This window comes from Corvus moneduloides, unplaced genomic scaffold (genome assembly GCF_009650955.1).
Source record: "Corvus moneduloides isolate bCorMon1 unplaced genomic scaffold, bCorMon1.pri scaffold_136_arrow_ctg1, whole genome shotgun sequence".
Taxonomy (NCBI): domain Eukaryota; kingdom Metazoa; phylum Chordata; class Aves; order Passeriformes; family Corvidae; genus Corvus; species Corvus moneduloides.
This window is the reverse complement of record NW_022436889.1, coordinates 1-60,464: the sequence shown is the minus strand read 5'-3', so window position 1 is coordinate 60,464 and position 60,464 is coordinate 1. Positions and strand designations below refer to the sequence as shown.

General features: G+C 39.6%; 1 long non-coding RNA gene across 1 annotated transcript; it reads left to right on the top strand.

Annotated features, from left to right (window-relative positions):
• The first annotated feature begins 7,442 nt into the window (after positions 1 to 7,442).
• Positions 7,443 to 58,125, top strand: LOC116438867. The gene is made up of 5 exons (XR_004237958.1): positions 7,443 to 7,476; positions 7,605 to 7,662; positions 21,470 to 21,534; positions 55,359 to 55,682; positions 58,086 to 58,125. It is a non-coding gene; the product is annotated as an uncharacterized LOC116438867 (long non-coding RNA).
• Positions 58,126 to 60,464: the final 2,339 nt, after the last annotated feature.

Genomic DNA, 60,464 nt, shown 5'->3' with positions numbered 1-60,464 from the left:
TGCAACTGAAGGAAAACCTTTTCTTCCTTAAGCATAAGAGAAAGACTTTTCAAGAACTGCAACACTGACTAACATCCCATGTTCTGTTATCCCTTGTGTGAGCTGGATAAAAAGAGAGAAGTGCTGGAAAGGGGGGGGGGGGGGGAATCTACTTTAATTTTGTTTCGTTGTTTTCTCTTTACTTTTAATTCTGTTAGTAATAAAGCTCTTTCATTGTACTGCAACTGTTTAAGGTTTGTGCCTGCTTTGCTTTTCTCCTAATTCTTATCTCACAGAAGAAAAATAAGTAAATAATGGATATTTTGAATCAAAACCACTACATTTAATTGGTGTTTCCGCCCGGTTTCGAACTCAACCCGCTACATCAATGGTGGAGAATGCGGGCAATTAATGAGCGCTGTGAGATGAAGATTAATTAGGAGAAAATAATAAGCAGAGCAAGTAAAAAGTTATAACATTAAGTAGAATAATAGAAGAAATTTGCTTTGTAGTAGTGGTAAAAATTCTAGGGGTGGAGGTTTATGGAATTTGTTTTCTTTTAGCTCTGGTTTTGCTATTTTAAGTAACTTTTGGATATGTAAATTTTAAGAAGCGAGGGGTGGAATGTGTTGGGTTGACCCTGAGTTGATGGACAGTCTTTAAGACCAATTACGCTTCTCACAATTTACATATTTAAACCGCACAGAAAGGCGGGACTTCCCCTTTTTGGTCGGAGCTCGCCTGCTGGAAGGTGGGGGGGCTCCGAGCCTCCCGGCCCCGCTGGGCCGGGCCGGGGCCACTGCCCCTTTCCCCCTTTCTCAGCACCACGGCACGGACCCTGGGTCGCTGGGGGGGACTGTCCCAGAGCCGCAGGCAGCTAAAACCAGCCATGGACTGCTCACAGCTAAACCCATCCAGCGCAGCTTCTGGGGACAGGCGGGTCCCTCTCCTCTCCATGCGGAGCCGGCGGAGCCAGCGGGAGCCGGCAGAGCCTCCTGTCTGCAGCCAGCACACTTCGTGCTGAACTGAAGAGGACACCGTGCAGCCAGCAGCACAGAGGGAGCGAGGCTTTCCCCACCGTCAAGCCCGAACAAGAACACCCTTCAACATGGCGGTTTCAGAGTCAGAGAAAGAGAAGTGAGTCACATGGGACGGAGCTGGAAATGGCGACAGGAGAAAAGAGGGCGGTGCCGCGATTCTGGCGCGCAGCTTAAAAGAAACCTTCTTGTATGCCGTGGTAAGAAACCGTAATACCACAAACTGTTTGTCTCTTTAATCCATTTGAAGAACATGGGGGGATGGAGTATCCTCGTGTGCCTATGAAGTTTGTGAAGAGTGCCTATGCCAGGCTATATAGAAGTAGTGAGAGGCTGTTAGAGACTTGTGGCGAAGAAAAGCCTCTGTGTGCAGGCCAAAATAACTTATCCTTAAAAAGATGAATAACCCCATGTGATGGCCCATGTTTTGTAGTATGAAAGAACTGTGAAATTCTTCATGAGAGAGATGTTCTACACACAGCAGACTGTTTGTTTCCGGGCGGGTGTGCTGTTGGTGGCAGTTTGGGAACCACGTGCAACTGAAGGAAAACCTTTTCTTCCTTAAGCATAAGAGAAAGACTTTTCAAGAACTGCAACACTGACTAACATCCCATGTTCTGTTATCCCTTGTGTGAGCTGGATAAAAAGAGAGAAGTGCTGGAAAGGGGTGGGGGGGGAATCTACTTTAATTTTGTTTCGTTGTTTTCTCTTTACTTTTAATTCTGTTAGTAATAAAGCTCTTTCATTGTACTGCAACTGTTTAAGGTTTGTGCCTGCTTTGCTTTTCTCCTAATTCTTATCTCACAGAAGAAAAATAAGTAAATAATGGATATTTTGAATCAAAACCACTACATTTAATTGGTGTTTCCGCCCGGTTTCGAACTCAACCCGCTACACACCATGACTACACTTTTGAGGAACTAACCATAATAAAGTAGAAGAAAAACTGTTGGTCAGAGCACATTTGTCCAACACAGTTCAATCTTTGGAAGGCTTAATTGAGTTTATTTGCAGGCATGGCTGCCTCTATACACAGTTTGTTCTCACACACAACACGATTAGTACTTTGTTAGTAACAATGGCAGCTGAATACATTGCTGCCAGAAGAAGCCTGGCACATGATGGTCCTCTGACAAGAATTTGGCATATGCTTTCACAATGCAGATCAATCTTCTGACTCTGATGCTAGACCTGGTTTGAAGAGGTTGGCTTCTTACAGGTTTATGCTGTTGGCTACACAATGTCACTTTGGGCACCCTAGTGTCTGTTGAGACCCATGATGGTGGAGAGGCCTGAAACTCTGAAGTTGTACCAGAAGCATCTAACACAAATGACTGTGGATACACTTGACACATCTTTGTTCCTTGAGGGGAATTGCTGTGGGGAACAGTTGAAACTGGGTGTTATCACAGTGCATGATGAAAATGCCACAACTCTTTAGAATATAATGGTACTACTAATTTGGACAGTGCTTCAGGATATCATTACTGTGTTAGCAACTTTGGCCAAAGATTTTTATAATGTTTCTGCAATTCATCTGCTCCTGCATGAAATGTAACCAATAAAAACTGGAAGTTCTTACATTACATATCTTAAATGTACTATATTGAAACAACATTTTGCATGGTGTTCCCTTATTGGTTCATATGCTTACGAAACCAGAATATTTCTGCTGATGCGTAAATATACTTACTCCCAACATTTCCACGTTTTTTTCTGTGCAAGTTCAATACAATTTCTTTTAGAATGTCTTTTTCAACATTGCTTTGCTCCTTCTCACAATAGTTTTTCAGGAGTGGACTCCTGAGAAACAGAACTTGAGAAAGAAAACGAACTTGTGGTTTTAGACTAACTGGATCTGCACCCAAACTCTGAATTAAGTTTCTGGTTTTACCACATACTATATATGTATGATCTGAGGCAAGGTATACTGTCTCTTTATGCTTCAATTTCTCATCTTGAAAGGAGGGATAATAATAGTTTCTCTACATCACAGGATTCTTGTGAAGTAAAATCCATGAACCGTAATGAAAACCTTCAGCAGAATGGAAATAACAGTTGCAGGTGTTCTTTGCAGGTATGAAATAAGGCGAAGCGCTGGGTCCTGCATTTGGGTCTCAGCAAATGCATGCAGCTCTACAGGCTGGGGGAGAGAGCTGCTCAGCAAAAAGGGACTTGGAGGTGCTCATTGAGAACCAGCTCAATGGGATTGTGTTGGTTTAACACAACCTGGTTTTTGGTGGGCGGGAGAAAAGCTTTGAAACTTCTACTATGTCTGGCACAGAGCCAATCACTGAAGGCTCTGACAATGAGCAGGTTACTAGCCCAAGTAGAGAAGTTGGTAATGCCTCTGTGATGACATATTTAAGAAAGGAAAAACCACGGGAAGTTCTATTTCTTCTCCTGAGGGGTGGTGAGGCGGTTGCCAGGGCCCTCCCGAGACCGGGGCCCTCCCGAGACTGGGGCCGCCCGTGCAGTGCCAGCGGGGACCATGCAGCCAGGGCTGCCCATGGAGTGCTGGCAGCAACCACATGGCCTGCGACGAAAACATGGCGAGCAGTTCCTCGATGTGGAGCCCAGGCAGGATCAACCTCTCGGCGTTGCAGAAGCTTTGTAAGAACTTTTCCATTGATAGAACCTGAGAACAATAATGCCTATGGACAACAAATTCCTTTCAAGTCAGAGAAGAATAAAAAGTGAGGACATGTGAGGAGAACCAACATGGCGGCACTGAGGTCAGCGCAAAGGATGGAGGGGGAGGAAATGCTTCAGGCGTCGGAGCTGAGATTCTTCTGCCCATGGTGAGGACTATAATACAACAAATTGTTTCCCTGTAATTCATTAGGTGCGTGGGGGGAATGCATGTACCCATTAGCAGCCCATGAAGAAAAATGCTCATGCTGGAGCGTGTGGATGCTGAAAAGCTGTCACCTAGTGAGGAACTCGAACAGAGAGAGAAGACCCTTGCTTCCAGAGATAAAGAGAACCCTTGCTTCCAAACTAGAATAGCTTCTCCTTGAAAGATTAAATCCCATGAACTAAAATGGTCCATGCTAGGCAGTTTTGGAAAGACTGCACCGCTCATGGGAGGGACTCACATTACAGCAGGTTGGGTGGGCTGCTGTTCGTGAAAGTTAAAACCATGCTGGAAAAGTTCACAGAGAACTATCTCCTGTGGGAAGGATCCCATGGCAGAAGAAAGAAACTCTTTCCCTTAAGCGTACTGAAGAAAGAGTTTTAAGAAGTGAAAGACTGACCAAAACCCCATGTTTTGTCTCCTTGTGCGGTCGGTGGAAAGAGGGAGGGACTGCAAAGGAAAGGTGTTCTAAAGGTTTATTTTAGTTCTCATTACCCTTTTTACTTTTAATTCTGTTAATAATAAATTTTCTTTATAGTGTTTAAGTTTTGAGCCTGTTTCGTCTTTAAAATGTTTTTCCCCTAATCCTTACCTCAACTCATGAAGTTTTCATTTTAATTTCCCCTCCTCTGCTTAGCTATAGCAGAGGAAAATGAGTGAATAGTTTTTTCGTGGGTGCCTAGCACTTAGCCAGCGTCAAACCCCGACAGTGAGCCAGTGCGTGCCCAAGTGGCCAAGAAGGCCAGTGACATCTTGGCCTGAACCAAGAATAGTGTGGCCAGCAGGACTAGGGAAGTGATCATCCTCCTGTACATGGCATTGCTAAGGCTGCACCTCAAGGTTGGTTCTGGGCCACTCTCTTTAAAAAGGACGATGAGATGCTGGAGCAAAGGGCAAACAAAGGTTTGCCTTTGAGGTGCTGCAGCGAAGGGCAACAAGGCTCATGAAGGGTCTAGAAAACATATCTTATGAGGAGTTGCTGAGGTAGCTGGGTTTGTTTAGCCTTGAGAAGAGGAGGCTCAGAGGGAACCTCATCACTCTACAACTTCCTGAGAGGAAGCTGTAGTGAGGTGGGTGTTGGTCTCTTCTACTGTGCCTGCAGTGAGAGGACCAGAGGAAATGGCCTTCAGCTGAAACAGCAGAATCAGATTAGATACTAGAAAAAAATTATCACTGGCAGGGCATGTCAGGCATTGGAACTGGTTGCCCAGGGAGGTGGTGGAGTCACCATCCCTGGAGGTCCTTAGGAGGCATCTGGATTTGGTGCTGGGTGATGTGGGTTAGTGGATTAGGGGTTACAGTGTCGTGCTGGGTTGATGGTTGGACTTGATGATCTTAGAGGTCTCTTCCAACCTAGATGAGTCTACAGTTCTAAATAAGGTTGTTCATCATCTAAACACACACAGCAGAAACACCACTGGCAGGGCACTGAACTGAAACTGGTTTTCAGTGAGTGGCTCTTCAAGGGAAGATCAGTGTCAGGGCACGCCTGATGCAGGCGCTTCTCACACTATGTCCTTCTGAAGGCAAATTAGACATAAGTCTATTGGTGGACACAAACAAAGTCGTTTTAGAAAAATATCCAAAATTGTAAAAACACAGTCTAGAAAAATAATAAACCACAAATATGTTGACAGTCAAAAAATGTAATGTATGCCACATTTTTCATTTTAACTCATGCCATCGGACCATGAATGATGTGCAAAACCGGGAAAAGTCATTCACAGGTGAGACAGCAGTTTAAGTTTCTCTGTAAAGAACCACGGCTTGATGGCACCACAGTGTCAGAGTATAGCTGCCAGCCATAGTTCTGCACCCAGCAAGAAATACCTGATATTGCATGTTCATCGTGTTTCATATTTGAGTCATGCTTGCCACCTTCAGCATTTTTCCTTTCTCTCTTATTTTTGAAAGACAGTGTATGACCTGTTGGAATGGAGCGGAGATAGCTCTCTTCGAGAGTCGCAGTGGTACCCTATCCATTTTGAAGCAGTAAACCAGCTACAGGTGTGGAGGACCCATGATGAATCACCACGTCTCTGTCAGCAACTGAAGTTGCTGCCGGGGCTACGGGGGGTGTAGGACAAAGAAATTTTACCGACACGCAGAGTGGGCTTGCTGCTGTCAACAGCTGGGGGTGAGAAGACAAACCCCCTTCTCATTTCCTTGTCCGACCACCAGCACACCAGCTTTCGTGACCTACTTTCCGCTACTCCTTAAGCCCGCGGCGATGCCAGCACATTTTGGCTAGGCGACGGTCAGCGCTGGGGTCTCGCTGCGGTGGGCAGCGAGCCGCGGACGGTCGCAGCGCAGCGGGGCGGGCAGGGAGCGCTGCGGCGCTGGCGGAGCCTCGAACGCGCGGCGGCAACGGAGGAGGAGCGGGCGGCACAGCGATAGCGCTGACAGGCAGCGGCAGCCGCTCTTTGTCCCCTCCCCTCCCCGGCGCGCCCAGACCAGCCGGCAGCGCGGAGCGGAGCGGGCCGGCCTGGGGACTCCTTCCCCGCGCCGCCGAGGTCGCCATCTTCACCCCCGGGCTCGCCTCGGACGCTGCTGGCCGGGCTCCCGGGGAGCCACCGGGAGCCTGCGACGCGCCCCCCCCGCTGCATGTGACCGGCGGGCGGTAGCGGCCTCCTCCGCGGATCTCGGCTGCGTCCTCCTCCGCCCCCGGCGCGGCGGGGAGGGGGCGCGGGGCGCCCGGCAGCGGGAGACGGAGGTGCCGGAGCGCGGCGGGCACACAAAGGAGCGGGCGCCGCCGTGGGCAGCGGTGAGTGGCGGGGCAGGGGTGCGGAGGTCCCCGCTCTCGCCGCCCTTCCCTGTACCTGCCGGCGGGCTGGGCTGCGGCCACTCCCTTTCCCGGGGGCCCGCAGAGAGCGATGGGGGGGGTTGTGTCGCGCCGCAGCCTGGGACCGCCGGCGTTTCCCGCACCGACAGCCCCACGGCCGGGCAGCGGCGAGCAAGGGCCGAGCGAGGTGCCCGGGCGGCGGGGCCGGTGCTGGGCGGGGCGATGCGGGGGAGGCTCCGGCCGCGCCGCCTCGGGAGCAGGCAGTGCCGCGGGCGCGGTGGGTGATGCTCAGCCGTAATCTCGCTTGACGCTCGGACAAAGAGGAGCGAGCAACAAATTTTGTGGTGGGCGATAAAAAAAATTATGAAGAGTGGTTTGATTTTCCTGGGTTTGTGTTTTTTGGGTTTGGGTTTTTTTTTTGGTTGGTTGGTTTTTTTTTTTTTTTTTTTTTTTTTTTTTTTTTGTTTTTTGTTTTTTGTTTTTTGTTTTTTTTTTGTTGTGAGGCTTTTGTGGGGTGTGGGTTGGGGTTTCTTCCGGTTCGTTTTTTATGCCGTGCGCCCCCGCCCCCTAGCCCGAGCGTGCGGCGGAGGGCAGGTGCCGCGGTGGGCGGGAGCGGCGGGCAGCGGGGCCTGGGCTCGGGCTGTGCCCCGCGCAGGGCGTGGTGCCGTGGCGGGGATGCCGCGACGCCTCCGTCCCTCCCGCCCGTGTCCCTGAGCGCCGTGGGGAGCCCGGCGGGGCCGCGGGAGGGGTGTAAGGCCGCCCGGGAGGGGAAGGAGGGCGCTGGGGTACAGCAGCGATGACTTTCGTGCGCATCCAGAGAGGTAAATTAGCGTTTAACAGCGGATATTTAAAACGTGGCGCTTGTCTTTTGGGGCAAGCGTGTGGTTTTCAGGCAGTTACTCCATGTGTGTGACCCTGTGCGCTTACCAAAATTGTAACTCTCTCACAGGTCAGGAGAACTTGAGGCCCTGTGGCATTTTGCTCTGAAGCTGGATATGCATTAAACTGTAAGTTTTCCAGTTTTGTTTCTGAACTTGGATTGATGAATGGAGTGATTGCTTCATGTCTGCGAGGCAAAAACTTGAGAAATAATTTAAGTGAGATCCTAGGCATACTTTTGTGATGCCAGTTGCATATATACGCCCCTCCTGGACTGCAATAACTGGTTAAAAAATAGAAAAGTAAAGAAAATCCGGGAGAAAGGGATGCCTTAAACTCTTGCTTTTACGTATGGTTTTGCTGATGGGTCTTGCTTAATTCTCCAGGGCTGACAGTCACCTCTTAGGCTTAAATTAGTGTATAGGAAATACCTGTTAGTGTAATACTGGTGTGTTTCCCTATATTTTAGTGAAATGACTAAGACTAGATGCTGCTTTTTCATCACTCTTAAGGCATATTTAGTCAGTTATTTTACTTAGGTGATCTGATTAATAGCAGCTCGTTGAAGGTACAGATATATTTCTGAGTTGTTTCTTAAAGTGTTAAATATAGATGAATTTTTGAAAGATGTAATTAATATTAAATTTCTACTGTAATAATGGGTTTTTTTGAAGGGTGAAGGGACTGTTGTAGATAAAATTGCTGGAAGTCATCAAGCAAATGACTACAACCACTAATGAAATAAGTAGCAGATCAAATAAGCAATGAGATAATTAGCTGTACAAATTTAGTATACACATAAACTTCATTGTCTGTCAATGGCTGCGTTACTGCTCTTTTAAATTTGGGTTCTTCTATTAGCTTGAATGAGAAGCTGGAACCTGGATACAGCTGTGTGGGCATCTAAGTGGTGCTAATGGGTATCAGTTATTCAGTGTTCAAGATGCTTCCTGGTGAAGTTTCTCTAGATCTAGGCCAGAGTTGTATAGCTTAGAAATTACATCGTGCAGTCCATGTAATATTATATGGCATTTGTGCAGCAGAGCAACGAAGAACTCTGACACTGTTGTTATGTGTATCTTGCCCAGAAGTGTTACAGTTAAATTATCTTTTATTCAAAGGCTGTTTTGCCAAAAAATAATTGTCAATTTAGTTATGCTGCTGTATAACCACACCAAATAAATTTCTTTTGAAGCCTCCTAGTAATTCTGACCTTATGAGGATTTTGGAAGTTCTTTGGTGGCTTGGTGTGCAGTGTGCTGGTCTGTGGGAAGTCTTGAGGGCATGGTGGCTGGTCAGGATAGGGAAAAACTGTTAGAAACGTTTGAAATATCCCATCGTGTCAAAAAAATGAGTTGATTTAGAAACAGCTAAAGGAGATGAGAAATATAGTGTGTGTTCCAACTTTCTTTCTGAATATTTTACTGTGCCTTTTTTTACCTATATATCAGAGCTTTCATTGCAGTGATAAAATATTAACCCTAAAGTGGTTTCAAAAAATCAGATCATGTGTCATAGAGGTATTATAGTAAACAAGAAGGATTCAATGCCTCATTTCATCTCTTTCCCCAGCAAGAAGTGTAATTGACACTGTCCTGCTTTTCTAGGAGTAATGGCTCATGGTGGTGAAATAGCGCTAATCAACAGTTGTTGCTGTAATTGATTGTCCACTGGGGAGGAGTCCACGTAACACCCATTAACTTGAGCAAGCAAACCCTTAGGATACTTTTGCCAGACCTTTTGACCCTGCAGTGGGGCGTGAAGGGGCTTCTTTTTTTGCCTCTTGAGTTTCTCCTTGCTAGAATTACAGTGCACTATTAGAAAAATACTTTTTCCTTTACACCGCTGTCAAGGAAAACATATTTCATTCTGTGATATATCACTGAGGTGGCAGTTTCTTGAAGTTCAAGAATTTTTTTTTCAAACTGTTAGGAACAGCACTGAGATACTTGCTTTGCTTAATGTGATTTATAGATCTACCTTTAGGCATGAAGCATAATGTGAAATTAAATGACTCAGTAATGGAAAAAAAGAACCCCGGTGTTGAAGTACTCCCTGGAGATACTGCTCCTGTTGAATTTTTTTGTTGTTGTTACTTTCATTTTCAGTGAACTTAGCTTAACAAATTAAATGTAAACTTAGCATACCATACTGCTAAGGAAAATCTTATGCCAGTCTGTTTTGCATACTGTGTCATGATTTGTGTTAGCTCCGGACAGAAACCCGTTGGGTTCTGGTCAGTGTCAGTGAGTGCTTGGATAGAATTCAAATGTCACTAATTTTCACTTTTGAGTGATATAATTTGACTATTCAAATTAGTTCTCAGTAACTCAGTTATATCTCTTGATTACATCTGACAGCCTGAGTCCAGGTAGTGAGTAGCAGTTTATCACATAATTCATTAGTGCTACACATATTTTTACTAGACATAATTCTAGCAAGTATTATGGACTGTTGCCTTATGTAAACGTATGTAAACACTTATCTTTGGTCACCGCCTTACCCCTGGGTGTGTGTTTCTCGTTCTGCATCTCTGTGTGTGTAGATAGAGAAAGTGGATGAAGGCTAGTGTGGCCCATGTTGTTCCTCGTGCCGTATTCATTAAAATGTGTTTGTTAGTGACTACTGTATCTGTTTAATATTAGTCATCTTGTGTCTCCTAATTTTAATATTGGCCTGTATAGCGAATAAAGAGTTTTAAAGGAGCTTAGGGTCTTGTGGAAGTGTTAGTCATTGTTGTCATGCTTTAAAAGTGAGAGAATTGCTTTCTTATATATGCTGAAGGACTGTAGAGAATTGACTGCTGAAACATGAACGCCTGTCTTCCAATCCAATTTTAGCAATGATCAAAGTATATCTAGCAGGGTTAGCATGAAGGAGTTATTTTAATATTATAGCTGCTGTATTACTTTTGTGTTAAAAAGTACTGAAACAAAGTGTATATGATGACTGCACAAATAAATTACTTTATTTTTTTGAATAGACTAGATGTAGATGCACTAGAAAAGCAGCAACATGGTGTTCCTTCCTGTAACCAAGCCTGGGAGGAAAATAAAGGAGAAAGGGGGGGGAGGAATGCTGCTCAGAAAGATGCTGGTCCTGAGATGGTTGGATTGGATTCCTTTTTCTTTAAAAACATCAGTTGATCTGAAGAGAAGCTTTTGAGTATTCACAATCACTTAAAGGTTTCATGTTATTTTGATGAAGCAAGGCTGTCTTGCATGATGAGCGTCTCATTGTATGACTAGCAATGATAAGAAAATCAGAATTCAAGGAAGAAGCAAGCTGAAGCAATTGAAACTGGGTAAGAGAGCAATCAAACAGCTACACTGAACATATTTAAGTAGGGACTTCATATAAAGGGCAGATTGAAGAGGAATTTTAGCAGTGAGAAAGCTGCCTGTTAGTAACAAAGTGAATGTAGGAAAATTAGGCTGGTGAGTGTCCTACAAGAGGGTCTTGGCTCAATGCCCATTACACAGATGGGTAACTCTGCCTGAGGACTCCTTTGGTCTTTTTCAAATTCAATGTTTTGTGTCTGCATACAAGTGGATGTGTGAAACTACTAAACCAAGAGTAGTCGTAAGAGGATCAGTATTTTCTGTTGACTGCTTCACCTGACTCCAAGAGGAAGAGGAGCTCTCTTGTCCATGTAAACGGCAAAGTTATCGGAGTGCAGACCTACTTCAAAGCAGTCTTATATGTTCTTTATCAGTATCACATTAACAGAAGGACTTAGGAAGGAGGTGTAAGGAGGAAGATGTAAGATGTCAATACAATTGTCAGCAGGTTTTGCAGGCTTCTTCCTGGAAACATAACTGAACTGTATTAACTTCCTCTTTTAATTTATTTCGTTTTCTGTCCAGTCAGATTTGCAATATTTGTTGTGAGATGTCAGAGGGACAACTGCTGGTGTGACTCTTGGGGATGTCATAGGCAGGGCTGAGAGCTGGACTTGATTATCCTTGGGGGTCCCTTCCAACTCAGCATATTCTATGATTCTATGGTACCTTCTGTCTGCCTGTGCAGTAGTGCATGGGCTACTATGGGAGAAGGCAAGCTGCAGATAATTGCACTGCTTGAAGAGCTAGGAACTGCTATTCAGCTTGCTTCTGTGTTATGGCTAAACTATATTCAACAAAAACCAAAATGGGTCTCCGAGTTGTGTTCAATGGTTTACTTATTTGGCTGATGTTGAAAGTAGGGATCGTATTAGAGGCTGATATCTAGTAATGTCAAAGGCCTATTGAGTTGCAGTTACCTGAGCCCTTGATCTGATACCATAGTTATTAGAAAACAGTTACCTCAGTTTTTCACTGGATAGAGTTTGAATCCTTTCCCCACCATACATAAGTTGGCTTGTGATGAGGTTCGTTGCACTGCATGAACCAATGCCTCTGTGTTGGAGAAGAGGTGCTGGAGGAGAAACTGCAGTTCATCTTTATAGAGAAGGAGAAACTTTGATCTAAACAGTGCGGGGCTTGTAATGCTGTGAGAGTATTACACATGGAGACAACCACTCTGATCTAATAATTTTTCAGAGCTAAACAGCTAGAGTGCTTAGAGTTGCACTTTAGGCAAGCAGGGATAAAATATTTTAATTATTGCTAGCCATTTAGGCTAAAAGAGAGAGCTATTTGTTTTATCAATATATGAATAGTACAAGGGCGAAACTGTGCGTGAACCAAGTAACTTATTGCAGACTGCATCATGGTTCACTGGGTATTTTGGTATCTTGTACTTTTTTGCAAATTGCATTACAACTCAACCTGTTTTTTTCTGATTGTACGTGCCTTGGACTTTATCAGTTATTACAAAGAGTTCAAAAATGTTTCCTTAGGAAAACTTTCTTTTCATAGAACAGAAAGTGTGTTGTCACCAAAGTCTCCCCAGTTAAAAATCTCAATTTATCCTCATAGAAAAAGTAAGTGTCTGCCTTTTGACTGAGTTTTGTGAATTCTGTCTTAAATTTGGTACATTTTCTGTCTTAAGTACTGGCTTATCTTTTTATGGGCTTGATATACTTTTCCCATGGTTCATTTTTGGAATGGGACCCTTAATCATTTTTGTTGTACTTATCCACTGAATTTGGAGACCAACTGTTTAAATCTTGTGCAAAAATAGGACTTTTCTAAATTGCAGCTGGCTTCCTTGTCAAAACAGTCACACTACTTAACACTGAAATATTATATGCAGAAGGTGTCTTGTTACATTTATTGATTGCTTTTATCTTACAGCTCATATTCAATAATTCTTGTGCTGTCTGATAATATCTCTTTTAATTGGCCCCACGTGATGCAGCTATTAGCATCAAACACCAGTTGCTAAAGGAATTCCACCTACTCCTTTAAAGCTTCCTGAGAACAATTTTTCACTTGAGCTCAAGTACCTATTTCTTCTCTTAACCCTTCAAGTGAATGGTATCTTGCCCTGATCTTTTTGCACTGAAGTTCTTTTCTAGTAAGCTGAGTTTTATAAGGTTTGTTGTGCCTTGATAGAGTTTAAAAAAATTAAAATTGATGTAAGAATGTAGTTTCAAGTTGAGTAGTCCTGTTCACTTGAACTGTACAAGCAGATTCTGAGATACAGTAGAAGCTGCTTCCCCCAGCTGAAAGTACATGTAAGTATTTCAGAAACAGGAGTTTACCCATTTTCTTTGATGTTGACATATTCAAAAAGTCAGTGTACAGTGGACTAGAAGAAAGCCTTAAAAATGTGTGTTTTACGAAACACCTAATTTTTAAGGCGAGGAAGAAGGAAGCAGGGAGTAGTCTTCACCAATTGTGTTATTTTTGGTATTTCATGCACTCCTTGCTGATCAGTTTGGTTTTGGTTTTTTTGTCCTCAAGCATATGTGAGGAATAATTTGCAGAGCTAATACAAAACTAAGCTCTGATGCATTACGTTGTTTTATTTCTTTTTGGTTGGTTGATTTTGTCCTGTCAAAAATTCATCTTGCACAAATGTTTAGGTGATGTGCTCACAGTGGGAACATGTCACTGGTACAGCCAGGGCTTGCTACATAATCAAGTCTTTATTTCAGTGTTGAAATAGGGACTTTTTTTGAAGGATAAACCTAGATGTGTTCAGCTCTGTTATTTCTTATAATTGTACCTTGTTTCCTTCTAAGCTGTCTTGTAAATGGCAAAGCCTTGTGATACTCTTCAGAAATGTTAGTTGGACTTGAGACTGCATTGACGTGAATTTGAGGGGGCAGTATGTCAGTAGTCAGTTTCACTCTTGTGAAACATGTGGACCATCCTCCAGGGTCTACCACTTCCAAGCTTCCTGTAAGCTTTTTCTATAGAATAACCTGTCAATCCCTGCACTGGTGCCTTTACTCTCCATGCACGATTGTTAAGTGGTGCTTTCACTTAGCTCAGGCCTTTCCTGGGAAGTCAGCAGGAGTGGTGACTCCTTTCAGCTCTTAAGTGTTACAGGTCAAACCCTGGCTGTGATCAAGTTAGCGGTGAAGCTTTCATTTGAGATCCTGAATTCATTACAATTGTGTCTGCAAAGCAAGTTAGCTGCATCTCTGCAAGAATGCATTGCGAGGGTGATACTGGCCATCACCCAGCAGGTAGCAGTTACAGTGGAGTCTTGTTCTTTGTATTTATTCAGGAGAATTGCAGTTAATTGTATCCAGAGCTGCTTACAAACCAAAGTATGAGCATTATCGGTGTATATACAGGAAAATACAAATACTGGAGGTTGCGGTGGATTTGTTTTTTAACATATTTATTACTTGGTTGGGGCACAATTGTTACCTTTGCTCCCAGTCCTTTGTCCTCAGTGTTGTCAGGATATGTGTGTATTCACAGTAAGATGATTCTTATTTCTTAAGATTTTAAAAATTATTATTTATTGCAGTTGAAAATTGTAATAAATAAAAGGAAACTTAATGAAGAATGATGACATTTGGGAGAAACTCACAGCAGGCACAGACCTGTGATAGTCCAAACAAGTGTGCATTTTAGTGAAATAGTATGTCGGTTAAGAATTCCATTAAAGAAAATATGTTCTGAAAATGACACTTCCACAAATAGGTACTCAAATATTTACAGAGGTAATGGGTGATTCTAGATTATGCTTTTTATACTGTATATATGCCATCTTTTTTTCAAGTTCTTAAACTTTGTTATTTTTCTTTCAAGGACAGAAAGTGTGATCTGAAAGCTTTGTTGCTTTGTTTCTACTGGTTGAGATCATATTAAGATATTTTTGTCAGAGTTCTTCTGTACAGACAACTTTATCAAACTATATGTGAATTATTGTCTTTTTAAATGTATCTTAATTTGTGTTTGCATCTATTCAGAGATGCTGAGGGCATTTCAAATGTTGTACTGTTCTGAAGTCCCAGGCAGCAAATTTTGCAAATCACCATGGTAATGTGCGTTTGTGCACGTGGGAGGAAGGCTAAAGTTGGAATCTGCATTAACAGAATCTGTTAATATTACATATGCTCAGTGGCACTAGCACTGCTTGTTCTTTGACATGCGTGTTCTTTGACTGCATGTTCTTTGCTTAATTAAAAGCAAAGTAATATGATGGCATTAAAAGCCCCTATTGTCTGATTTTTAATTTTTTTTTTTTGTGATTCTGAAACAAATCTACTGAAATAATCAGACATGGGGGTAATTGTGGAATCTTCTTTCTGTTCAGAAAATGGCCTGTGATAATCTTGTAAACTAGCAAAGAAACTTCAAAATTTCTTTGTTCCCTCTCTAAGAACTTATGGATAGACTTAAAACTCAGTGTGTTACACTACCAAGGATACTTATTACTGATAGTGCATGTCCTATCATTGTGAATGTTTAAGGTTCTTGATTTTGGATAAGCTTATTTGGATTATTTTGTACTTGCAGTTGTTGTCTCAGACACAGAATTAGTTCTGAAGTATCATCAAGGCTAGTCTAATTTATTTTTTTTAATAAAGAAGAACTGTGTTCCTTTCTGAAACTGGTTCTTAATTGCTCTCAGTGCTGACAACATATAAACTTAAAAAATGCCTGTGAATTTGTAGGAAAAGTGGACAAAAGAGAAGTTCAAGCTGATTTTTCTTGTCTCTTTATTACTGTAGTCTAAAGAAGCTTGAAAAAATTGGAGGCTTGGATGAAGAATTATTTATTTTCCCCGTTACTATACTGATTGTCTCAAATCTCAAAGTAGGAGAGCAGTGAAAACTGTGAAGGATGTAGAGAGGAAGCCATACAAGGAGTGGCTGAGGTCACTTAGTTTGCTGAGCCCAGAGGAGAGGAGGAGACTGAGGAAAGACAGAGATCTCATTGCAGTCTACTATCTCCTTGTGAGGGGAAGAGGAGCAGCAGGCATTGATCTCTGTAATGACCCGTGACAGGACCCGAGGCAGTGGTATGAAGCCACTGTGCTAGGAGAGGTTTAAGTTGTATATTAGGAAAAGGTTTTTTACCCGGAGTGTGGTTGGTTCCTGGAAAAGGCTCCCTTAGGAAGTGGTCACAGCACCAAGCCTGACAGAGCCCAGAAGTGTTTGGACAGTGCTCTTGGGCACATGATGTGACTCTTGGGGCTGTCCTGTGCAGGGCCAGGTGTTGGACTTGATCATCCTTGTGGTTCTCTTTCAATTCAGCATATTTTATGATTCTATGAAATTTTAATGACTTGCAATAACTTACTAGTTTAAAAACACTGACCCACTGCTATTGAGAATTATAGGCATTAATATGGGTTCAAAATGCAGTCATTATGACTTGTGTTAGATGGCCTGAGAGAGCAGGCTTCTTAACTCTTTCATTGCATGGATAAACCTTATAGCAAAACCACCAAGAAGGATGGGGAATTGAGATGCTCTTGCTGCATCAGGGTTGAAATGAGTCAGGAGGTTCATTAGAGCTGCCTTTGCTGCCAGCAAAGCAGAGTTATTAGCCTGGTGTGACATGAACATTCAGACTGTTCTGGACTTGGGAGGTCATCTGAAGATCTGAGCCATCTGTGTGTGCATTCACATTACTTGGTGCGTTTTGTTTTTACAGTGCTATTCACTTGTACGCAATCTGTCATAGTAATAATGCTTATTACTGTGATATTTTTCCTTCAGAATGCCAGGCCTCCTTTTGAGGGTGCAAGTATGGGAAGTGATGACTTTGACAGTCTTTGCCTTAGGAAAACAAGCTGTTTTTTCAAGGCTGTTTTTGCAAGGGCTGAACATAGCTGTGTATGCAGTGTAGTCATTTGTACACCTAGTGACTTGGTAGGTCTTTTTTTGCTTTTTGAGGAGGGAGATATTTACTGTCCACTCCACTATCTCTCTTTCTAGTTCTTTAAAAGACAAAACTTGAGGATCAGTAGGACTTCAGACAGTGAACTGTTGTAGTTTTGGGTGGGATTTTTTTTGGTTGTGTCATTGCCTTAACTTGTCTATTTCTGTTATGTACAGGATCTGTGGTAGCACACGGGTTGATTGTCAGTCACTTGGGTGGTTTAAAGCAGACAGCTGTGGGATTATTGATACTAGATTTTGAAGAAAAAGCTAAGTAAACGACATCCTTTATCTGATGGATCAGTGGAGTTATTCGTGTCAGGTTTTCAAAGTCTCTATTTGCAGATATGAAAACACAGTACCTGCTTCTGAAAAGCATGGTACTAAGTGCACCTTTCTCCCAACTCCTTAGAAAAAAAGAAAAGCCTTTATGGTAGTAAAATAATCTGAGAAGGAAATATTAGTACACAGATACTTTTCCCTTCACTTTAGAAAGGCTTAGCCTTTCAGACTTTGTTATACATACTGAGTTTTCTCCATACTGAAAATTCAGTGTGTCTAATTAAAGTGAAATACAAGATTTCACCCTTCATGTAGCTGAATTTCTGCACTTCTTGCTTCTGATCCCAGGGTATCTTTCAGTCTTCTACCTAGTGTGTTCATGCAGTGTTATGTGTTCATCTTCTAAAGTAGACACGTGTGTCTTTGATGAGCCAAGGAATTTCATTAGAAGGGGAAGAAATAGGAAAGCCTGATGCCAATACAGATAAACATGACCTGGACACTAGTCTTCTGGGTGTCCAACTCCTACTAGTTTCTGAGAGAATTATTTGCCTTTTCTTTCTGACTTGAGGAGATTTCTGGAGGCCAAACAAGGTAAATGCAAACATTGTAAAGTATTGAAATGTCTTGATGTTGCTATCATCTAAGGATCTCATGAGAACAATGTTTGAGGTGAGGAAAAGGCACTCGGAGGTAAGTTTAAGTAGGCCACTGCCCCAAGTCCTCTTGTAGGCTAAGTCGGTGAATAGAAGTATCTTTCTCCTAAAGACGTATCTTAAGTGTAAACTTCATCTCTAGTTTGTCCTCTGAGGAACTCTAATTTTGAGATTTATATCCCTCTGATAGGAATGGGAGAAACTAAAATGAACCTTCATGGTTTTTTTCTACTTACCTTTAATGTTGTATACCTTATGGCTCTTTTGGTGCTAGATAAGCACAGCTCTGAACTCACTGACATTTACTGACTCCATTCATTATGGTTCTGTGAAATGAATTGCTGTACCAGTTACAAGCTTCATAGTGAAATAATAAGATATGCTCTACTGACTGTCTGTAATTTTCTGTATGTATGTGACTTTGCCTTTGACTAGAATAGAGAGAGGATTGTAAATCTGTGTGTGTATATATGGTATATGTCTACAGAGATGAAAATGACTTAGCAGGTGCAAGATTAATCATTGGCATTTTTTTCCATTTCTGTTTTTAATAGCTTTCAAAAGGATGAAGAAGTTAGATGTTCTAATGAAGACAGTGAAACCCAATACAAACTGTAGTTATATTTTCTAATGGATAAACCAGTGAAACTGCTGAAGTTCACTGTTTCTTTTTTTCTTCTAGTGGACAGGACTGAATGTTTGCAGGCATTTAACTGTTCGTATATTGTAAATTCATGGCCTCTTTGGCTTAGAAAATATTGTTCTTTATGGTAGAAATACATTTTTAAAGCTCACGCTGTACATGTGTTTTCAAGTTCTGTATCAAATTTCAACCTGTTTTTGTGTAATTAGAAGGCAGCTTGGAAAATGTTATGGAGCTACACTAACGATTTTACTCTCTGAATTTGAGACTTAGGAATAACAATATTAATTTTCTGAAGTCTCTTGATGCTTATGATGCTTTTGTAGCTGTTCTAAATATGCTTCTTTGGCATTTAGATTCTCTAAAATAATGTGTCTCTCTTCAGTAGAAACACTGTACTAATACATATGCTTCACTTTTCTAAGGGAACCCATATCTCGTTTACCCTGTTGATTTGTATTTTGTCATCTTTATTTTCATGCACAGGTTTTATAGTGAACGCCTCATAAAAGGCTAATGTGACTTGTAAGGTGGGACTGAGTAAAATAAGAAATCATCTGAGCAGATAATATCAGGATGACAATGAAATCACCTGTTAATGTGGCAACACTAGTGATTTCTTGTAACTGGTTAAATCAGTAATGTAATTATTATTTAGAAATACAGGCTTGAAAACAAGGCTTCAGACAAGCATAAAGCTTCAAATTCTCACACAAATGATACCACTTAAACAAATGTTTGTTAAAACTGGCTTTTTTAATGAATGTGGTGTGGACAAGTCTGCAGTAACCTGTCCAGAGTTAACAGAAAGTTGGCACAGCTTGTTTAGTAGTGTGCCTTGGCAGTACCTGCAAACAGTTACTCTTTCCACTCTGCTGTCATTTAATAGCCTTTCAAGCCAAAAGTCTACCATTTATAGAAATGATTTTGTTAATTAAATTGTCCATTATGATGTAGGTTTAGTCTACAGGCTTCATTCATCTGGGATTCCAGATAGCTGTGACACGATGACTTAAGGCCACTGGTCCAGATCATCTCATTTGTGACTGGCTTTTTAAAATGTTACTGTGCAGGGGTGGCTTTCATTGTTCTGTCCTGCTGCTCTTACAGCATGGCCCTAGATTTCTAATGCCAAAGTTCAGGAAAGTCTTGAAGTCTATTTTTCTTTAAGGAGAGGGGTGGAGGAAGACATTTGGCTTAGAGATTGTAAATATAGATATTCTTATATCTACTGTTACCTCATATGTATAGATGTTATTACATATTTAAGTTGTTTATTCAGAATTGGTCGCTACATGCTTAGGATGTTATGTGTGCTATTAATGTGTAGCCTTTGGTAATTTCTCATAATGCAGTTTTGTGAAATTTGCTAATATGAATCTTTCTCCACTTTGCTTTCAGTGGCATTGCATTTGAGTGAGTAGGTCTGTTTAACTGCAGCTAAATTAGTTGTTTCTCTTGTCTATATATCAGCTGTTCTCCACAGAGTCTTTAACTAGAAGGTAACTAACTTGCATTGACAGTTGAAAGTTACAAAATTGACATCTACTCTAAAAATACATGCTTACCTTGCTCGCTTTAAGGATTTTATTTGCTTTCATACTGGGCCGTCATAGCTCTTGACATGTCTATGCAGACAAATTTCCCCCGTTCCCTTTTTCCTTCACAACATTTTTCTTTTCATTTACCATTTTTCTGCATTTATAGTCTGTTTTACCTGCTCTCATCTGCCTTAGCTCTTTGTTTGTCCATAATTTTTTTGACAATCTTTTCTGAAAACTACATGAGTAAAGATAAAAACCCCTTAATTTTACTTTGTAGGTCTGTCTTATGTCAGAGAAGACTTGGTTCCCTAGTTTGTGAGCAACGAAAGGCTAAGATACGATAAACAAGCCCCCAGTAAAAGTCAGCAAGCAAATGCCTCTCCCTATAGCATGAAGCCTAAGACATTGGGGGTCTCAAGTGTAGTAGGGAGGTGGGGCTTTTTGTTTGTGGGTTTATTTTGCTCTGTTTTTGATTTTTTGGTTATTAATAAAATCTGTAAAACATTGCCCTAACGTAGGAAGTGTACAAAATTTCATTTACTACTGCATTTACCTTATTTTCATATGTGCATTTGAAGTGTGAACTAGGTTGTTTGGTATTTTCAGCTTTCCTCATGTCTTCTGTCTGTTTTGAAGCCCATTTCTGATATATCAATGCTGTCATGACTGTCATTGCAGGTGGATGCTCTGTGAATACCAGGGTGTTCTGATTTGTTTGGGTTTGAATAGAGGTTTAACAGCATTAGATATTCTGCTGCTACTTCAAGTAGCAGTGATTCTTCTTGTCACTCAGAGCCAGCTCTTACCAATGTGTTTCCTTTCTGTTATTGCCTGCAGTATTTGTAATCCATCCTTCCTTTTACTGAGAACTGCTGTACTTGGTAACAGATGTCACGGACATAATTCAATAACAAACTTGTTTGCTAAACCTCACACACTTCATGACATTTAACTGCCAAGTTACACGTTTTTATTGGGAAGTAGTACAAAACAGTTATTCCCTGAATACCTGGTGTTACCAGTCATTTGAAATCTGATCACTAAGAAAGATTACCTAGCTAATTTTGCAAAAACAATGTTGGTGTATACATACAATTCTCACATGCCCCTGCTAATATAAAAGTCTGACCCGAGCAAAGGAATCAGCCAAAACTAAATAGGTGCTGCTTTTGTACCCATGCTTCTTATTTGCTTCGTTTAACTATGCCATACGTATGAGTATATATAAAAATCATTTATATATTTTAAACACTGTCTAAACATATTGGGATATAAGAATTAAGAGGACCTGAGAGTGCACAAGTCAGTGAAAGTTTCTTTCAACACTGCTGTGAACAAGGTAGTCCGTAATCCTTGAGATCATTCGCAAGTGGAAGTTGCGAATGTCATTCTGACATCTGTGGTTGGTGCTTTGCAAAGGAGAAGCCTTGGAGGAACTCCTGACTCTCCCTCTTGGTAGCTGCTTTCTTCGTGGAACTATGAAGTTACACTGCTCTTCACTGTGAATAATTTGCATTAGGTGCTGCAACAGGTAGTAACTTAAGCTGTTTTTTTCTCTTTTTCCTCACTCTCTAGAATTGGGGATATCTTCACTGAATAACTTGCTGCTTAAAGAAAGTAACAGAAGTTGGGAAATTCAGGTAGGCAATACTTTCAGTTTACTTTTCACTTTAAATGTTGATGCTAATATGGATGACCAATCTATAAATATTCGTTGTGGTACTAAAATCATCAAAGCATGATATACATTTTAACCTTACTAAGATTGAATCTGGTTTCATGGCCTCTCTTGTGAACTCTAAGCAGCCCCTGATAAGCCCAACAGACTGATGATATTCAAGTGTTCTTTCTGCTTATAAGAAAAATATATTAATGTTCATATCTAATATGATAGGAGGTCCGGGTACTTTGTAATGCTCAATAAATATAAGAAATTATTTTTGACAGCACTGTCTGGCTGCCCCAACAGACTCTGGTATTCATGGTACGTGCAGCCACATACACTTCAATTTCTTTTCCCAATTTCCTTAACAAGCAAAATTCTTGATGGATTTGCTAATTACATCCATTTCACATTTCACTTCCTTTGTTTCAACTAAGGCTTCTAAATAGATCTCCAATACCTAATTCTCATAAAAGATGACAAAATTCTTTTGGTGTTTTTTGTGTAATAACTTCCATGGCATTAATAATTTAATTTGCAATTCCATATAATACACCGTTGTTTGTCCTGATTCACTCTTATTTTGAGGACACATCCAGCTTTACTTCACTACTTTCTCATTTTCCCTTCAAGTACATGTGCTTTGGTGTGGTGTTAAATAATGTGTAGGAATGGCCAGTGGTTTTAATCACCGGAATTTGCCTCCACCAGAATTCTCAGATAGATCTATTCCTATTTGGCTTTAGTCATAGATAATGATTGTAGCACGTTTATGTAGGGTTAATTGCTGTGGATTACATGAATACTGATGGAACAGTTAAATCCTGAAACTATTGGTGATTTCTTATCAGCTCAGTTCTGCATAGCAATTTTAATTTTAGAAGCTTGTAGATTCTCCTTTAATATTTTTCTTTACTGTTTTCATAATTTACTGTCTAAAAATCTGAGTGAACTGTGGAAAAGGATTCTGTAGGATATCAGTACCTTAGGAAATGTACATAAAAATCTCCTACACATGCTTTTTCCTCAGAAAGAGGTGTAACTTGTGGAACGCATTGCAAAAAATCTCCATATAGGGTTGGCAGGCTTGGTTCTCAATTTCTTTCTCAGGAACTAAGTATCATTCTATTTTATCTTACTCTGTGCTTCTGATGACCATTCATGTTGTATGTAGTTCAAGTAGTAGTAAAAATTGAGGCTTTACCCTAAAAATACTCAAAGTATGTTGAATTTTGTTTAGATACTGGTAAAATTACATATTACGTTTTAAAATCCAGGTTAAAACTACATTTTCTATTTCATTCTTTCTGTCTCCCTTCTCCAATGTTTCTTTGACAACTCTGAAATGTTTTCAGTACAAATGACGATACCAGACATGTTTGGGCTTATCCTTCATGATGTGCACTTCCTTCTCCATTATCACCTGATCTTTTTAGCTCTGATTTCACTGCTACTCATAAAATGTTTCAGCCAAAGAGTCTGGGGAAGAAAGAGTCTGCACATGAATTTACCCTGGAGAAGCATGTGACGGAAGGTGGTTGTATTGCGCATAAGAAACTGAAGTGTGAATGGCATCCCACACTGGGAGCAGGAGCTGCAGTCTCTGTTGCTGACCCTGCAGTTCCTTCTCTGGCTTGCTCCTGGGACTCAGGAGCATCCCCAGATATTTTATATGCCCACCCCGTGAAAAAAATGTTTCATTGCAGAATGAGAATGGGCTGTGCAGATGGGGAATCTCCTTCCTTTGGACTCTGTCAGGAAAGGGGAGAGAGAAAGAAATAGTAGCCCAATTATGTAATTCTAAAATAATTTTTTAAACTGCCAACCCCATAAAAATTGACAACCAGAAAAATCCCATTCTCTGAGGGTGGATGGAAGGGGGAAGAAGGAAGGCAGGCAGTTGGGTAAGCATGTGTAGGGGTGATAAGGGCAGGTAAAAGATGACAATTATGTCTATTTGAAGAAGACGACTCAGATGAAAAGAAGAGCAGTACTTAATAGCAGAGTTAAGTAAGTGCTATATTGTAAGTAAGGGTTGTACTGTAAGCAGCAGCAGGAGGGCCACAGGCATGGATGAGAATTGGTGCGGCAAGACAAGTGGGAAAGAAACAGGACTTCTGGAGCAGTGGTTCAGTGAGTGGTGCAGGAGCACCTCCACTGGTGCAGGAGCAGGCAGGAAGCAAAGAGAACTCCACAGTGCAAAAATATGTGTACTTCATTCTTGCGCCAGAAGCAAGTGAAGTGCAATGGGTGTTCCCAACCTGTTGGCTGGCCTTTCTGTATGAGCTCCAGGAGTGTCTGCAGGAAGCTTCAATCATAGATCCGGAAGTACAGCCTTCCTGACTTGCCTTGCTGGCAGCTATGAAGTTGGTGAGAGTAAAATCTCCATAAACACCTTGTGATATGACCTATTCCAGATAAAAAAAAAAATAAAAAGAAGAAAAAAAGCCTTAGATCCTGGTATTTTTCTTCATTTATCTTAAGTTTTTGGGGTTCAAAAATTGAAAGATTGTAGGAGAGTGATGCACAGTTCTCTAGGGCCATTTCCTGCTGCCTCTTTGCCTGGAACCCTGCAACTTTTCCTTTCCCTGCCTCACTGCAATTGTGTGGGTGGACTTGCATCTTTGTTCATGTGCCAGGGTTTTTTGTCTCATGACTCTGACCATGTGCTTCGTGGATGTACTTCCAGTCATGTGAAGTACAGGCATTTAGGCTTGTGGCTCTTCTTCATAGTTAGTATGTTCCTCATCCGGCCTCACAATACTCTTAAACATACACTTTCCAACTGTTCAGAGCAAACTCATAAAAATCTGAAAAAAATACAAAAATGTTTTTCTCGACTTTTCCATTCTAGTATTGCTACTTCACTAAAGTTCTAGAATACTGGGGTGGGGGGAAAGATGGAAAAAAATGCTCGCTTGTGAAAGTAGTGTCAAGCCTGTGAATCACTTGAGTTTGGCAAGGAAGCCACTGTTCCATTCGTGTCTGGCACTAAAAGCTGGTGCAACACTCCTGCATTACTCTTTGCGTCCAGAAGTCGTACCCTAAAATGTTGGTGGACTGTTCATATGCTGTGTGCACATCTTGGTGCCACCATAGGAAAACCCATGTATCTTCAAAATCTCAATTATGTCTTTTATATTTCCTTGCTTTTGTAGTATATGATTTTAAACTTTGGTTCACGGGTTGGCTTTTCTGTGCAGGATTTTAATGGGTTTTAGTTTCCTGTGTAAGGAAATGTTTAGACTTCACCCACCACACTTTCATTAATTCTATACGATTCTAATTTTCAGTTTAATAATTGATTCATGAATTTGGAGCAATGCCATAAAGAGAAATTTTAGTTCATATATGTAATTGAAATTTAGTTCAGTGCTTTTTACTTTAAGGGCAGAAGAAAAAAAAAATGTAAGATGTTGGATTTCAACATTTTATTTCATGAAGAACTTTTGGTTTTTGGTGTAGCTTAACTGCCTTTAACTTCTGTGTTTGTATCATCATATTAATCCTGTAGAGTAACTAAAGTAACACATGTAGAAAACTGTCCTTCTGTTATTCCATTTCAGATGCCCATTTGTGCAACACATTTTGTTACTGCTGACTCTTTTGCCACCTGTATTTGTATCTGACTGTCCTCCAGTTCCTCCATTGTTAAATTTAGGTCAAATCACTGGGTTGCAGCTGGATTATGTGACTGATTCAGCTTCCCACATAAGTGTTCAGCAACAATTTGGTTTATTTCTCTGAAACATTTTGAGGTAGAACGCAGCTGATTCAGCTGAACTGTATTAATGTGAAAGTCCACGGTCCAGCTTTTGCTCTCACTTTTCACAGTACGTGGAACATGAAGCACAAATTCTCTGAAGCTTTGTGGCGCTGGAAACTATAAAACAGAGGAAAGCTAGGAATCAAAGTCTGTCAATAAGAGAATTGCAGTCATGGAAACCGAATTTCATTATACCTGTCTGTATGAAGAGAATAGTAAACAAAAAAAAGGATAGAACAGTGTGTTGGGAATATTGGTTGATGTCTAAATTAGATACTTAAACTGGTTTGTGCCCCTCTGTGGTGTAATGGGGAGGAGAAGGAAAGCACAAGGCCCACAAAAGAATTATGCTAGGAAATACACCTGCATGTGATGTCCCGTTTCTGTAATTAGAAATAGTGAATATACAGAGATCTTTAATTTTGGGGGTTTTATAATTAGACTTCTAATTAGCTAAAGAATCCACTTTATTTAACAGATTGGGTAGTTCTCTTCTATAAGACTTTTTTTTCCCCTTTTGGAAGTTGTATGCTTCAATTTTTCTTTTAATTGGCTAATCTTATGTACAGTGTGAAATAAGACTTCCTGAAAAACCTGTTTCCTTTCCTCTTACACAGTACTTTGCAATCATTTTTTTTTAAATATGTGATTTTATGCAGGAAAACCCATCTTTTTTTGTCATTTGTAGTTAAGGCACAAAGCCCAAGAAGCGTAAGAGTATAATTCTAGCTTTTTCCAACTTGAATAATAACATCTCCACAGAAAATGCCCAAAGTCCATGTAATACTTAATGTTTGGGACAAAGTACTATGTGCAGAGAGAATGCCAAGCACAGATATCCTGGGTGTACTTGAACATTGGCATCCTGTTTCCTGGGAGAGCCTGGGCTGAGTATTAATAGTCCTTGCTACGTTTAGTGCTCACTGTTTGTCTTCTGTATTTCAGATTTGTATGTGCAGTGCTGTCCATTCAGTAAAGCTGCCAGGCAATGCATGCGTGTTACAATTAACAATTAGATTGTTATAGGTGTGAAATAATTAAGGACTCCTGTTCTGCAACATTAAGTTACTTGAAATACTTAAAACCTAGTAAGTTAGGGAGCTCAGAGGCAGAAAAAAGCTCCTGTGGAGTCTAAGAACTGGCTGAAAGTGAACACAAGCGCAGGAGATCCTGTTTGTTCCATTAATGTATCTAAATGTTCCTAAATTCTGGGTGGTACTTCTAATCTTTCAGCTGTCCATTTTCTTCAAACGAAAGAAAAGGATCCTATTCTCTCCTATATGAATGATCTAGTATAAAGAAGAAAAGAGCAAGTAATGAACAGACTTGTGCTAATGGCAGAATTTAACTTTCAAGTTCATCTTTGCCACAATAAATAGTCTTGCAGTCTGTCTTTCAGACCAGCAGTCACTACAGCACCCTGAAGTCTTATATTCTAGCCTTGTTTTTAACATTATGTGCAGCTTACTGTGTATTCCCTTATTAGGAAAAGCACTTTAAGCTATGTCCGTTGAAGGAGTGATGTGTTCCAATATGCACTTGTTCAGAGTTTTGGCACATAGATTCAGAATACTGTCTTAAAAATTTTAGTAACATGTTGCTTTGGACGTCCGGATTTTACAGACTTCTTGCTTCCTTTCTATCATTTCACAGACACCTAGTTTGCATACCTGTTCATGTCCAGAACTGTTTGGGTGGGCTGTTTGGGCGCTACCTTGTCTCCAGGAGAGACTGATCCATTTTCTTGGACTATGCTTCATTCAGATCATATTAGGCTTACCACAAGACTTCAGTCAGTTATGTAATTTTCTTTTTAAAATACAATGAGTGGAAGCACTATCTTGCTGCTCCTGCCTCCTTAAGCATGAACTAGTGGCTGTAGATTTTTCAAGAATTTGATTTCTTTTGACCAAGGCAATTCAAAAGAAGCACGTCTTGTCTTTAAGTCTTTCTCTGCATTGAAATGTATATCAGTCTTTAATCCTTCTAGTTTTTCTTCAGTCCCAGTTATTAATCCTACCAGGAATGTTTTCTGTTACTGAGTAAATTGGGGAGGAAGGGTAAGTAGGCCAGTATTTCCATTATTCCTGTTGCGTAATAGGTCTGCCTCTCTCTGGCTGTATTATGCATGACTGACCTTCCGTTTGGGGCTGGTTTATTAGACTTCATTTCAAGTATTTGTCAGCAGTTACTTTGTCAGTCATGTTGGGCCTTAAGTGTGAATCACATTCGGAGGCTGCACTGCATTTGTACATCCTGGGCGCATTCACTCCTTGGTGCACAGTTGGAAGACCTATAAGAGTGGGTGGGCTCAAGCTGTAACATCACTGACAGGTGGAAGAGGAATGCTACTTCTGAATTATCTCAAGCAGGAAAATGGTGGGGAGCTTCAGTGGCTTCAGTGGGCTTTTGTTTGCTTTTTAGTTAATATGAGTGAATTAAAAAATGAGAATAGTAAGGCTACCCTAGCTCCCTTTTTAAGAGTAATCTATTCAAGTTAGTGCTACTATCATCAGAAAGATGCTTTTACTGTGGTAAGGAGGAAATGTGAAATACCTTCTCTTAAAGAAGACTACATGGGTGATAGTTACTTGCTACAGTATATATATACATACATATATATATATATAAAAATTACCTTAGGCAGAAGAGGGATGAGAGGCACAGAGAAGCATTGTAACTAATTACTGTGAGGCAGGAGTGCCAGAAGAATTGTTTGATTTGTGAAGTAGCAAGCTAAATCTGTAGTTGAGTAGCACCTGCATCTCAAAAAATCTGTCAGGCGTTGAGTGGAGACTGCTGCGTATTTACTTGGCACTTCTGAGAATCTAGCAACCTAACTTTCCATCTGAGTTTTGAGATGCTTCTAACATAAGGGCCCTAACTTGAGAAGCTACAAGAGACTGCTGCATTGAATGTTTCCTGCCTTTTAATGGACTGTGACTTAACAAGTAAGTGAAAAGCCACACAGTGACATGAATCTCTAGTCAACGCTGATTTTAAAGTGCAGATCCCCAGACTAGTTTGAATGTAGATGTTACTACTTGATTTATTTGTTGTAATGAAAACAAAGTCATTGAAGTTTGCTGAAATTTCTCATTGTTGACAGAATTGCTATGGAAGAAAAATGTGACTTGCTGTCAAAATTTTATTTACCTTCAGATAACCCAGTTTAGAGAATGGCTTTGCCAACAAGTGCTCTCTTATAAATATAACAGTTCCTTTGTTTCCATACCGTCTTTCTTTTGCTCTCCATCTAGCTCCTCAATATCTCCTGCAACTGTCTTTGCCTGTGAATATTTAGATATATTTCAGAAAACCTTTTTAATGTAGTAGGTTATCTGTTGTGCTTTTACTTTTCCTTATTTAGGTTTTTTTGTTTAAAGCCACAGAAATCTCCCACCTAGTTATTTTATATCATATGTAAACTTCAGACCTGTTTCAAAAGTGTAGTTTCTTTTACTCTGCTATGCTCTGCCTTACTTCTCCTCTTCATATCTTTCCACCATCAGAACACCAGCTTTTCCTGTTACCCCCAATATAGCACTAACCCTTCCTGTTACATTTCTGCCTCTTCCTTTCTGCTGCTTGTATCTCAAAATAGCTGTAGTGGTTGGTACCACTGTGGTGATTCTGTTAGTTGGACCCAGGATTTGAAGGCTGATGGATGATGTTGCATTATGAAGTCCTTTGTGGGGTGGTACAGGAGAAAGACTGGAACTATTTCTGTTTTAAAAGCCCAGGAAAAAGTTGATAGCTCTGCAAATACTGGCTGTAGTGCCATTTACAGGGAAGGGAGTTGGTATGTGTTATAAATCACAGAATGGTTTGGGTTGAAAGGGATCTTTAAGGTAGTATTGGAGACTCTTGAATGCTCCTTGTTAACTTATATATTGGTTTGCTGTGACTAGTAATCCCTTGTAGACATCCAATTCCGAAGCGTAAGGTTTTGTTGCAGAAAAATCTCTCTTATGTGTCCCAAAACAAACTGTTAAAAAGGCATGTGCTTGTTCCAGTCTCTAGAGGTTGATATACTTTCATTTCCATATGTGTTTAAAGAAGTCACGTAGCATTTACTTACCGGAAGCTTTACAATAGAGTAGCACTGCAGCTCTTGCTAATTTGGTAGGTCAAGTTGAGCTCAAGTGTGGAAGTGGTTTTTTGTTTGTTTCACTGCCTTTTTTTTTTTTTTTTTTTTAATATAGCTGAGAATCCTCTAGAAGTGAGATTCACATACATCCAGAAATAATAGCTTGTTTTGCAGAAACTGATGATACTCCGAGGCTGTGTTCCATAACACAGATACTAATAACATGCGTTTACAAAAGGAACAAAAGTCCATCACTTGACAAATTAGGAGTAGTAACTTCTCAGAAAAGCTTCTAAAAGAGTTTTCACTATCTCATTTTTGTTCTATTAGTATTTATACACTTAAAGAGGACTTGATTTTTGATAAGCTGCATTTTTGATATTACGGTAAAATAGGATATTCATCAAGAAGTGAAAGAATGTATTTTAGACTATTGTTTTCTGAATTTTTGCAAAAATCCTAAGCACCATGTCTTTTTCCATCAAAATAGCAGTGCAGTATTAGTCGAAGTTGATGAGCACTGTGCACTGACTGTTATTACTGGTGTTACCAGCACTGTCTAAATTTTGAGCTGTCTGGGATATCCATGTATTACAAAACAAGTTAAATCAGCATTTTTTTGAGAGTGATAACTTTGTGCACATCTCACTAGAGCAGTTGGAATGCCTTGAGGTATCTATCTAGTTATATAAAAATATACACACCTGCTAGTTATTTTCAAATGTTCAAAAATGGGTGTACTAGTGACATAAAAAGATTCACTCTCTTTTGACAGATGTCAGCATTATTCACTACTTTGCATGTTCAAGAACTGCAGTTATTTCTGCTCTACTGTGTATTATTCTGCTGTTCCTCTGACTCTTATCCCTCTTTATTTTTCTGGTTACTTCTGCCTTGTGGGCTGCCTAATGTAAAATACATGTGTGGTTTGTGATGGTGGTTTTTTTCCCCTTGGACACTGGTTGATATGTCTTTAACATGGAAATTGAAGTTCTTTCTACTAGTTGTTCTATCATCCCAATTACAGAGCTATGCAATTGGAGGGGGAGAGAGAGAGATAGGAGATAAGGCTAGATAAAAGAGCAGGTAGAATCAAATACTGAAATACATAGTTATTACAAGTAAACAATGGTACCTGTATCGTTTCTTGATCTTATTTTGTTCCTGCTTTAAATATTTATGATATATTCACATGATGGAAGAAAGCCCACAATTGTAGGTTAAGAAAAAAAAATAAACCTTTTGTTGTACTAGAAGTATTTCAGCTAGGGTCCTTGAATAATATCAGTTGTATTCTTCAGCATTAAATGCTTTACATGGAACTGAGACAGTTAACTGTAAATATGCTGCTTTTTTCAAAATGTGAACTTTTATTTCATTGAAGAAGTTAGGTTTGCTTAACTCTGCTTTTCTTTGTGGCCTTCAGAAATAATCATATGAGGCTCGAACACCTCAGTAGAAGTTCCAAGGGGAAACACATGAGGGAAGATGTAACCTGTTTCTCAAAAAGTTACCATGAATTAGACTGGGCTGTCCTTTGTTACCCAGAGTTAAGACAGCATGCTTCTGCCTGTGGCCCTTCCAGTCCTAGGTCACAATTTTCAGATCATGGGACAGGTACCAGCCTGTATCTGGAAGTCATCATTCCTTGACTATTCAGGAGTGCAGTAAGTACACAGCCTTGCCACCATGCTCTGGTAATCTTACGGGCAGGAAACAATGGAATTCATGTTGCCCACTATGGAGACTTGGTTTCCTCAGCGCTGGCACAGATCCTAGATGTTTCTTCCACTGTTCACTATTGTAAAGAGACAGACCTTCAGGTACAGGACTGCTAAATTGATCACATTAAGTGAAAAATTAGTCTAGCTTTAGTTAAGGCTTAGATAAACTGTGATTTCCTTTCCACCTTTAGCTGTGTGATAGTCTGACACCCTATGTGGGAATGCTTTTGTACTCTAGTTAGTCTCTGCTTGTGCTATTAATGTAGAACTGATAATCACTTCATTAAGGCATATGTGTAAGATGCACATGAAATATTCTGTTTCCATTGTAAACAACTTATTTGTACATAGCCCCAAAAACATATTTTATTGTGTGTTGATACTCAGAATTCTCATGAAGAGTTAATGTCTTTCTCTTCTCTAATAATTTTCTTCTCTTCAGCAGTGAATTTTCTGCCAAAGTAAAGTCCAAAATGAAAACAATTAATTTTACTTCTTTTCCTTCTTCTGACACGAGAAATGCTAAACAACTTATTTTTAGGAAATTGCTGACGATATTCTGGTGTTTACAAGCAAGAAGGTACCAAAACCAGTCCAAGAAATAATTGATTTTTAAATATTTCAAATTTTATTTATTTAGCTACATTTTCTGAATGGAAACACTGCCTCTATCCCTCTCCTTCACAAGTGCCACAACTACATAAATGTGTTCACAGAATGAATCCAGCTCTTAATGCCCATAAAGATTTAAAGTAGACCATGAGAAGGTGGTTCAGTGTTAATGAACAGTGCTTTGGACCACAGCACAGTATGCTGATTTGGTCATTGAGTCTTCTTCTATTTTCTGTTCTCAATCTGTATGTCCTGGAGAAGGCCACATGTCTTAAACAGAGCTCTAATTGGAGACTAGTTTTGAAAATACAGGGCTCATCTCCATAGTTCTTAAGTTCAACTGCAGTGTGAGCTCCCCATCAAGTCGTGAGTCAAGACTGGATCATAAATGAGCAGCTTCTGCAGAGTGTCCCTGGAAGGGAGCAAGCTGGTGGTGACAGGTAGCTGAGCTAGGCCACTGTGCCTTCTGCAGCTCTTCACATGTTAGTGGTCACGTCTGGTGAGGGCTTGCCTGCCTGCTTTCTGGTGGGGGGAGGGGAGGGAATGCTCTTATCTGGCTGCTCGGAGGAGCAGATAATGAAACCCTTTGTGTCCCCCTCTAGAGACATGTGCTTCAACAGCAATGAGCTGTGCAGCTGCAGCCCTAGCAACAAGGGCCTGGAGAAAAGAATGAGGGCAGCTTCCCAGTGCAGAAAGGCCGGAGGGTTAAGGATGAGCAAACTGAATGGGTAGCACAGTATTTAGGTGAACCTGTGTGCCTATTATTCTTCCTAGGGATATATTTTTTTTTTGTTTTAATTTTGACCCTTAGATTGAAATATATCCATGTGTCTTTCAGTACATAGATAAATAAATGACTAAAGACTTGCCAGTGTCTTTGTTGCTTTCAAGAGTCTTGATAGTGCATTTTCTGGAGAATCCACAGTGTTGTTTGATACAGTGTAGACAGTTCATTGTCACCAGTTAAAAAACATGAAAGAAATCAGTTTGAGCTGATTTTTGTAGTGTAGGTGCACAAAATCCTTCAAGATGCAATGGTTTAAGAAAGGAATTTATTTTTAGAAGTGCACTAATTCAAAAGGATATTTGCATTGGTGCTTCTAAAGTGCTTATGCATATTGTGACAGGTGTTTTCTAGAGAAATTGATGTTGAATATTTCATTTTTAAGGCGCAGCAATTTGATCTATTTCCATGGGAAGTTCCATGAATGAGTTGGGGATAAATCTACTGATGAGAATACGATAGGCTTCATTAATTACCTAGCTGTGGATAGTGATTCACAAGCACAGTTTGGGCTGCATGTCTGGGAGAGAGGGGGAGTTTGTTTGAGGAAGAGACTGAATAATGAATACCTTAAACCAAGTGATCTGTGTCTGAGTGGCAGACAAAGAGGGCTTTGGGGCAGTGACTGATTATTCTGTGTGAAAGGACCGCAACCACATCTGGCTTGCGTGCTGAATCTCGCATGTGAGCCATCACTCCTTGTGTCTCTGGAGAAAAAGGGGAGATCAAATCTGCTTAGGAAGCAAGTGCAGCTTGCCGGTGAAGGTGCTGTTACTGACTGCATGATGCTCATCTAGTTACTGTAATGAGGAATGGTGATGAGGAAATTTTGGTTATTTTAGTTCTGTTTTCCAGTCTTTTGATAAATGCAGTAGATATTTTTTAACAAATTAAGCGCAGATCTTTGTTTGTTCTCCCTTCCACTTTCATACCTCCTAGATGCAGTCTGTAATGTTCATCCTACAAGCTGACTGTAAGTCACAGCCCAGAACAAATGGAGCAGCAGATGTGGTGATTCCTGGATGTTCTCTGATCAGGCCAAAATGCTGACCTGAGGCAATTGCAAGTCCAGGACCACATTCACTTCCACTGGCTGTACTATACAGCACTATTGTCCTGCACATGAGCTGGGTGAAAAGCTAGAATATCATCACCTTAAACTGTTAAGCAAGATTTAATGAAGCTTGATGGTAGAATGAATGAGTTTCTAATTTCTTGGCTTCCTTTTTTTTTTTTTGCCTCTCAACCTGAGCACTGAAGAAGAAAGCTAAGGAGAGCATGATCATTTTACTAAGTTTATTTTTTGACTTGCTGTAAAGTGCAGAGGGAAAGGTTAAAATATTCGGAGACACCTTGATACTCAAAATGTAGAATTCTCTGTATTTTTTGTGAAGGGTAGGAAAAATGAGGGAAATGTTTTGGGTTGGGAGAGGATTTGAGGCTGTACTTAAATGCTTAATTTAGTAATTATATCTTGTGCTCTTTTCGGAAGTTGCTAGTGAAAACAAAGCTACAGATTTAAATTTTGACACCCTCTTTAACAGTCCTTTTCCTTTATTTGAGAAAGAAGAACATGTTCAATAGCAACTGCAACTTTTATCTAAGTGCATACTTCTTGCACCTTAATCTTAACTTTTAGATAAAAATTGTTATCCCAGGAAAAGGAATTGGTGTGCGGTTTTCAGGTTTTTGTTTCCAAATATACAGAGCAAATCTTTGTTAGCAGATACAAGGAAGATATCTCCCACTCCACCCACACACAGAGAAGGAAAAATGACCTTGTTCAAAACAGAGAAACTTTATATGGTAAATTGAATTGTCACCATGCAGCTGTTTGACAATTTAGTCTAAGTAGTTGCTTCTTTCATTTGAGTTTATTTACTTAAGTCGATTACACATGCAGATTCGATTGTACCCTCCAGCAAAACTCTAATGACTCACCAACAGATCTTTCACTGGAAAGAATTATACAAATGAAATACTATGATGTTAGTAAATAACTCAAAACGAACGAACAAAACCAGACAGAATTAAGAAAAGTGTGAAGGCAGAAAACGCCTTTTTTTCCTGTGGTGAGAGGCTTCCAGTGAATTTTACAGCTTAAATTGTCATGATAATGGAGTTTCACAGCAGTTCTGTAGTGTGCAGACAGGACGTTCACCACAAAGTTTGTAAGCATCAGTACGAAGATATTTACCAGTTGTAAATCAATTTTAAATTTCAAAGATACTACAATGTCTTTTTCAAAAATGTCTGCAAAGCTTCTTAGGAGTTCAGTGTAATGGGATAGGGGAAATGTCTCCATAGAACTAAAGAAAATAGTGCATCTCCTCTCAAAGTCAAAAAAATCTCTCATTGTACCTCTTTTGTAAAAGGCAGTGTGCTAGTCTGGGCTATTTTTGTCTTTTCAGAACTCGTCTAATGCCTGTTTTGTGGTCATTTGCCACAGTAGTTCTTGAGAGAAAATGAAGCTGTTGTACTAGTCAGTGGTTTGTATCTCCAAATTGCTGCAATGAGGGCATGGAACAAGTTCCACTGTGTTAAATGAGACTAGGTCTGTGTTTTAAAAGGGAAGCATGTACTGAAAATGGCAGTACCAGTAAAAGTAGTGGATTTATGTATTAGGAAATTCTAGTGGTTTGTCTTGTTTCTCCGTAGTAACAGTTGGAGCCAGGATGTTACTTCTGAATATGTATTTACCTTGTGGTCTAAGGAACTAAGTATTCACCAAGAGAAATAACTGATTAACTAAGTTTATCTGTCAGAAGAGTAGAGTAAGACACCAGATGGTGGGAGTAGCATAGGAGCTTCTGGAAAAGCATTTTTTTTCCAGGCTTAAACTTGAAAGCGTCTGATCTGAAATCTATCAGGAGCTAAACCTTGTAATTTACTGTGCTGTCTGTGGCTTGTTTAGGTCTTGGAGGAACCTGGTGGTCCTTCCTGATACAAAGAGCTACAATAGTTGCCACTGCTATTTTCCTTATGGCTTTGTCATGTGCGTTACAAAAAATTGCTTGTTGTGTTGGCTGTCTGAAAAATCTGTAGTTGATCTTGAGTAAAGGAGCTTGTGTTTTCCAGTCTCAACTGGGTAAATGGTTTTGATTGACGTGAGAAACACTTGAGTCTTCGTGCTTATATTTATTGAGATTCTTACTGTGTGTGGCAGCAGCATTCTTTTCATAGTGAGGCAGCACAAGTATCATACTTCACATTTGTTATTCAGGACTTTTCAAGTTATCAGGAGAAGTACTCCGTGCCTTGTGATTGTTTTGGCATGAGAAACACTATGGTCAAAACATTTTTTTTTTAGGCTTCCCTTAGGGTTTCTGTTTAAGTCAGAAGTTTGGGAACCAGAGGAAAGTATTTTGTGTGTGTATTTCATTTGCCTTCCTTACCTGTTGGCAAGCAGGTAACTAACTGATATAATGTAAGAGAGCTTGGTGACAGTATGCCTCTGATCTGTACCACAATTGCTGATACTGTTTTCAAATACGTTTTCTTACAAATAATCTCATTTCTTCCCTTTCCTCCCTCCCAGACAAATTCTCCAGAGCTAGGTCTTTGTACTTGAAAGTGTTCATTCACTGTGGATAAGCAAATATTGCCAGGTAACGTGATGGCCAAATTGAAGTGCTCACAATGGGGAAAAAAGTGTAACTTCACTGCTGTGCCATCTTACAGCAACAAGATTTTATTTCACATTGATAACATCTGCTGTAAGTGGATAGTATTTTTACCAGTACAGAATTTAATATTAAGTGGATCATTTTTCCTTGCCACATGTGTTCAATGGAGAGAGAAGTGCAGATATCTTGAGGAGGAAGAGGAAGCAAGAAGTAGGTAAGAGAAATGTCTCAAGACTGTGCTGGACTACTGTGAAGACCTGGACAGCACAGAGCAGGGACATGAAGTGCAGGCTCCTCTATTAACAAAACTTGTGGGAACATAAAGTATAAAAGGACTCCAAAGCAAGAAGAACCTAGTTCTCTTTGACTGGCTGTTTTTCACCATTGCTATGTAAAGAGGTGAACACAGCATGAAAGGGCTGCTTGGCTTGATCTTTCTATTTTGTTGTCCAACTTTTGGCTCCTATCCCTGTTGTCCCCAGGATTTTACATGCCTGCTTTACAGTGCAGAATTGCAGGAAGAACAGAGACAGCACGAAAGGAAAAGCACTTAAGACTGAGAACTGGGCAGCTTGACACACCTTGAGGGTGATTGTTTTGTTTGTTTGAAATACCAGCCAAAAGGTAAAAGTTGCACACAATTGTAACATCAGTTTCATCCTTAAAAGCAGCATACTAGTGCAAGTATCTTGAGGACTATGCATAGTAGTTTGGGGAACTTCTCCCAAGTTCTGCATCCTCTGTCACTCTAGTATCTTTGTGTCTCTGAGATTTGAGCTGTACCAATTAGATCATCCTACAGAAGCTAGATACGTAGACAAGAACAACAAAATATTTACTAACTTTTAAAAAACCCATAACATATGGAATGCATCCATAGCAAAAATGCCAAGGTGATTGATTGTAAAATAGTGAAAATTACTACAAAGCTTCAGTTAATTTATTTTAAGTCAGTGTGTTACATGTCTTTACTTGGAGTTATTCATAATGAAAATAATAGTAAGAGGCTAGTGATGTGTGATCTCCCCCCAGCATGCACACCTTCCAGATGCTTATTTGTACTTCTTCCTGTATCTTGCCTTTTGAAAAGCAAGGAGGTAGAGAAGATGTTGTTTGGGAAGGGGAGTGGGGGGGCAGTTAAGGGGAGAGGGAGGGATGAGAAAGTGCTTGTGAACTGTAAGGAAATGGAGGGGCATATTTTTCAGACTTAGCTGGCTTAATCATCAGAATAACTTTCTAAGGGCACTAATGGATACTGCATCACTTGTTTTCTTCAAATGGCATTTGAATGCCTATTTTAAAGAATAAATTATACAAACAGATTAGAAGTTCAAGATCTTCAGTTATTACTTTAATGTCTCTTTGTGTAGAGTATTGGTTAATGGTATTGTGGAGGCCTTTTCAGACTGGAAGCACACCTGTCCGTTTATCACTGTTCCTGTTTGTAAGTAGAAATTCAAAAGCAGGTTGTCTTTAATTAATCTGGCATGTATCTACACAATGAGCTTTCAAACTTCAGGGAGGTTTTTTCCTGTTTCTTAGTTTACAAAATAAAACAAAAAACCTCAAACATACCAACAAAAAATCCCCACCCAAACAAAAGAAGGCTGAACATATGGGTAAATACAAAGCAGTACTAGCATGTTAGTGGCCACAAATCAACCAATGAGTTAATTTATTTGTTGTTTTAAAAATCTACTTTCATCTTAATAATGCTTGGCAAAGAGCAATTATGCAAAGAAATGCAGTTCTAGCAAATACATCCATCAGAAAACAGGATGTTACTACTTTTCCTGGTAACTTCTGTAGGTCAGCATTAGTAACTAAGGTTTCTTTCCACACCATATTTTCTTTAACCTGTTTTTCTTGTGCAGCTTGTCTCACTTACAAGGCTTTCGACTCTTATTCATAATCTCAAGCTGTAAGTATGAAGTCTGTATCTTGAGAAAAAGATCAGGCATTTTAAAATCCTGTTATGTCATATGAGAATCCTTTCAAAATAGAAATACAAAATTCTAGTGACTTGCACAAACCCTTGTAATAATAAACAGTGAGAAATGAAATTTTACCTGGCACAGTTACAGTCCTGTATTGTTTACTATTTGTAGCAAAGACAACAAATCTTCTTTTACGTTTTGCTTGGTGTGTACCTGGCAAGTGAGCGTTGATAACTATAACGACTGTGTACGTGTTTTATTAATGTTACCCAAGGAACAGACTCACTGTATCCATTAGGGGTTTGTTAGACTGTTGTACAATGAGTTTTGTCAAAGAGCTGCTGAGGATACTGCAGAGCTTTTATAGATACTCAAGATGGACATAAGGGGAGTGAAACTACTGAAAGTACATAAAACTTGGTAAGTATATACTCAGGGAAAAAAAATGTGGTTTGCTTACCTGCTTGGTACTATTTCTCAAAGTTTTGGCCAAGTCTTTGAATCATTACTGAATCAATTTTACCTTTTTGGTAATGTAGCTTTTTAACATACATTAAGGACCTTTTCATTTCTTCCCCCCAATGGAATAATGTGCTGAAACTTCGGCTACTTGCCTATTGAGACTGTTGTACAATTTAGGAAAAAAAACAAAACAGGAAGTGTTTTTTTGGTAATAGCTTTCTTTTTTTTCCCCTATGCCATTTAACTTGGGTAAATTAAGTCTGTATTAGATTATTAAGGGGGGGCCTGAAGTCTGGGTGTCAGAGTACAAAAGTGCTGTTTTGCAAACCTGCCTTAGAAAGTAATAACCCAGTTATATCAAAAATGTCATTTGTGTTTTGGACGTAATAGTCATTTTTCTAATTAAAGTTGTGTTTTATGCTTCCATCTTTCATCTGAAAGCATGACCATGCAAGTAAAAACCTTCAATGTTTGATAAATAAGCTAGATAACTTGATCTTATGTTTATCCTTTGTAATTTAACTTAAGAGTTTTTATTTATTGGTGAAAACACTGTACTGGTCTCTTAATTGTTCTCAGTGACTAAAAATGTTCAGTTAACAGGGACTTTCTAGCTAATATCAACTAAATGAGAAATCCACGTCTATGCTCAGCTTAGGCACCTCTGTTTCCCTTCAGAGCAACAGTGTCTTTCTGTTAAATTGACAGACAGGTGTCATACAAGGTGTCTGACTTGGCAACATGCTCTGAGTTTGTCTGTGCTATGTCATAGCTATTGACAAGTAAGTCAATATTTCACAATAGAAGACATTTTTGAGCACAGTGCTATTACAAAGCATTTACTTAGGCCAAACACAAAATCTCTTTAAGTCCCTATTTTTCTGTTGTTATTACAATTGTATGGAAATAGTTACTTTAGTTTTGACATGATGCAGCTCTGATTTTTTTGTGCTGGATAGGAATACACTGCATTTTTTGGGAGGAAAAGCACTTGTCTGACTAATTTGTAGCTAGGTCCTATGGCATGACTCTGCTTTGCAATTGTCACGTCTTAAGAACAAAGTTAGATGTAGCTCTGGATGCCCAAGTGTCAACCCTACAGAGATGGCCATGAAGGGGTTGAGGTACAAGAATGTGTGAGGGGCAGGCAGACATTTGAGGGGGTCCATGCTCTGAGGCTTGAGCGAGTCTGGGTCGTGTCCGTATGTGGGAGTTGCAGCAGCTGGTCCAGAATTCTGTCCGGTGTAGGTACCACTGCTCTGCTTGTGAAAGGCAGCTTCCTCACATACAGTGACATTTGGCATCTCCAGAGGTGCCATCGTGGGATGTGGATGAAGTGTAGCACAGTGATTATGCATGAAATCACATCTCAGCTAAACAGCTACCTCTTCTGTAGGCACAATGTGTGTAACAAAGGGCTGATCTAGTCTCATATCCAGTGTGTTCTTCATTGCCTTCTTTTTTCCCCCTTTCCAGAATATGTTTTCTGATTTCTTGGTTAATAAATTGGTCTCTAATTTGTGAATTATGTTAAGAACAGACTTTCAAAGGCAGAAGTTGTTGTGTAGAAACATGACTAACTGAAAGCTAATAGGAATTAAGCAGCAAATGCTGTCTGGCCTTGAGCTAAATAATGGAATACCCTTATTTGGGAGCAGGGAGGATTGTGATGTGGGTTCTTTGGGGGCTTTTTTGGGTGATTAAGATTTTTTGGGAATGTCTTATGTTGTTGTGGTAGCTACTTACTAATTCAGGATAGAACTCTCTGCTCAGTCCAAGAGAATGAACCCGATAAGCTGAGCAGCTTTTTAATTTTTGTTTGATGAAACTGTGTAATTAAGACTCCAGATAGCAGAAGCACTGTGTTTGACTCTGCATTCACAACATCTGTTTCTGAACACCAGGTAGCAGGATATAGAGTTTTTCAAACTGCAGTTAATTGAGAAGCATATAACTCTGTTGTGAGTTGAGTTTTACCATACAGAAAGCATCTTCTACCAACAGTGAGGTTAACAGCTTATCTTCACAGTCCCTGGATTAATTGATAAAAAAATTTTGTGTTGTTTAAATCCTCTTCAAGAGAGGTTGTATTTAGTAGCTGGCATGACTCAGCTTTGCAAATGTCGTATTCTGCCTCCAGTGAATATAATTTTTATTGTGTGACATGAACTTAATCTAGATTGTATTGGAGAAAAAAAAGAATAGAAAGGGTGTTTATAGTGCAAAATATGCTTAAGAGAAAACAAAAAACATTTTTAAGAAAGAGAACTAGCAGCAGATGCATGAGTGCATCAAAGCCAGCTGGCTGAAGTGACTCTGCAGTCAGAGTGAATGAGTAAATGTAATGCAGGTGAATCAGATTTTGTTTGTGGGGAGAAAAATAAAACCTTAGTAATCTACATATCCATCTGTTTTCTCCTCCAGCTTTTAAAAACATCAGCTACCTGTACTGAGGGTGCTTGCAGAGGTACATAACGTCCAGGAGGCTGTACATGGGGGTTGGAAAGCTGTGTGAGGTCCCTGACCCAGGGCTTGCCTCCTGGGGTAAAGTCTGGAGCAAACTGGATGCCCGGTGGCTGCACACACCCACCCTCTTGCACCCTTGGCCAAGAACCTGCTCTAGATCTTGCCAGTCTACCTGTTGATCTGGTTATTGTCCCCTGCTGTCACACAGCCCAGATCTTAAACAAACCAAATGCTTCTTTTTCATAGAAAACTTTGAAGCTGATGGTGAAATGGACACAACCAAGAAAGCTGTTACCTTGAGAGCAGGCAAGAGACCACCTGCTGAATCCAGATGTATCCTGGAAATTTTCTCTGTCTGTGTTCTGAGGAACAAAACAGAAAGTGCCGAGGTGTAATGTCTCAGTTCTCTCATGCTTATTAATATAATTTATAGAAAATACTTCGCATTACAGGGAACACAGGGTTCTTCCGTTTTATAAATTATATTTTTCACAATTTGTTTCATAGGAATGTGTTTCTGACTGATTAAGAAATTGAGGTTTGGTTGATGTTTTGTTTTTTAAAAAAATAAACCAAAACTCAGAATGTAGAAGAGCAGATTTTTGTTATGAAGCATGTTTTAAGCATGTTTAAACATATTCTGTTACTAGGTTCTTGGTTAAGATTGGACAGTTTATGACATAGGATAATCTGCAATTTATTAGTGAATTGTTAGCAGAATGTGCATCTATCAAATTATATCCTGTCTGTGAATATGCCTGTTTTTTACGAGGATGTTTCTAGCTACATTCTGTTCTTGTATTTTCTGTCTACTGTATGACAGTACAATTTTGAAGTTGTTAATATAACTAGGAGTTCATTGCAGAGTTCAGAGTGTGTCATCCTGTGGTTTTTTGGTGTCACAGTACACTTTTCACATTACCTATTGACTTCCTTATGGTGAGAAGCTAAGAATTGAGATATGTAAGATTTCTTTCATATTTAGTGGACAAGTACTGCAAGTTGTTTGTGGTTTTGTCAGCAGTTTGCAGTTTTGCGAGCTGAAATTAACCTGTTTAAGATTTACTGGTATGAACAAGTTAATTCAAAGCTCATAGGAAAAAAGACTTGTAGTCTTGACACCTTTTGTCTCAGTTTTCCTCTCACTGGATACCTATCAATGTGGGTAAGCTGTACACCCCTGTATATGTGGGGGTTTCCTGTAAAAGCCAAACCATTTGGGATTTCCAGTGGTTTTACACTGGCTGTAGAACTCCAGGTGAGTTTTATTCTGCCACTGAGATACTACCCACAGGACATTTCCCAAATGGACATTTTTAACAGTAATGGCCTTTTTGTGGGTACGCAGGGAACACAAGTTCCTTGGCAAGATAGGCAGCTCATTTCTGAGGAGACAATCTAGTTTCCTTTGGGTTCAGATTGCAGAGCGACAGTAACTGTTCTGAGAATATGTACTTTGTTAAAAAGTTTCTGGAACATTTTGAAACTCCCTTTTTTGTATAGCACTTTGTTTCTTAACTACGTCAATAATTCTGGTATCTTCAATGAAATTGCATTTCAGTGTTGAAAATTTGTTCACCATGTATTTTTATTTTAAGCTGATTATATGTACATAGTTACTTTTCTGCATATGTAGGAAAGATGGCATAGTGTCCTTTGGGTTTAAATTGGACATCTCTACCTGGTTTCTTGTTTTATTTTTCTAAATTTTAATAACTTATAATTGAACTTTATTTGGTAAAGTTTTTATATTATCCAGTATATAAAATGCCATGTGGCAGGTAAACTTAGAGAAGTCATGCTTATAATGTTAACTAAAAGGCTTTTATTAGTGATTAAATGGTGATCAAATTACTATTAATCAGTGATTGAATGGAAATTAAATTGTAATCAATTAAGCAGTAATTGAATGCAAACTAAGCAGTGATTTAACCCAATTTTCAAGAAAGATGAGAAGGACTGGTGACTACAGGCCTGGCAGTCTCACTTCAGTACTTGGTATCAGAGTTATTGAAAAACATTTTAAGGACAACGCAGTCATTGGTCACAGCCAGCATGAGTTCATGAGGGGAAAGATCTGTTTGGCAAACTTAATTTTCTTTTACAAGGTAACCCACCCAATTGACCAAGGGAAGCCAGTTGATGTAATCTTTTTGGATTTCTGTAAAGCTTTTGACACTGGATCCTTGTGGAGAAAATGTCCAGCCCACAGCTGGAAAAACACATCATGTGGTGGGTGAGCAGCTGCCTTAGGGGTCAGGCACAGAGGGTTACAGTGACCTCAGACTGGGGACCTGTCACTGCTGGGGTTCCATGGGAGTCCGTCTTAGGGCCAGTCCTCTTTAATGTTTTTTTTAAATGGTCTGAATGCAGGTATTGAGTAATACATGAAGTAACCTTACCAATTATACTAAATTAGGAGGATCTGTGGACTCGCTTGAGGGTGGGGAGGCCTTGCAGAGAGATCTGGATAGACTAGAGAGCTGGGCAATCATCAGCCATATGAAACTTACTATGAAACAAGAGCAAATGCCAGATTTTGCATCTGGTCCAGAGTAATGCCGCTTGAATATACAAACTGGGGAGCAAGAGCCTGAAAAGCAGCCGCCCAGAAAGAGAGTTGGAAAGAGATCTGGGGCTTGGTTTTATGGCAAGTTAAACATTATTTGACAGCATGCCCTGGCATCCAGGAGGGCCAGCCGTGTCCTGGGGTGCATCAGGCACAGCATCACCAGCCGGGCAAGGGAGGGGATTGTCTCACTCTGCTCTGCGCTGGGGCAGCCTCACCTCGAGTGCTGGGGGCAGTTTTGGGTTACACAATTTAAGTTCATAAAGCTGTTAGAGAGGGAAGGGTGACCAAGACGGTGGAAGGTCTCGAGGGCAGGAATTCTGAAAAGTGAAATAGGTCACTTGGTTTGTTCAGCTTGGAGAAGAGAAGGCTGAGGGAGTGACCCCATCACAGTCAGCTCAGGCTGGTTCTGTTAGCTCCTGGTAAGACATGGCCTAGATTCCTTAGTTCTTGTGAAGATACGGCCTAGCAGAGTTTTGCACAGCAGGACTGACTTCAGTCAAATCGTCTGGTTGGTGATGTCTGAATCAAAGCACTCTTCACTCAGAATGGGTGCATCCATCATAGACTTGCCAAACAAGCTTGATCTCCAACCAAGAAATTAGTAAGCATTTATCTGTCTATCTATCTATCACAAAATGAAAGGCAGTGAGGATTTTCAAGATTTTTTGTAGTTACCTTTTTTTCATACTCTGTGGAGATAAACATTTTATCAGTATAAGCAGCAAGAGCTTTCTTTACTCTTTTAAAGAGTAAATTAAATACTCAAATTCAGCTCAATGTTAAGGATCATTTGCAGTGAATTTCAGCTTGGGAAGGGGAGAAGCAAAGAGTAGTAATTCCTTTTAATTAGTGCAGATTAATTAAATCTGAATCAAGGTGAAGTTTGAAGATAGTCGCAAAAGAAGGTCTTTTGGCAATTACAGTATTTCCTCTAAGATAAACAGCCCTGTATAGGTACTGGTGTTATTGCTACTAATGAGGTATAACTCTGGGCATGTGTAAATGGCTTGGTGTGAGCAACTGTAGGTACAAAAAAAATCCAAAGAGTTTCTGATTTTTCTCCCTTTTCTAAATTGCATTCTGTTTTGAAAAATGAGTGGTCCTTCCAGCAAAAAAAAACCGAAAAGGGCTGTTGACCTGAAAAATGTTATTCATACTGACTGCAACTCTAGTATATACATTTGGGTTTTTTTGAGGTAGCCCTAGAAACTTTTCTCAGTTTGTAGTTGTTCTCCTTAACACAGGCTGGCTGTCTGAAGTTTGTAGAGGTAAAAGCTTGGTAGCTTTCTGGTTGGTGTTTTCATACTGGCTGGATATAGCATGATAGCCTTAGCCATAGGAATGAAATACTTTATTGCTGCAGTTACTAATGATAGGTTGTGTGTGTGGCTTCATATGAACATGAGCATGCACATGCAATCATAGTATTTAGTGGGTTTCTTGTGTGTAGAAGTGGCTAGAAGGGGTTATCTGTGCTGTGGAAGTATAGAAAGAAGCTCTTTGTGGGTACTTCTTAGTAGCTGTATTTCAGTTCATCATTTTCTTTGTACTTGTTTAAGTGTTACAGAATTAGACCACTCTTTAAATGCATTATGGCATAAATTATGGTCCTTGGACCAGATTTTTTTGTTGCTATAGTTATGTCTAGATTTTCCTTTCCCTTAAGTGACTTAAGAAATGTCTGGAGGCAGGGGAGAATAACATTTGTTGCTGTACACTGCTAGAAGAAGATGAAACCTGACCCTCCTGTTTAGGCACCGCTTTGTCCTGCGTGTTACACAATTATGTGCTAGCTGCTCTCTGGCTATTGATGGAGAATAAGAAAAAACCAATAATTTTACCGATTTTCTTTCTCTCCACATGGTCTGGTCTGAAACCATACATAATGCTATGGTAAGGATTTTTACATGTACGCAGGTTTCTGACGAGAGCATTCTTTATGAGACTTGCTTTGTGAGTCTACTGGTGCTGCTCCCCACGCTTATCTTTAGAGTGAGATCTAAACAGGCCCAGTTAGCACTTACCACCTCTCACTAGTTGTAAAATTTCTTTGCTTTCTGGCTCTGCCATATGCCCCAGTAACATACTGTTTTTTCTGCCTGATTTGGGTGGTATTTCTGGAACCATTTTCAATCAGAAGATGGGCTTAATATAAAATGAACTGAGTGTTTAGTATACTGTTCTCAAGTGTCTGGTCAGGAAAAACTGATACCATTTCAGACCAGTTAAAGCCTAATTTAGACTTGTGTATGTGTGGTTCTTGTGTGAGTGCTCTTCAAGTGAGCAAACGAAAAAAGTAAAGGTGGTAGAACTTGAAGGCAAGAGATGTCACCTGTATTAAGCTGCCGAGTGGTCATTTAAGTGAGTTCTGAAAGTACAGTACATTGGGCAGTAACAATAGACTGTACTGCTTCCTGGGAATTGGTACACCTGAGCAAATGGACTGCATGAACTCACAGGCCTCTGCCTACAGCTTCTGTGAGTATATGCTCCAAAAGTCCTAAATTCCACTTCTACCGTAGAGTGACCCAAAGTACCTTCGAAAATGTGATTTGTCTTAACTTTTAAGTTTCTTTAAGTAATCTCCCATGTGCCTGCATGAGGGTGAATATACAGAGTTCAAGTCATCTAAACGAGCTAATAATAGAGAAATTATAAAAGGGCTAGAGAACAAAATTAATAACTGGTGAAGCCTTAAATGCTAGCAGATTAAAAATACGCAGTTCTGTTGTGCTTCAAACAAAAACCTACTTCTGTTTTGTTGCTTGCAAGCTGTGGAACTGAAAGTTAAGGCAGAGACATCCTGCTGATGCACTCTTCCTATTTGAAGCATCCATTGTCACATGCTAAGGAGGACTTAAACAGAGATGATTAATCTGGCTTTTCAAACGGGCACTTGTGAATCCTGGGTAGTGTCATGGGGTAACTGAGTAAAATTGACTTACCCAGTCCCACAAAACGTGACAATACTTGTGCTTACTGCACTTGGTCTCATAATTGTTTTGTACATGAGTGGGAGCTGAAGAAGTGATGTCCAGGTATTAGATAAATTACTTGTAGGTAGAATTTCCTTGTTAAGATTTAAAGTTTGACATCCTTCTGTGATCTCAGACCAGTGGGAAGGTTGACAAAGCTTGGGGAGAAGGATGTACTGCTGATAGTGGACAAAAACAAAGCAGAATTTATGTGCCACAAGGACTTTTGGCAGAACTCCTAAGATAAGGAAGAAACTAATAAAGCAAACACAGCAACTGTGCTGAGCCCAGCTCCAGCTGGGTAAAACTTAATTCTGGCAGAGGGAGACTGGGATCACTGACTCACAGCCCACCAACTAAAGAAACCCACCAACTCAGGAGAAAGTCCGAGCATGTGGACTAATTAGCATGAGAATCATTTAACCAGTAGAAGGTGTAATACTAATTAAAGAGAACTGTGTAACTTGTAGCCAATGAACTGTGATTTCTTTGTTTGCTAAAATGTATACATGGTGTAAAATTTTGATGACTGGGGAGCCAGCCTTTTGTGGGTTACCACCTAGCTCATACTTTGCACAAACTAGAATGAAAAAATAGAGATCCCTTTTCTCAGTGTGTAAATTGGCCCTGTGCACCAGGCAACAACAGAAGTGACAGCAATAATTTACTGAAGTGCATCAAAATGTCTTTAGATATGATGTTAGACTTGTGTTGCAGGACTGTTTTACAGTAGCTGGTTAAAATCTGCAATAGAGGTGTGCCATGGTGATACATTTTTTGGCATGATACACTTATTGTACTGGTAAGAGTTTGCCTATGTGAACTCCTTGCACTTCTAATAACCTTTTCTTCTCTTGTTCACGCTTACTCCTTTCCTCCATCCCAAACTTTCCTTGGGAATTGCTTTGATGTATTAGTTCCCTGTGGAAAAAAAGAACATTATAAATGCTGTGAGTAGTGCTTTTTATCTATTATTGTACTAAAAACAGGTGAGGGTCCCTTCAGTATCTTGTATGGTCTGTCATGCAGTACATCATGAGCACAGACTGTTCCATTCTCTCTAATGCTGCACTGTTTTTAAAATTGTGCTCTCCCTGGATGCCAGTGTTGAGGATTCCCCATCATTACTTTAGAAGTAATAACTGGGCATTCTTTGGGAAGGTTCCTTTGTTTGTTTTGGGGTTTCTTTCTTTCCATTCTTTGCAGAAATGGTATGTTGTTGACAGTTTGCCTTGAACCATTACTTTGCCCTGTTTATTTTTTTCCTCTCTGACTAGTATTACCTGTTAGAAGTAACAAGGAGGCCAGCTGAGAAATGTATTGTTTTTCCTTCAGTAGGACTTGCCAATTAAGAAGAAAATGTTACTGACCAATTAACACTGTGTCTAACAGAATATGTATTTTTTTAAATGCAAATAGGAAATCAGTATGAAATCAGAGGTGCTAAACCACAGAAGTGAATTTTCCAAGATTTCTCACTTGTTCTTAACTGACTGTTTTCGTAGGTAGGGCAAAATATGCCTAGACTATGTCTTAGGCAGGACAGAACATATTCATTTAGTCTTTGGTTTGCCTTTCCATTATTTAGTAAATAATTTTGGATGATTAGTTTTCTATTAATCTTCATATATTTTCGTAGTGCCTAACTATGAGATATTCAATGCTGTGGTTTCAAGAGAAGTAGGTTCTTGCTGGCATGTAAATGTGGGGAATAGTACGAGCTATGAATTGGCTGTTTCAGAAAGCTGCATTGAACCCATATATATCAAAAGTAATTATTAATTAAAGACAGGAGGAAGCTTTGAAATGGAACTGGACATGAAAAATTTTAATGTGACTAGTGTGATACTGTCTCATTTATTGGTTCTGTGCACAAAAATAATAGGGACTTTTCAAGGGCTGGATCATATTCTTAGGGGAAATAAATAAATGTAGCTGAAGGGCTACAGAGTAAAACTCAGGCAGCTGCAGATGGGAGTGTAAAAAACAAAATCGTAAAGATACTTAAAGGCTTTCTGCTTTAAGGTCACAGCTGGCACTTGCAAATATGTTTACTGTCACACTTGGTGAGCTGTTCTTGACGGAATTGTGTGCTTTCCTGCCATGCCCTTCTTTACAACTCTCTCTCATGCCATCAGTGACCTAATAAGGAAAACCTAGTGTTTCTCCTTACAAATTTGCTGTGGTTTCCTTCCTGTATCTTTTGCTGCCCTCCCATGTATTATTCCAAGTGGGTACATTTATTGCAGGGGAGCTTGTGATGGCTTTGTGTTGCTGACTTAGGCAAGGGAAGACATGCAAACAATCAATGTGATTGATAATGCAAGCTTCGTTTATTGGTAATCTAGAGGCACTTTATATAGTATTAGTATATATGCTTGTCAGTTCTTGATTGGCTTACAATTATGAGAACACTTTCTTGTTTCTGCTTGATTGGTGTTAGATACAAGACTACATTGGCAAGCTTCTGCCTATATTAGATACATTAATGTTACAGCTTGAGAAATCGGAGTTCTACCTCCTACCTCATGGTCAGTACATCTTGTAAGCACAGTACTACATCCTTAAAACGCCTTTTTTGTTCTCAGGCCTGTTTCTCACGCAGGCTTTTTCTCATGTAGGCATTTGCTTGTACAGCTCTTTTAAAGTTCTGTTTCCCACAGCTTTTCCAATGATCCATGCCCCTGATCCTTTAACCATTTCTCAACAGCTTTGTACAAACTGAGAACCCAAAAACTGGAGCTGTTCCAGTGAAAGATGTAATTGTTCCTAAAGCTAAACTGTGTTCCATTAGTAACAACAACAATTTAAAAAATCACCCCATCTCCTTTAAGTAAGCTGTAAATAGTACCTTTATCCTATTCCCGTTTTCATCTGTCTTTGAAACTTTTAACTCAGAAGCAAATTGCTCTTATAATAGTAATTGTTTATGGCTATTAGTTTGTGTTGAGCTTGGTTTGAAGTACAACCTATTTCTAAGTTGCTTAAGGAAATAAATATACTAATGAAAACCATTTTGGTATAAATGGGGGCAAATAATAAGAACTGACTCCAAATGATCAATAATCCCAAAATAAAACCCTATAGTCTTATCGCTTTAGTAATAATGTGCAAAACTGTATCAGGGAGACATGAATAAACCTTCTTAGAGAGTCAGGACATACATTTCAGGATTTGAAAATGTACAAGAAAGTCTAACTCAGACTTTGAAGAAGAGTTTTAAATGTCTTGAAACTAAACTGTAAAGCACTTGAGAGGGGTTTGAGGCAGAATCAATATGAGAAGATTATGAGGAAATGAAAAAAGGATTTCAGCCTTATTTGGGCTATGTTGATAGTGAATGTTGTCTTTTGTGTGGCAAGAGTTACTTGCAGCTCAAGTTTCTCAGGATTTGGAAGTGCAGAACATAATTGCTGCATTAAAATCCATGTCAAAGTCCCCAGAAGTGTCCATTCTGCTAGTGAGAAATGGAGGAAGAGTGCTTCGGTAAGTGCCATGCCCTGATGAGATAAAAGCTTTTGATACAAAATTTCTGAATGAAGGCAACTTTCTCTATAGGTTGTCTTTGTTTAAAACCTCTTGCTTCTTGTAGATTGTTTTGTTTTTTATCAAAAAATGAGGCTGGCAAATGAATAAACACCTCTCACTTTCTTTGAGAGCTGGAGAGTGTCCTCCAGTTGCTACAGCTGTAAGCGTATGGAAGTGTGCACCAGCATAACCTCTCCCTTGGTTTGAACACAACTTAGTCCTCTCCCCCCTGCATTTTCAGTTGCCACATGACTTTATTTAGTCATCATTAAGAGGAAATAGTGCGGCTACAAGAGGAATGTAAAGTGAGAAACATGGAAGAAGTCTTAAAAATACACTCAGAAATGATAATTTTCTACTTATACCTTGCAGTATTGAAAGAAATGATAGCTTTTCAAAGCCTTTAAGGCAAAAAAACCAAATCAAAATACCTATGTATTTCATGGAATGAATCTAATATAGTAAGAATAATTGCAGAGTGTTTTCTTATTAAGTTCTTGAGACTAAAATAGTAGTAGTAGGCTTGGTCATGACTTTGTGCCTACATGTGCTTATTGTGATACATCATGTTGTGTCATGACATACCGTGACATGGCATACTTTTGACTTTTTGTTCATGATTTGCCTTTTTTTTACCCTTTTTTCCCCATTCTCCTTAAATAGTAGTCTGAGCTTTGGAGCAAACCTAGCTAAATTCAAATACTAACACCTGTAATTTTTTTTTTCTCTCTTCCTATGGTTTTGTTTGCTTCAAGTGGTGGTCAAAGAGCATTGTTACAATGTTCAAACACTTTCTGTTTGAAGCCACAGTGAACAGTATGAAGTCAAAGGATATAGAAAGCTCACCCTTAAGAGGAACTAGAGATGCTTTTTTAAAAAGAGCACACTGTTCTCAAGCTGTATAATTAATTAAGTAGTTTTATTCTAACTGACTCTCTACAGTATAGCGCGTATTCCTGTTTGGATCATTTAAGGTAAATCCTGTCTAACCTGCTTTATGTCAATAAAAGTGAAGAGCTCAGAGGGAAAATTGATTTCTTAGTTTACTTTTCCTCCTTTCCTGCTCTGTATATTTCTCACAGAACAGCTAATACTGCTTTAGTAAGAAAAATGGATGATACTGTAACAGAATGTGCTTTGCCCACTACTCATTAGTGCAATGCTTGCACTTAGTGCCTTTGTGACTGGTGTTTAACAATAAGCAGTAGTTTTGGTTTTTGCATTAGACTGGCCACTGTGGCGTAAACCTTAGAGTAATGAAAATTACCTTAATAATAAATTACCTGCTTTTCACTTCAAATTCTAAACAATGTATTATTTTTAAAATCTTGATTTCTTCATACTTCAGAATTTCCGTAAATGGTTATGGAATTGAAATGATAACTAAAGTATAAAAGCCTTAAAATGTGACAAAGTTGTTCAGCATGAAAGTCCTGTGCATTTTTGTAATGTGAATCATCCGCTCTAAAATAAGTTGCATTCAGAGTTCAGAAAGTTTACATGGGAAAAGCAAATTGATGTTCCACCACTCATCACTCTTATAAATTTCTGGTTCAGACAGAGTATTTGTGTTGTCTTTTCAGTGTGAGCTCTACAGTGTTCTGCCACTCTGAGCACCATAAACTGGGCAGACAGCAAAACCTAAGGGTAGCAGAACTGTTACCTCGAAGTGTTCTTCAGCTTCTGTTGTGCTCTTCATCTGGCAGATCTGCACAGACAAATGCTATGTTAGGGTGGTGAGACACTGGCACAGGCTGCCTAGAGAAGCTGTGAATGCCCCATCCCTGACAGTGTTCAAGGCCAGGTTGGATGGGACCCTGAGTAACCTGGTCCTGTGGAAGGGAGGCTGAAACAAGATGATCTCTAAGGTCCCTTTCAACCCAGACCATTCTAAGGTTCTGTGATTTAAGTCTTAATCCAATGAAAAAGCAGAGAACTAGCTGTGAAATACTGCATGTACTTTGAGACCTCATTAGTTGCAGGAGGTTTGGGGTGCAGTTCAAGCTTTGCAGGAACAATTCCCCGTGAGATTGCTAGTGTGCTGATATTACGTAATTACCTGGCTAGTAGCTGTAGGTCACTATGGTGCTTTTTTCTTCCTTTCTTTATAACCAATAACTTGGAAAAGAGGAGCAGAATTTTCCTGATTCAACTTGTTATTTAAACAAGCAATTGGCAGTGTAAGAGAAATTCTAGTGTGTTGTCATTAACACCACAGCACCAATACACCTTTTTGCTTTCAGCTTAATTACTTTTCCTTTCCATTTTGGTGCAGCAGATTTATACTTGATATTTATATTAACTTGGTTCCTGTAAAAATAATTTGTTTAGTAGACTGGGAAGGTGTATGAAATTCCAGAGCTCTAACAAATACTGCTAAGCATTTGTTTGCCTTTTAAGAGGTGCAGTTAATGTCAGTTTTCTCCAGACCTACTGATATGTCAACTGTGTGTTTTTATCAAAAATCAACAGATTGAAGAAGTGTTGTTAGTGATTGCAGAACCACCAAACTAAAAGCAAATGTAGCACTTTGCAGGCCTAAAAATGCATTTTTAAGAATAAACATGTTATCAGAGATTATTATTTACAATTTTTAACTTGACTTGGTCATTCAAAAGCTTTAGATCTGAAGCAGGGAGTCAGTTTTGACTGTCCTGAATGTCACAAGTCCTGCATGCAGAGGATGGCTGTGTAGAGCAAGACTTCTGCACCCATGGGTGTTCTGTAACCAGGAGGAGCTTTCCAGGCTCACAGGTGCACACAAAAGCCCTTCAGGTTTGTTCCCAGGCCTTCAGCTCAGCGCAGCACTTGAGGCTGCAGGGAACTGGAGGAGTGTGCCAGCTATCAGTGAACAAACACAGAGGCAGATCAACAAAAGGAATTTCCCTGCCTTTTCAATGTATGTCTTCTGCACTTGGGTGTAGCAGCCAGATCAAAGTTAATCCTCCGTGAGAACAAGAATTTCATATGTCAGTTCTGGACTCTGTCAAACAGAGGTTGTGAGGGAAGCAACAAGTGTCCTAAGTTCAGGAGTCACAAGTCAGAATATTGGGGCACCTGCAGAGCAAGAAAAACTCACTGCACGATATCCATTAATTGCTCCAGCAGCTTAAAATATATCAAACTTGAAAATGCAAACTTTGAGTATTTGATTTCTCAATTTCTCATAATCTGAGCAGCTACCTTTGGGGATGCATTGCTATGTTTCAGGACAACTTCAAGCATATCTTCTCAGAAGTAAATCAACCAACATTTAAGGAAACATAAGATGTACAGACGCGGGACTAGAATTGTTAAATGTTACATGCTTAACAGGAGTTAACTGTGTTTTACTTCTGATTTTGTAACATACTGAATCAAATTTGGAAAAGAACTGTGTAGCATGCAAATTCTGAGCCTGCAGAGAACAGCAAAGTATTTTCCTGTCAAGGTTTTCTTTGTTAGTCATGCTATTTAAAGTTCGTGAAATTTTTAGTCACCAGAGTAATTGAGAAAATGTGTGTGTGAAGCCACCTAATTACAGAGTGAGAACTTCCTTAGAGACTTTTATTTTCATTCTTGGATTTCACACTACTGGTTGTTGAATCCTGTGTTTTATTGCAGTTTCTTGACTCATTCATGGGATTTAGATGGTGATCTTTAAAGCAGGAAAAATGCATTCTAAGTAGTGAAAATGTCATGATAGCACTGTTCTAAGACCTTTTCTTTAAGTGTCTGACAAGCAAAAGGTTGTGTAGAAGTATTTTTGTCAGAGCGGGGGTAGTTTGCTTGTTTAGGTTTTTTCTTATCCTCAAGATACCCTGTTTAATAAAATTGCCTTGTTTTATGTGGTTTTAGCAATAGGATAACCTATCAAAGCATTTCCCCCCCTTCCTATTCTGATCTTTAGGCAAGGTATGCCAGAAACAGGCATACAAACCTAATTTGACCCTATCAGTTGATTTTTCAAAGGTAGAGCTGCAAGTATGCAAGTACTTTGGCTGGGGTTTTGCTATTTAGATGGTGTTACTGCAGCATGCATTTATTTCTCAAAGAGCTTCAGTTAGTGTCTTAAAAGCTAAGTGTGAAAGCTTCCCAAAGGCTTTGGGTATAGTATGGGGAAGGTTCTGCTGTGTTCCTTTTGTGTGTGTTGTAGACAGTAGTCCTGGAAAGTACCTAGGTAGTCGTGGCCATGCAGTGCAGTGACTTGGTATGTGTGTAGTAAATGAGGGATATCTTTGCTCTCATGTGCTTGGCACATAGAGAACTAAGGAAGGTAGCAGCAAAGCGAAACTGCTCTGCCACAGAGCGTGTGTACATAGATATGTAGTCTTATGCATTGCAGAGAGTCTCCAAAGCATGCTGTGAGGAATTGCATAGAAATAATAGTTGTGCAAACATCTGTGTGGTGAAGATGCAGTCCTGTAAAGAATTATTATTAAGGAGTATCCTGTAAAAACTTCTGAATACTCATTATCTCACTTTCTCTGCAAGTAAATTTTATTATATATGGCAAGATAAGAGGAATTTTTATTACACTCCTGCTGAAAGAAACCCGAATGGAGGTTTACCAACAAACATTATTTTAGCAAAGGAATGTTTGGAATTTGGAGCCTCATTTGTTCCACTTGAGGAGTTTTAGAGGTTTAAGGAAACAGTTTCAAGCTCTACAAGTAATATCCTATTTTGAAGTAAACTGTAAATGAAACATAGGGTAGAAGAGGGTGGAAGGAAAATACCTTGTGTTGACCAGGTCCAGCCATTTTGCAAAATTTTCATATACAGAAATTTATTTGTTCCCTCAACATTTAGGAGAGCATGCCTTTGATTGTGTTTACATATTGATGAATTGTGTAACAGGGCTGGAGTTAAATACCATTTAAACCTCACACTGTGAATGGACTGGGTAACTTTTCTGTTGAAAAATATGATGTGGTAATAGGTGCAGTTCCCTAAGAGGTGTAAAGGGATGTATGGACAATTATCGCTTTCTGAAATGACATTTGAAAGTTAGAAACAAACCAAGATGACTGCCAAGAGATTGGACACCAGTTCTTGGTATCACTTCATCTAACCAAAGCTGGAATGTAAGTCTCATACAGATTTAGGGTATATGCTGTTTTTGGTAGTCACTGTAGAAATAAGCGCGTGACTTGTTTGCTAGTGTCTCCTCAGTCTGTGATTCAGAGTATTGCAAAGAAATCAGAGGTGTAGCTGGCTGGCTGGGAGATTCAGATTATTTATATTCTCTCTTTTTGATTAATGTACTTCTGTTTTCAGGTTCACGTAACGCTAAGGACCAAAGAAGCATACGTAATATTTCTCTGGTGCTGGGATCAACCTTCTGGAAGAAGTTTCTAAAATAACTTTTTGCCTTCAAGTTCTTTGTCCTGGGACTGACTTGTCTTTGGAGAAGAACTCAACAGAAAAAAAGATTTTCACATTGGAGCCATTAAAAATAAACCTGTTCAAAGAACTTATTACCTGCAGACAGACTTACGAAGGTTGAGTCCTGCTTTTCATCCGTGTTCCCACTTCAGACTGTAAACAATGAGTGAGTTTTGGTTGTGTTTCAACTGCTGTATTGCAGAACAGCCTCAGCCTGTAAGTATGAATATTAGCACTGCTTTGTTTTTATATAATTAACTAAAATTTTAACATTTTTTAGTTTCCTTATGTTTCTTTTTTTTTTAGTTAGGGCTGTGTGGGCAAGCTTAGTGAGAATGAAGCAGTTAACTGATAACCTGCCTTGATGGGGATCAAAAATAGTCTGTTCTAAACTGCTGTCATTTTGCTGTCCTTGAGATCCAACCTAGCCAAAGTCTTCAGAAAGAGCCTATATTTGGAATTGAAAAAGAGGGGAAGGGAAAAGGGTGATGAGGATGTAAACTGTCATCCTAGAGTATAATTTTTTATATTCTATAAATAATTTTATATATTATAATTTTATATCCTATAAATAACTTTTTAGTGGAGATGCGTAAATGTCCTCACTTCCATATGACTTCAGGCTTGCCTTTGGGTGTGACTAGACACTGATGGTAGAAGGAAATGATTATGTTAGAAAGTCCAAAGTGAAATCCAGTCCTCCGCCACCTTAGTTTAATAAAGGATTTCATCTTTAATTGTTTGGTTAGTTTTTAGATTAAATCTTGGAAGAGTAAAAGGATGTTGTAAATACTTTATTTTTAATAAAATTTGAAATGGCTTTTGTGTGAGTGCGTAGTGAACATAGCAATTGGTTAGATAAAAGAACATTTCAAAGCATTTGTTAGGAATACAGAAATATTCTTTTTTTTCATGTATTTCTAGGTACCTTTAGAGTATGTTTCTGGGTCCAGTGCTGTTGGAGGAAATTCTGCCTGCATGAAGGTGGAATCAACTAGGAGTATGGTTAGGTCCGTGAGAAAGATCATTGTATAGTGTGACATCAAGATCAAGCTAAATTAATGTATAGAAATGACAGTGGTCATACAGTGGTTTTACAAATATGTAAAAAAACCCCAAAACAGTTACTACTGGTAGCATTACAGTAAACAAGAGAAGACCGGAGTGAATAAAGAAAGCTCACATTAATGTGTTCAGTTGCTAATACTTGGCTTTAGGGAAGCCAAAGGATTGAAAAAAGCGCCTAACATTAGGCGTTGTCATTGCACAAAGCCTGAATGCCAGACTGATCCTCAGATGGCATGCAAATATTGAAGTGTGACTATTAACATTTTGAACTAATGAATGCAACTTTATCTCAGTCTTAGTCAAGCAGAGTTGTGGGAGATGCACTCTTGAGATGAAGCTGTGATCCTCCTCTCTGGCTTGAATACCATGCAATCCTTTAAAATGCTAGCTCTAGCCATATATAGCCAAAGTTACTTGTCTTGGTTTTTGAGCATAGATATGAATAAGATCTGACAGTTCAAAACATTTCAGATAGAAAAATGGCATATTCTCTTTGGTTTGAAAATCCTGAGGCTCAGTCCTTACAAAATCCTGACTCGAGTTCTATGATATTTAAGTTACAGCCCAAGAAATCCATATGTGTTGATACAGCGGTCTGTGGGTAATGACTCACGAAGCAGGTGGAGATTGTACCTGGAAAGTGGAGGAGAGGGAAGCAACCCGCTCGGTTTCTGCTGATACAGTGGTGTGCATTTGCTTGATAATTAAAACCATCCTTGTGTTTAAGATACTAATAGCACATTGCTGAGGACTGATCTAGTTTCTGAAATGTGCCTTTCAAATGTTACAGGAGACTTGCTTTTGTGCCAAAATTCTCCAGGATACATCTCAGAAAAAAAAGAGATGTGTGCCCTTCTTGGCATGCTTGATGAAAGGCACTTAGTTGTCCTTTCCCTGCAGTTCCTCACCTCATTTTGCTGTGTTGTGTTGTACAGCTGTTGCTCTGCCATGCTCGGTTGCACTGAGTGTTTAATCAGACACTTACACCTCTGAGTAAGTACAGGAATGTTTTCCGTCTCTGACAAATAGCAAAGCATGTACTGTAAGTCTGAGGCAAACTGATAAATGAGACAAGGGATACGGAAGCAGTTTTTCCCTGTCTGTGCAGCTGTTGTATGATTGCATGTTTGAGAGAACTTACATGCTGAAAAACTAGTTTTTAGTCCCAAAATACTGTTATATATTTGCCCATTTTATCATAAACTAAGTGAAACTTGGATAAAAGCCATGTTTCAGTCCCCTGCTGTGCATTCAACCTGTCACTGGGTCCACTTTCTAAGGAGAAATGCCTAATCTGCCCAGTTTCATTCCTTTCGTGTGCCTTCTTTCATTTTAACTCCTGCATCTCAGCTTTGTAATGGCCTGCCTGATAGTATCCCAGCCATTTCATGTTCAGCCATTACATGTTAAGAGGCCTTCTTCTGTAGAAGGACTAATACGGTCTTGTAGCAACACCAACAACCACCAGCCTCTCAAAATAGACCTTGAAAGTAGGAAGTTAATTTGCTGCTTGTTCTGATCAATGTTTAAAATGTTCCTTCTCTTTTTAAGCTTATAATAGAATATCCTGAGTCGGAAGTGACCTGAAAGGATCATGGAGTCCAGCTCCTGGCCCTGTGCAGGACAGCCCTAAAATTCACTCCATGTGCCTGAGAGCTTTGCACAAATGCTTCTTTAGGCTGGTGCTGTGACCACTTCCCTGGAGAACCTGATCCAGTGTCCAACCACCCTCTGGATGAAGAATCTTTTCCTATATCCAGCCCACACTTTCTGGACACATCTTCATGTGTTCCCTTGGGTCCCATCACTGTTCACTAGAGAAAAGGAGGATCATCACAGCAGGAGAACTTTGTCCACACTATCAGTTGTCTGTCCATCCTGTTCCAGGGCCTCATGCCTATTGTATGAGAGCACTTGGGAAGGTGAGGCAGCCTGGGAGGAACTTGCCTGTCACCACAAGCAGTAGTAACCTGCTTCCATTCTCCCTTGTCTCCTAGGTCTCCTCCTTCTGCCAGGTGACATTTTCTGAAATGATTTTTTTTCTCATTTTCTTTGGCAGATGCTGATATCTGAGGCATCTTTAATGTCTTGGATTGTGACATAAATGTTAACCCTCTTTGCTGGAGGGGGAAAAAAAAGAAAGTTTTATTATGTGCTTGTTTCTGTGATATTTATAGCATTCATTGAGCTGAGGAGTTCCCTTCTCTCTTGAAAAGCATCAGAATTGTCTCTGCTTTCTGCTGGCAAAATTCTAACATACTGTATTTGAAATGGTCAAATACAGCATCTCTGTTCTTTTCAGCTGTAGTGCACTTAACATGAGATCTGTACATGCATTAGTCCTTTCAGTCAGTTTTATAGAAAAACAATAAGAATGCATTACTTTCTGAATTTCACTGCCATGACTTCTCTAATAGCATACCCCAGAGCAGAACAGTGTTGCAGTTATATACTAGTGTCCTTTGAGGTTCCTTAAATCAAGGACAATGTTCAAGTATTACCATCATCTTTTAGTGAAATATATCTTGGCACAGCTTTTAGTCTTTTGTCCATGCTAACTGGGTGCACCTTGCTGGTGTGAAATAAAACGTGGGTGTCTTGGAAAGCATTGTTTTACTCGCTCTCCTAAATGTTACTTTGGTTGCTAAATATTTCACTTGGTGTATCCAAAACTGCAGTACTCATGATCAAAGAAGGCACACGTTGGAAGCTGGGGTCTCTAAGCTTCTCTGAAAGAGAGTTATAAAATGAAAAAAAGGGGTATTCAAAGAAACAAAACTAATTGGGGATGCAGCTGAGGAAAGCATGTTCCTGATGGTGGCTTCTTAATAGTCTGAGGTTCTTAGCACAGTAGAATCCAAACAAAAGCCAAGGGAAGGTGTTCCTGTATCACCCTCTAGGTTTTTTTGGATTCATAATCTGTTTTACCACAATGAGGACTTCAGGCAACTAGTTGCTTTCATATCTGTTTTCATGATACCATGGAGGAGATACTGATCTATTAATAACTATGCTCATATTTTCTTGGTGGTTTAAGTAGCCTGAATTCAGGCTGTGAATTATGATCTGACCCAAACCATTATTTTGGGAAAAGTAGCACTTTCTGTGATTGCACCAGTTTTCTTACACCTCCCACTGATACCCTTTATAGGTTCAGTAAGCTGATTTTGCACTTCCCAGTGCAAAATCAGTCATTTTTCGCATGCTTCCTCTGTGCTATCATCTCATCCACTGCTGTTTCAATAAACTCTGCCAAATTCCCACTACCAGATGCATTGCTCGTTAACAGAAGTTTAGAAATCTTGCATGTTTTCAGAGAAAGTGTCCATGGCTTCTGTCTTAGGCTAAGCTTGTCGCCTACACCAGGAATCTGTTACTTTCCTATATGGCTTTCTTCCTAGTCTGTCCATTTTTAACTTGCAAAGTTAATTTTTGGTCTGAGAAGCCTTTGGTCATGATCTGGTGCACTCCCACCTGATTTGGGCCAAAGCTCAGTACAGCCAAGCTTTTCAGGTTGCTTTGACCTTGCAGTAAAATTAGTGCTCCGCTACAAAAGAATAAACTATGTTCTCGTACTTCTGGCTCCAGGCTTCCTTCCCTAGTTAATTAGTTGATGTTTGTTGCTTGTTTCTTGTTTAGGTGATTTCCATTTTGTGTTTTGTCAAGGGGCTATTAACAGTTTTGTTGCATGCTATGCCATAAACGTTTAAAGTGGTTTGGAAAGCGAAGTTTGTTTAATGTCTCTTTTGATGTATGAAAGAGCGACTGATAGGTATTTAGGGTGGGGAGGCCCCTCTTTTTAAAAGAGAGGTAGAAAAAACCCTGCACATGCTGCTGTATTTATCAACTGAACTGAGCACTGGGTGCTTCAGAAGACACAAATGATCTTATGGTTACTTAAGGAAATTATCCACTGATTAATGTTGTCAG